We start from the raw sequence: 72,089 nt of genomic DNA, 5'->3' as shown, positions 1-72,089 counted from the left end.
AACCTGATGGTGTTTGTTGTGTATCCAGGATATGATGCATCACATTCACCTCCATTATTCTTACGGGGGTGGGGGCTGGGGGTGAAATATGTTCCTGAGGGAAGGAAGGCTATGGAGACCCTCCTGATTCCCACTGAAATTCAGCATCCCTTGAAACAATAGAAGAGTAGACCCAGAAAGATCCGTGTCATCCTTTGCTGGGTTTAGCCTTGTCACAGGTAGCCGGCAATTTCCCTCAGCATACTTGAGTAAAGAACGCCTCGGTGTGAGGCGGGGTAGGCTGTATTTGTGAAATGACTGGGTGTGTGTTGAGGGATGCTCAAAAGCCCAAGCTCTCTCATTACACGCCCCCGCATCCTCCTCATCAGCACTAACTGCATTTTAAGTGGTCCAGGCTAGGGTCAAAGATGCACAGTCACACCGTGGTCCACCCAGCTAGGCGAGCTTGTTATCCTGCGAGCCTGTTAAGGTGGTGTAAAGTGCAGGCAAGGTGGTACGGAAGGTCTCTGCTGTCCCCTTCGCTATCACTGAGGTGTCCTTCATATCTAATTTATAGGGTTCTAATTACAGCCACATTCGTTGCTGCAGCCCTATCCCTCTGCTCACACAGAGGAGCACTTCCCTCATACTGAGGAGCACCTCCTTTTCTCCATCCTAGTCACTTCCTCTTGTGTCTTTCCTCCAAGTTAATTCCAATCCTTCGAGAATCCTTGCAATTTGCACACTTATCAGAAACAATGCTGTCTTCTTACGGGATGTTTGTTGGAATCTCCCTGACTCCCCAGGGGGATTCAGCGCACTGAAATGACAGAGGTCCAGGAAAAGCCATGCCAACCAGAATTGGTGGCTGGCACCAATCTGGGGAAAGTGAGGAGAGAAATCACCTAGGAGACCTCGGTGCTCTTGGGGTGGAGGAGCTTGGTTCAGGAGGTCAGTCGTTCTCTGAGCATGGCTTCTGAAGATGAACAGTGCACCCTTTGTTCCTCGAGTGGTTGGAGGAGAGAGCCATCTCAGGTTCCAGCCTCCCCAGGCACAGCCTTATACACAGGTCCTGGGAACGTCCCTCTCAGGTCCTCCATGAGGCACCATGGGGGAGAGGAGAAAGAGGCATCCTGCAAGAGCTCCTGTCACTTCAGTTGGAAACCCCTTGCTAAGGAGATCTCGAGTCAGGTGCACAGCCTTGCCCTTGTTTGTGTATATCTGATCGGCATAGTACTTTTTCCTTCACTATGTCTTGAGACATTATATCATGATGCAGCATGTTTGATTTTCTCAAAAGACTTATACAATACAAGGGGTTATTTCAATTTTCTGGTGTCTGTTGGGGCTGGCTTTGTGACTTACTTTACCATCAGATTTGGAGAAGGTTCTGTGAGTGCTGAGAAGAAGGTATATTCTTTTGTGTTTGGGTGAAAGGTTCTATAGATATTTGTTAGGTCCATTTATAATGTCTGCTAACTTCATTATTTCTCTGTTTAGTTTCTGTTTAGATGACCTGTTCATTGGTAAGAGTGCAGTGTTGGAATCTCCCACTATTAATGTGTGAGGTTAGATATGTGATTTAATTAAGCTTTAGTAATGTTTTTTATGAATGTGGGTGCCCTTGCAATTGGAGCATAGATGTTTAAAATTGAGATGTCATCTTGGTGGATGTTTCCTTTGATGAGTATGAAGTGACTTTCCCTGTCTCTTTTGATTAATTTTGACTGAAAGTCTGTTTTATTAGATGTTAGAATGGGTACTTCAGCTTGCTTTTTGTGTCTGTTTGCTTGGAAAATCTTTTTCCAGCCTTTTACCCTGAGGTAATGTTGCTGAGGTGTGTTTCTTGTATGCAGCAGAATGATGAATCTTGTTTTTCCTATTAAAGATTTGAGTTGAAACTGTTACATTACTGCTGATTTTCAGGCTGTGGGCTTATTGCTGACAGTCCACCACCACTTAAGGTTTTTTGTTTTTTACCTTAAATCCAATCTTATGAAAATGATAGAGACTTTTAAAGAGGAAATGAATAAATTCCTTAGAGAAATACAGGAAAATATAATCAAGCAGGTAAAGAAATGAATAAAACTGTTCAAGACCTGAAAATGGAAACAGAAGCAATAAAGAAAATACAAGCTGAGGGAATCCTGGAGATGGAATGCCTGGACAAGAGACAGAAAGTATAGATGCAAGAATCACCCACAGAATGCAGAAGACGGAAGAGAGAATCTCAGGTGTAGAAGATATGATAGAAGACATTGATAGATCAATCAAAGAAAATGTTAAAGCTAAAACATTTCTAGCACAAAACATCCAGAAAATTCGAGACAATAAAAATTTGAATTTTTATTGGGAAATTGAGTCCATTGATGTTGAGAAATATTAATGACCAATATCATTAATTTCTATTATTTTGATGTTGGTGGTGACAGTGTGTGTGTGTGTGTGTGTGTGTGTGTGTACACATGTATGCTTCCTTTCTTTTGGTTTGTTGGTGTGATAATTATTTATTCTCTGTGTTTTCTTAGGTATAGTTACTATCCTTGTATTGGAGTTTTCCTTCTAGTATCCTCTGTAGGAATGGATCTGTGGAAAGATATTGTTTAAATTTGGTTTCGTCATGGACTATCTTGGTTTCTCCATCTATGGTGATTGAGAGTTTGGCTGGGTATAATAGTCTGGGCTAGCATTTGTAGTCTCTTAGAGACTGCAAGACATTCGTCCGAAATCTTCTGGCTTTTAAAGTGTCTATTGGGAAATCAGGTGTAATTCTGATAGGTCTGCATTTATGTATTACTTGGTTCTTTCCCCTTGTGACTTTTAATATTCTTTGTTATATATATATATATATATATATATATATATATATATATATATAATTTTGATTATTATGTGATGTAAGGATTTTCTTTTTTGGTTCAATCTACTTATTGTTCTTTAAGCTTCTTTTATGTTTATAGACATTTCTTTAGGTTAGGGAAATTTTCTTCTATGCTTTTCTTGAAAATATTTTCTGGGCCTTTGAGCTGGGAATTGTATCCTTCTTTTATTCCTATTATTCTTAAGTTTGGTTTTTTCATAGTGTCCAAATTTCCTTCATGTTTTGTGTTATAAACTTTCTTTGACTAATGTATCAATGTCTTCTATCATATCTTCTACACCTGAGATTCTTTCATCCATCTTCTGCATTCTGTGGGTGATTCTTGCATCTATACTTTCTGTCTCTTGTCTAGGCATTCCATCTCCAGGATTCCCTCAGCTTGTATTTTCTTTATTGCTTCTGTTTCCATTTTCAGGTCTTGAACAGTTTTATTCATTTCCTTTACCTGCTTGATTATATTTTTCCTGTATTTCTCTAAGGAATTTATTCATTTCCTCTTTAAAGGCCTCTATTATCTTTATAAGATTAGGTTTAAGGTCAAGAGACTTAAATGGTGGTGGACTGTCAGCTACAAGCCCACAGCCTGAAAATCAGAAGTATCCTAACAGTTTCCTCAGGTGTTTGCCTCGTGTGGTAAGATGAAAATGAACTCGCCAGGCAATCATCACACACAGACAATATCTTCAATGGTGCATATTTCATTCAATGGGGGCGCTCTATCCTGGTGGCTGCTTTTATACAAAGTGGGTGGAGGCTCACTGGAAAGAGGAAGGCAGGAATAAGATGCTACCACCATGTATTCCTTACCTGCTGTAAGCAGGGTGTGGAGCTCTGGCCCGTGAACGTGCTCTGTCTCAGCACCAAAGGATGGAATGCACATAGGCTGAAGAGAAGCACACCTATCACTCACAACTTACCATGCAAGGGGCCTGCCTCTATTAAGACCTCTGTCACTGACATCATGACGCTGTGCAACGTTCCACAGTAACAGAAAAGAATCCCAGCCCTGCCAAAGGCTTTTCCCCCAAGGCTCACAGCTGAGTATTGTTTGTGTGTGCATACTTCTTTTTGGTGCTTCTCTTCTACGCTCTTTCTTTCTTTCTTTCTTTCTTTCTTTCTTTCTTTCTTTCTTTCTTTCTTTTTTTCTTTCCTAGAAAAGGGCAAGTTCCATACATTGTAAGCATTCTGAGGAGCGATGATCCAAGACTGCTCTAACCATCCATTCCAGCTTTGTTGTTTTCTAAACAAGGAGGTGCAAGTGTTACAGCTGGGTGCGCATTATTTGGCCCAATGCTGTTCTGCAGCTGTGCTCACAGACCCCAGGTTTATAGGAGTGTGGCTGTCAGAAATTTCCCAACATGTTTTATTACGCACTAGTATATATGGAGCTGAAATTCCCCTTGGAGTACACATATTTCAGACATTCCAGGCTATCATGTTTTTAAACTATAGACACATACGTTCTGGAATGTGGCTTTAAACTAGGACATGTTTCACTCTGGGAGGCTCATGTTTCTAGTAAGGTACCCTGGTGATGACCCAGATCCCACAGGGGCTATTCACCTGGGTGTTTATCAACACAGCTCAATTTTCCACACTAGAAGAATGCTGTGTTATGGTCTGAGGATGAATTGCAAAGAAAAAAAATTAATTTGTTCCAGAAACACTGGTCCACTTATATGTTTTAGGAGACAGGAGCCTGACGTGTGAATGAATATAAGTGCAAATAACCACACACAAAGATGCCCAAATATTCCTAGATGTGGCACAGTGACTAGGAGCTCTGGGTATCCCAGACTATTTCTCTCTTCCTCTTAGGCTCTTTCTCCTGTTCTTTTTTTGAGCACATTATCCTGCAGATGTGAGCGTAGATTCCAGCTCAGTGATCCTAGTTGTATGGCTTTAGACATAGTGTTTAATATCCCTAGGCTGCGTTGGCCTCGGTGTGGACTGAGCACAGTGGCAGCCCTGTCCTCAGGGCATGTTGTGAAAATTCCACTCAAGTGAGGTGTACATGTAAATCTAAGACTTGGCTCCCACAGCCGAGCAACACGTGTTAGCAATGAACACCTTTGTTCCCAACGTCTACCTGTTTTAATGAAAGAAATAAAAACATGTCATTGTAACCTGAGTTTTGGTATAAGTATGCCAAACAGAAAAAAACGTGTTCCAGAACAAACTGCGACATGTGAATGATCGTCAGGGGAAAACTTCAGTTTGGAACCACGACTGAGCCACTGTGGCTTCCCCTGGATGATATTGGGCAATAAGACCAGATGACTGACAAGTCCTCTCCATAGCATGAACAGCCATAAACATACTCCATGGAAGAAGCCTGCACAGTCCCCAGCACATGAAGAGTCTGCAGTAAGGAGAGCAACAGACAGAGCACATCTGTGATTGCGATGTCAAGACAAAGCTTGTGTGTTGACAAGACCAACAAACAACACTCAATTTAGTACTGAGTCCACCAGAACCCACACGGCATGCCGCAGGAGGTGACATTTATGACACACAAATTACATCCCAGGGAAGCTGTTGTAGAAAGTACACTTCACACAGACTCAGAGCTCTTCATCCCTTACCAGAGCTGGAGAGCTGATGAGCCAGCCAATATCACCGAGGATTTATTAAACAGAAACAGAGCCAAGTAAGTCCTCCTCTGAGGGATATATGGTAACTTCCACACACACCCTCATGCCAGGCACACTTGGAAGAGACGGCAGGTTGACTATCTCTGTCAACACAGTCGATTCTGAATCACTGGTGGGAATATGTGAGCTTGCCCTTAGGTGGACGTGGTTCCTGCCTGTTTGAAGGAGACTGTATAATGTCTCTGAAGACTTACATGTTTGAACACTCGGTCTTAGCTACAATGCCTTTTGGGTTTGGGATCTCCCTGGTCAGTATTGAATCTATGTAGGACTCTTTGTGGCCTGGAGGACTAATGCTCCTGCATGGATCACCATGACCTCTACCAGTCCATCCCACCACAACAGACTTTATCCACTCAGACTGAGCCAGAACAAACATTTCCTCAACTAGTTTCCTCCTGCTTGAATTCTGTCACAGCCCTGATGCTGTGTTTCTTGCCATGCTTGCTGCAGAGAGGAGCTCCCACTGCTTCTGGATCATCTGCAGAGAGAGCCAAGGATGCTGGGAAGTAAGAGGGGAATGTGGACTGTGGAGCACAAAATGGAAGCAAAGGGAAACAAACAAAACAGTAGAGATGAAGAAGAGGGCACTGTCAATCCCAAGTGCCACAAGAACATGGGCAGAGTACCCTGAAGAAACCCAAGCATGGTTCAACTAACCATTGTGTCTACAAACTACAGAGGCCTGATTCCAAAATACAGCATGTGAAACTTATAAAACCAAATTAAAAGGCACCACCAATACTTATTAATTTTTAAATGCCACAGCCTGAACTGTGTGTAGAAAAGTTGGTGTGTGGAATCACAACACCAGCACCTCAGAGTGGGCACATATTTGGAGACATGGTCCCTACAAGGGAATTAGGTTTGAACAGGGTCCTTATGTTGGGCTTTGCAATGATGCCACTGTTGCCTTTATGGGAAGGGCAAGTTGGAAGAAGACATGGAGAGATGGGAAAGGCAGAACCTAGAGCCAAGAGAAAGCCTGCCATGGAGGTCCCCATCAGGCTCAGAAGCCAAGCCTCTAGACACTTTGATCCAGGACTTTTGGCCTCCTAAAGTTTGAGACAAGAGATTCCTGTTTTTTAAGAAAACCATTCTAAACAGTGTGATAGTAGCTTGAGCAAGTTAATATGTCAATAAAGACACCGGTTAAAATCTCCAAGTTCTTATGCAGAAGCAGTAAACCATCACTAACTGTATGAGGCAAGCATTGCAACCAATGAGAGACTTGAGAGCCTGGGACACAGACACAGTCAACTAAAGGGTTAAGGATTGTTGAGAAGACAAGAGATGCTGGTGTGTTCCTAATGGATAATGGGTTTTAAGACCAAGGCTGAGTGATGCCAATATTTAAATGAAGTTTAAACACTGTTCTTAAACACAATGAATAAGAACCGTGCAGATTGAAGAAGAAAGAAAGATGACATTTGATATTAGATATTCCCAGAGCATCATCTGACAGGGTGTGAAACCAGAACAGAACGGAAGTTCTTTTCTACTGTGGGAACCAGTGCAGCTTCCATTCCAAGAAGGCAAAAACTCACAGCAACAACAGAACACATTGCCTCATCATGGCTCTGCCAAAAAATGTTGAACGCAAACAGTCCTCATAACTTCCATCAGTAGAGGCAAAATGCTGACTCTTTGGTTATCTCATCCCCACAGTTGTGAGCAGCAAGGCTTCACAGTTCCCAGGAGATGTGATGTCATCAGTGAGTGCGTGTCCAGATGCTAGCACCAGTATCTGATACAATAAGGGCTTAAGGGTAACAGTCCCTCAAATCATGTATCAAGGTTTTGATAACCCACATGCACATATTTAGAATGTCATCCAAGAGTGATCAATACTAATAGGAACTATTGATCATTTTAGAAATTAAGTAGTAAATGATACTTCTAAAATAAAAATTAGGCCTGGCTCTGGTGATGCCTGCCTCTTCTTTCAGGTACTCAGGAGGCTGAGGCAGGTGCATCATTGATTAAGAGTTTGCCTGAACTACAAAATGAGTTTAAGGCCACTTAAGGTAAGTTAGTGAGACCCCATCTCAACTGTAAAAAGAATAGATCCTCCAGTTGGTAAAAATGCTTGCCTAGCCTGTGCAAAACCCTAGATTCATTCACCTATTCCAAAAATAAAATAATATCAGTATGGATACCATGTTGAAAATTTAAAATTTTAGATATTGTTATCATGAACATTTTATTAATTCAAATGACATAGTGACATTTTGGGAAAAGATACATAGGGCAGAACACTAAAAATCTGGCCATTATTGCTGTCAAGAATTTCATATAAAACTATTTTATTGGTTTTCCCAAACTTGAAATTCAGTGTTTTTAAAGCTATTCATTTTTAACAATCTTGGACAAATACAGGAAAGATCTTTTTTAAAAAAATTAACCTTTACTGTTGGCACACAAGGAATATCTCAAAGGAAGAGTTACCATGATCCTTACAGAGTCCTGTAAAATGGCCTTGGGATTAGGCAGCAGGAAGTTTCAGCCAAACTTTAGACTCATCTGTGAACACTAGAATGTGGTAGCATGCAGGTCACCACCACCACCCATGGATGGCATAAGTATACCCCACAGGACCCCTTGGCTCTCAGCCCCAGTACCTTCAACCATTTTACCACATGCCACGTGTGCAGAGAGAGCAGATCCAAGGAGGGGGAAGTCAGACAGTAGAACTAGAGGGACTGGGGTGTGGTGGCATCATCATGGCCTGAGTTGTAAAATCTGTGTGAAGAATGACTCAAAATGAGCACTTCCATTTGGTGGTCCTGAAAGGGGAGGCAGTTTAAAGTCAGAACTAATTCACCATGAAATTTGACTTCAGTAAAACCCATTTCCAGGAGGGCAGTACTCTCAGTAACAAAAACAACTTGTTTTCAATTGTAAAACTCCGCACAAGCCTCTGGATTGAAAGTCACATAATGAGTGAAACCAAGCTGACTAATGAATAGGACTTACCTGGAGGTCGTGTTTGTGAGTGTGAGGGCAGCAAGGCTTGTCTCATGCAAACCTCAGATTGCATACTGTAGCTTGGAAATGTTGAGAAGAATTGCTGTTTAGTCGAAAGAATCCCAGAGACGGAACAGAATGACAGATTATGCCAAGGAAGACACATCCCTCCTTTGAGTTCATCATTCACCAACGGCTTTCAAAGAGTCCTGTGCAGTTTCCAGATCAAGTGGGAGTCCTGAGTGACGTCATATACCAGTTGACATGGGTGTTCAGATGATCACAGAAGCAGCTATAATGGTAGATGGTTATTTAAAGACTAGTATCACTTGAAGCAAAGTTGTTTTAAGCACATCACAGGGTAAACAGGTAAATTACCTAAAGCTCAATTCAGTTAAATGTGGATAAAGGAGGGTGCTTTTTTTTTGCTTGTTGTGCTTATATCTGATTGGTCAACATATGGTATCCATGTATACATTGGACATCATCACTCCTGTCGTTATGATTTGTGTCATCATGGACTCACCAGTGTTCTCAGTAGCCATTCAGAAGGCATATCAACAGAAGCTGAAGTAAGAGAAATGAAATCTTAGAAAAATTTCTTTTCTTGCAAAATTAGTTTAAACTTTCGGGGTTGTTTTAGTAACTGTGTCTTCACATTGTTCTGATAAAATATCCTGACATAAACAGCCTAAGGAAGGAAGGATTCATTTGGCTCACAACTCTAGTTACAGCCTATTACTGCAGTGAGGTTGAAGCTGTTCTTATCATGTCCATACTTACTGAAAGCAGAGAGTCAAATGAACATGTGGATGGCTCACATCCTCCATGCTTAGATGGTGCAGATTCCCTTCCCAGTGGTTCAAGATTGTGCAGAGTTCACAATGAAAACGAAGCATCACAATCAGTCTAAATTCCCATGAGGAAAGGCCAGGAGTTATATCACTGACAAAAGACATTCTGACATTTACCAGGAAGATCAATCATGAGAAATGAAGTACTAAGTTTTGAGGGGAAAAATAGTAAGGAAGCCACATTTGTCTGCATGTGAAGGTCTAATAAATCAATCACTATGGGTTATTGGGGGCTGGTGGGCTGCAGAATAGATTAAGTGACAAAGAAAGGAAATGACACATGAAGAGGTAGACTACACCATGGGAAATATTCTCTGCCAATTATAAATCTGTTGGGGAATAACTATTTGGAGTTAATAGACCATTGCAAAAATTGAACACCCTAAATAAGGGTCACTAACAGCATAGAAGAACCAGAAACAATGCAGGCAAGCAGCTGAAAAGCAAACCACTTATTCTGTCTCCTTTTATCCAGATTATACCCCCCCCGCCCCGCCCCAAGCCATCACCTTTAGTGTGGGTTTTTCTGCTTCAATTGGTCTGATAAAGAAAATCCCTCCGGGAGTGTCTAGCAGCTTTCGTTAAGTTGATCCCAGAGCCAGCAGTGTTGACAGTCAAGACTAACTGTGACCTATGGGCAGCCTGGATGCCTCTAATGGTGGATGACTGGTCTAGTTGTACCAGGGAGAGCAATCTGGGTTGCATCATTTGGGCAAGGAAATGGAGAGATCAGGGTAACATCATGTTAAGTAAAACAAGTCAGGCTTAGAATGACACATATGTTTGATAATGACATTGTCTCTCAAACATGGATTCTAGATTTAAACACATGCATTCACACGTGCACACACATTCACACACACACATTCACACACACACACAGCTAGAAAGGAAACTACATAGAGGAAGGAGTTAATTATTTGGAAGGGAGGAAAACTACTAGAGAGTGTGGTAGGAGGGGAGTACAGTAATAACCACAGACAGAAATCTAATCGTGGAAATCATTATGAAAGAGGGAATATGCTGGGTTACTTTGGGAAAGGTCAGTGAGATGCTCTACCAAGGATTCTTTAAAAGAGAAGAAACAATAAGATATCACTCTGAAACAATGTATTGTGTTTTGAGGGCAATACTCACAGCAGGAGGCTGTGATGGTGAGAGTGGCTAACATGCCAACCCTTCAGGAATGAAGATGGAGTGTAAGTCTGTAGCAGGAAACAATCGGACAGTCAGGGGATAGTTCACAGAGGTTACCAATGGACAGCTTGTTAAAAAAAAAAGATGCATTTAACAGAACACATGTTAAGGTGTCTGCCTCAGAAGGTGGAGGAGATACATGCTCAGTGGTCCACGTAAAGGTTGGAAGTGCAAGGCTTGTGATGGCAGCATTGAGGCAGAAGAGACTACAGAACTATCCATCCCCGCAGGCTTGTGTTATGGGGCAGCGAGAGACCATGTCTCAAAAAACAAAGTGGAGAACAGTTGATGCAGACACTCAGCATCCACACACAAGTACACACAATTGCACACATGTGTACATACACACAGACATGTGCTCATACACACAAAATAAAAACTGAAGCAGATTTACCGCATCTTTCAAATCAAATAATTTTATCTTGTTAATACTGTTTCCTCCCAAGTGTACTTATAAAAATATAGTTTTCTGTTTTCTCACTGTACAGTTACTATTACCCAAGTTGTAATTAACGAATATGAGATACTTGAGATGTGTAAACACCTAGTTCCTGGCTGCACCACAGGTATCACTTTCATCCTGCAGTGACTATTTTTGGTGTTTGCTAAGGGGTGGGGCTTTCTATTTCTTGTCTTCATTCTATGCCTGCAAGCTGGATTTCTACTAAAATTATAATTCTTCCATCAGCTGACTTTCTATTTCTGCTCTCCCTCCCCTTTCAATTAAAAGAGTTCATCATCTGTGGAAGCGCCAGGCAGAAAGCGCGTTGCTCGAGTGAGCAAAGTTAACTTCACCTATTTACGGGTCCAGTCAACTGTCTCTCCTGGTGTGTTGTACCAAGCAGGCATAGCCTTCTCTGTCACCGAGAGGAAATCACAGGGCACCACAGAGGGAAGCTGTATTAGGTGTCCCTCCAGCATTTATCCAAAGGGCCTGTATAACAGGAGATGAAGGTGACATGGAAGCTTGGCACTGTGTACCTATGACTTTTGAGTCATATCCTGCAGCAGACAATGGATACTAATGGAACAGTGGTGAGGTTTGAGTTAAGTATCAGGCCGGCTGATGGCACTGTGTAGAAGTAGAACTGTAGTGCACGGCTCATGTCAGCATCATGGCTACTGAGGGGCTGTCACTGGGACAGCTGAGGGAGGGGCTGAGCAGAATCCTTTATACAGTGTTTGCAACTCTTTAAAAGTCAGTCGTTACTTCCGGATACAAAGTTAAACGAGCAGGTGCCAAGGGTGCAGTGAGACCCTTTGGGTGGATCTTAACTACTCTCCCCACTGTATTTTGCACAGTGACCTTTTTGAGAGCTTTGGTGTTTCTGGAAAACACATATTACTGTCACATTTGTAAAAAGTATTACAATATATAATTGCACAAAATAACAGGCTTCATTTTCCCATTTTCATGCATGTTTATAATGTTCATTGGTCTTATACACTGTCTCCATTATCATCTCCTTTAAAATGTTTGACAGTTTCATCCTTGAATATAACATCTTGTGATTACATCCACCCCGACTGCCCCTTCAGCTCTCCACTTCTGCCCACCTCCTTCTCCCTGACTACTTTCTGTCTCCTACCTTCATATCCCTCTTTATTTTCTGTATTTTTTTTGTTCCAGGACCCTGTGTGAGCCCCTTCGTGTTCATGGTTTGACCACCTAGTTTTACCCAGAAGGCCTTGCTCCACAACCCTCTTCCTTGTCCTTCATTCTGCTTTCCACAATCCATCCAGTCCCTCTCCTGTGATGTTCCCTGGGCCTTAGAGAGACCGACATGGATGTATCTCCAGGGGCTTAGCACTAAGCAGTCACTCATTCTCAGCAGGTTGACTAGAACCCCAATTACACTATAGTTAGAAAAGACTTCCATACAAGCTACATAACTGGCATGTATTATACAGTAAGTGTGATATTTGAGAGCTTTAGTTGGGGGACAGATTTAAACTAGACCATGTCTTCAACAGAGCAACCATTTCAAAGAGGTGATTGAAGCTGTTCAAATATAACTCATTACTAAATAACCTGAACTTGTAAGATGCTATGACCAGGTGCATCACCAGTTGAATAAGCATCACAAAACTCCCAAAGAGATAAAAATACTCTCAGACTACACAGTGTCTATATTTAGCCATTTTGGACTTCTCTGGACAGTTTCACCATCAATCACACACAGTTTGGTGGCAACCAACAGATGTGTAATTAGACTTAAGAACCATTCAACAGTAGAAAAATCATGCCTTATACTGGACACTTAGACAGCTTCCTGGGGCTAGTAAGGTCATGGACCTTAGAAAAGAATCTATTACCATCACTTTGCTAGACCAGTATAATTCCTTTCTCTATTCTAAATCTTATCCTTATTTCCATAATAAGTGTAGCTACCACTCATCAAAGAAGTCTCTCTTTAAAGCACATGGAGATCCTCACAGTAAATCAGAACTACACACAATTCAGAGAATAGGTTGTGGGGAATCCCAACACCAACAGATACATCTACATCACATTCTGTCGCTCAGGGAACACTATAGAAGAGGGAATGGAAAGACTGTAAAAGTCAGGATACCACACAGTGGGTGATTAACCAGTCTCTTAGAAATGGTGGCATGAGAAAGCCTGGAACAACACATCAGTGGACATGTTAACATAGAAGAAAAACTTTGTGAGGTTCCGCCACCTGATAAAGAACTACATGTAGCTAATGACATTTCAGAAAAGGACAATTGGCCTCTCCCAGGGATGAGCTCCCTTACTGGTTGTGCAGGGCAGAGTGGTCAACCTTGAAACCATAGACACATAATCAACAAACAACAAAAATGGACTCGACTGTATTTATTTGTGTGTGTGTGTATGTGTGTGTGTGTGCATGCATGCGTGCAAGCGTATGTGTGCATACATCTAAAAAAAAACAAAACAGAATTTAAGTTTCATGATACTAATGCTGCTTAAAACTTACAGCATTTTAGGTAGTTTGTACTGATGCATAGATTAAAGAACAAAGAGAGATTACAGACAAGCTAACAGGCAATTGTGGATAGAAAGATGGATGGTAGGTAATTGGATATCGATGGATAGATAAACAGATGGATATGTTAATGTATATATGTATGTATGTATGTATGTATGGATATATGAGCAGATAGATGGATAGATTATGAATAGATGGATCCATAGGTATGGATAGGTGGGTGGAAAGATGAATAAATGAATAGTTACTGATAATAGATAGATAGATAGATGGATAGATAGATAGATGATGGGAAGTTAGATGATTAAAATAACTGAATAGAAGGATGGTTGGGTAGAAAATACATAGATGATTTATGACAGGTAGGTAAATGATAGATAGATGGTTGGATAAATGAAAAGATAGATGATATTTGATAAATAGATTAATAAATAGATGATAGATAGATAAATAGACAAATGATAGCAGTTAGATGATTAGGGTGAGTGGGTATATGGATATTGGGTAGAAAATAAATGGATGATTTATGACAGATAGACAGATGACAGGTAAGTAGATAGATCCATACATAGATTATAGATTGATTTATTGGTAGTACATGATGATAGATAATAGATGGAGAGATTGATTGATTAATTGATACATAGATGTTAGATAGATGATAGATAGATAGATAGATAGATAGATAGATAGATAGATAGATAGATGATGGATAAATAATTAGAGGGAGTGAATAGATGGCTGATTAGGTAGAAGATACATGGATCATTTATGACAGGTTGATAGATGATAGATGGACAGATAGATGGATAAATAGATCAATTGATCAACTGATGGATGATAGATAGATAGATGGGTGGGTGGATGAATGGATAGATATGGGTAGGTAATGAGTAATAAATAGGAAAATGATGGATAGATGGTTGGATAGACAGACACACAAACATAATATGTAGGATTCAAATAATGCAGAGAGATGTCTGTGCTTTATTACCGTGACCAGAAAATTTTAAAATGGCTGCCAGTAATCTTCTACACTGTCTCTGCAAGGCTGGGCATTGCCCAGATCATCCCGCCATCCATGTGGGCTCAGTACAAAAATGAGACTCTAATGCTTAAATATTAATCAACAGCTTTGTAAGTTTGGTAATGCTCAATAACAATATGCCCATACAAAGAGAGTTGTTTCCCAATTAGCCAACCTAAATAAAAGTTGTTACCCACTACAGCTCTCCATACCTGCATGGCTCTCCATGGCTCCTACATCTCTCTCTCCCCAGCTCCTCCTCTTCCTCTCCTTACTCCTCCCACCTTAGCTCCTCCTACACAGGAAAGCTGGGGCGTGAAAAGCTCACCTATGGTGGTCTCAGCTCAGGCCTTCAACTCTCATTCAGGTTGTATGGGCTCTACACAATGTTCTCTGCCAAGATGCTCATGCACTGCCTGGGACTTCCTGACTTTTTTCCAGTTGCAGTACCCCTCTTACAGGTTTTCCCCTTTCCAGGGGAAACTGAGGCCCATGTGCCTTTCCAGTGCTTTCTGAGCTCTCACGCAGGAAAGAAAGTGCCCTCTTCAGTGTAGGAAACTGAGACAGCTTCTTGGGGTGGCTGTGTTCAAATGGGAGCTCTGAAGTTGTTGGGAGAGAAACCTCCAACTCTTCCTGTGAATTGGAAAGAGACTGGAATCCTGCACTCCAGCAAAGCCCACGCAACCCTGTCTCCACCCCCTATAGTACAGGAGATACAGGCACAATGTGACTTTGTACATGGGTCCTAGGATTTAACCTTGGGTCTTCGCTTGCACTGCAAGTGTTCTTACTTATTGCGTGATCTACCCAATCCTAATTATTTTTTTATCCTTAGAATTTTCTGGATCAAATATACAATCTTATAATTAGAAAAAAAGAAAGAAAGAAAAAGAAACCCACAACTTTCTGCTGCCCAAAGTGATCAGAGTCATATGGGAAGACAGACAACAAGGTGAGGAGAAGGTGCGTCTGCAAACACTGTGGTTAGCCCAAGAGGTAGGTCACCTATCACTCATCCATATGCTGGAATCTCTTTCCTTTAGGAACATACAGATCCATGCTAGCCATGCAGAATGCAGTCTCCTGAAATTCACCGCAGCCTCACCTTCCTCTCATGGCACCTGAGAGAATTTATGACTTGCCATGCATATGTGCAAAGATATAAAATCAAATAAACTGCTCTTTTCTTCAGAACATCTGTCTCCCTTATGTGGCAGTTATTGGTCAATTTCCTGAGGAATTTATTATTAAATCAGGGAAAGAAAAGAAGTCTTAGGATAAGCTATGGAAATCCCACTGTGTAAGGCATGGTTGAGAGAACACTCCCTGAATGCCAGAATGCTAAGTAGACTTTGAAGAGCCTTGACTTCTACTGGAGCTCAGATGCATCTTTTACCTCAGCTTCTCAGGGTGGGAGACCAGGTTGAAGATGAGACAGTCTAAGGGTGCATGAGCACCAACTCCTACCTGGAGACTTGACACACTGTGATATCCACCTTCCTATCGAAACTATCAGCTGAACTGGTATTTTCTCCAAGATCCGACCCATAACACATGCAAAGTTAAGAGACTGATTCTGTAAGGACTGCTCATTGCCTCCTGAAGACTGTGGGTTTTATTTGACAGGAAGATCAGGGTCTTTGGAAGAATGGAGTGTGAGGCAGCTTTGCTCTTTACTGTCCCTCCCTCCCTCCCTCCCTCCCTCCCTCCCTCCCTCCCTCCCTCCTTCCTTCCCTCCCTCCCTCCCTCCCAACTCCTTCCTTCCTTTTCCCCTCCCTTCCCACCTCCCTTCTCTCCTTCCATTTTCCCTTTCTCACTTAGCTTTTTATTTGTGCCTGTTATTCAATAGCAATTCACTCTAAAAGAATTTAATATACATGATTTTTTTTAATTTGGCAGAAAAAAAAAAAAGGATAATAAATTTAGGCTCCGGACAAAAAGGCTAAGATTCTTCATGTTGATCTTAACATGCTGTAGGATCCAGGGTCCCCACGTCTCTGCATTATTAATGTCACATGGGTATTGTATGGCTGCTATTGTGACTTATATTTTAATAAGTCAGTGAAAGAAGAAGAGCAATTGTTTCACTACAGTGTCGGGGAGGTCAAAGGTGTAGCAGTGCAGACCATTTGATAGAGCTTCATGGAGCCTGCTTGGTGGAGATGCAGGCTGCAAGGTTGCCCTCCTCTCTGCCTTTTCAAAGCAGCTGTGCCAGGCTGAGTTTCTGATGCCAACTTACCACTGCACCTGAATAGAGGGCACCGGAGAATTTATACTTTCCCCACAGAGGAACATAGGTAACCCCTTTTGATTCCTAAGTAATAAGAGACATAGCAAAGAAGCCACAGGCAACAATGCCATGGAATGATGCTTTGTTTCTAGCTCCCCAAGAATTGTAACAGAGTTTCTTTATGCTTTCCACAAGCATGGTTTCTTGGGACAAGGAATATGATCTCACCAAAGAAAACAGGCTGCTGCCTCTTTCCTGATAGGCTTTCTGAAAGGTCTGGGAAAAGGAGCTGTGGGTTTTTTGTGCCTGCGCAATGAAAAACAGAATAAAAGTCCCTTCACTCCATGTGCTTAGAAAGCGCCAAAGTTATTTGTCCCGAGGTGTCTGATCTGGAAAAACTGCCAGCCCCAGGGCGTTTCAGTTCTTTGAAGGTTTCATTATGGTGAGTTGAATAACCCATAATATAAAGACTGAGCAGACAAGTTGGAAAACTTGCAGCATATAAACTTTTACTGAACTAAGTTCCTTCATTAAATTGAAGCAGCACCTTTGAACTGTGGGGCTAACGTCTGCGTAGTAATAAGCTTCATGTGGATTATGACGTTTCTATTTGATGTCTAACGGATCTTGGAAAGCCCCCTCCCCCTGCCCTCCTCACATCTAAGAGTCTGACCGAGGTTCTGTTTACAGCAGCCTAGCTGAGAGCTGCTCCGGAACTGCCCAGCTCTCTTGAGTATTAACCCTGGTTCTGCCGCTCTGAGGAGGAGCCTCCGGCCCTTTGCAAACAGCTGGGGGGAATTTTGCTCAGCCTTGCAGGCACTATGCTTGCTCTCATAGATGACTGGGGTGATGATGAGAGCAGCCTTTGCTCGCGGCTGTCACTTTCCCTGGCAAAGGCATAAGCTGAAGAGGACAAAGGACTCTGCCAACCCAAGAGCAGGCCCAGTGGCGGAAAGCACAGGCCACACTCAAGGGATGGTTTTTGACAGCCTGTTCTTGCCACTCACAATGCTCAAAAAGAAGCTTTTGGCAGAGGGTTGGAGGGAGGTGCGCTTGGCACAGAGAATCCCAGTGGAGCAGATGGGCTCTCCCCGTCTAGACAGAATGGTACTGTCCCAGACAGAAAGGTCTCCCGGGCCAGACAGTCCTGAAGCACCACCCTGCTGAGGGGCCTCTCAGGCAGAGAAGGCGGAAAATAAGAGAACAGCAGTGTCCGCTCAGGCAGGGTAATTAGCAGGGTGAGCTGGGTCCACAGCCTGTGTGTGTGCATGAATGCATGTGTGTTTCTTCTGTGTCTGCACATGTGTGTGTGTTGTGTGTGCCTATGTGTATGCGTGTGTGTGTGTGTGTGTGTGTGTGTGTCTTACAGTTCTCTACACATTACCCATGAGCTCAGTAACAGCCTTCCACTTGGGTTTTAAAGGCAATTATAGAAAGTAAACAATTCTGTAACTGGATTTGTTTCTCAAGAAAGTCAAAGAAATTCCCTTTCCACAGTTTGTTTCGAATGCCAGGTTTCAAATGCAGAATCCCTAAAGTTAGAATCCAAACAATGATGTTGTCAACAACCCAGTGGTCTCAAGTTTTGCATTTAAAACAATTGTGTGAGAATGAGTGTTCATGGGGAGGGTGTGTGTTTCCATGTCATGGACTTGGCAAACATAAACACTGTAGAACAACATGTCTCCACATTTTTAAGCACAAACCCTTCACAGCCTCCCTGTGCTGAGAATCTGGCTCTGCTGTTCCTTCCAGAGGAAGTGTTCCTTGTATGGTCCTTGTATCTATTGGCTCTTTCTGCATACATCAGCTTGAAGGTATTAGCGTACATTTGTATGCATTTAATTTGTGTAGATCTTGGTTTGCAAAGTGCACAGAAAAAAGTAAGTTGGTCCCTTTCTTGGTGATGCACTGCAAAGCACAAGGCAACATGGACCTGCCTTCGCACATGTGTGTCATACATTCACTTATACACAGGAAGAGCAAGTTTCAGTCTACCTCAGTGCTTGCTTTGATCAGTGTCACGGTCCTTTGTTAATAGATCAGGGCAATTAATTATCTTTGTCTAAACTTGACATAAATTTGAGACAAGAAACTTCAGGTCTGTGCTGTGTTCATGGTGGTTAACCAGAGACCTAAAGATACTTGCTACTTTGTATACAACAGTACAAAATTCTAACATTGAACTTCCTAAGAGCCAGAACCTCAGCACAGGGAGGCTGCTTCCCATTTTATCCACTATAATTTCAAGACACCTTTTAAAAATATGCATAGATCTTGTGAGAGATGGTGCATGGAGATGTTCAAAATGCTGCCCTGTTTAAACAAGCTCTCCAGTGGGCAGGAAGCCATGCAACACAGCAGAGTCAGGAGGGCCTCAGTGTGCAACATCGGGCTTTGTGTTCTGTAAAGAATGTGCACCTGGCCATTCAGGAAAAGCATTCACCTCTCTGCCAGCAGTCTTTATGCCCATGAGGAGAGCATCCTAGGTAAATGAGGTGACATTACTGTATATGGAAAAAGTGGTTTCTGTCCTCAGTCCCCATTCTGCCTTGGTCCTTACAGGGTCAAGTTGAGCAAAGGACAGAGACTTTGCCCCCTGGTGCAGAACACAAGCTGCACATGGCTGCCAAGAATGGCCAAGGGTCTATTTTAGTCTGAAGTTTTGTCAACTTCAGCACTGTTGCAAGAGCTCAGAAGTCACTGCCTTGGGGCCTATAAGAATTTAAAGTTACATTAGATAGTGTTGAGTAATTTAAGGTGAATTCATTTTAATTCAATGGAAACATAACTATCATAAAATAATTTGCTTCTAGGAGGGAACTATTTTCTATGCTCTGTCGAAATGTTTATCATTTCTCTGTCTCCAACATCAAACTAATAAATGAATTTTTTCCTCAAAAAGTAAAAGCCCACATCTCCATGTGAGAAAATAGAGGAGTCAGTGGCTCTCAAAGCACAAGGCAACCATTCCTCAGGTGCCCTTTCCCAGACGGCTCTGGGGATAAATAGAGGCTTATATTTGAAAAGGTTGGTGAGTGGGTATTTTGGCAACTTGGGATTCTAAGAAAATCATTTTTGTTATGCACAAGGCTTTCTGCTTTCAAGTTTTAACATCAGCAATACACTGTGTACATTTTTAAAAAATAAAAATTTATTTTCATCAGTTGACAAAAAGACTGGCCAAGGAGAAGGTGGAGAGAAGGTAGCCCCCTTTGATACTCCTGAGCTGTGTTATATATTCATGGGGGTTCTTGGTAAATTCTTTCTAAAGCCTCGCTTTCCCTGTGGGCTGGTGCTCTGGGTTCTCTGGGTGTGTCTTCTGAGCCTTGAACATTACACCTGCTCCCTAGCAAGCAGCTGTCCATCTAAGTCACTTCTCACCTTGTCACCACTGCCTGTCACTGCCTTACTCTACTGCACAGCATACCAGAGCTTCCTTTGGGAATCCCATAAGGCATTTGATGGAGACACCTTCTCCTCTCCAGGCTGAATCCAGATGCATACTCACACCTTCCTTTCTGCCCTGCATTCACAATGGGTTTTCTGTCTTAACGCAGGATTTCAGTAAGGACTTTATAGCTTGTCCTGATGCCTCCCCTCTCTCTCCCATGAGTCCCCAGGCATAGGGTCCCTAGCAATTGTCTTTTTTTCTCTCACCAGCCCTCCCTCTCTCCTTCCCAGGTAGCCAGTGTGGTTTTCCTTTTAATGCCCAAATTCTCTGGTTTGAATCTTTTAATTGCTTCATATATGGCCCTGAGATAAATATAAAATTGATCATCTTGCCAGCAGATTTCATGTCCTCTGAGCTATTATCGTGATCAACTTTTCTAAGATTCCCTGGTTTTGAACCTGCAATCTTTCCTTTTCAGAATATTTCCAGTTTTTGATCCATCAGTTCAAGTTCCTATCTCTTATTTAAAGCCAGATCTATCACCATCTACCCTCAAAAGACTCCCTAGAAAAGGAAAACTAAGTTAGGTTCCTCTCCAGAAATCAATATATGTACTGCCCAAGGGAGAAACTGTGTTCCCAGCAACATGTCAATGTGGGCAACCCTGTCACTGTGACAGCATCTTGCACATGGAGAAGTATCCTATCTATTATAAAACAAGAACAGCCGCTCAGTGGTAACTTTCCTGGTTCTCGTCGGTTTTCATTTTGTTTTAGGTTAATCAGTCATGGGATATGAGCTAATATTGGAGAGAACACTGTCAGTGGAGTTTGAAGGTTTAGAAGCTATCATAGAATTCTACTGAGCCCTAGAGAATGCAGTATACTTATAAGACAGCAGAACCTGAACCAGGGGAACAGGAGACACAAGACACACTGCCCATCTCCCAAGGATGACTGCCTTTACACCCAGATCCTTTTCATAATAGCCATTTGACATCGTTGTTATTACATGTTGTGCACTGTATGTAGCTGAATGCACTACTGTTTCCTGGGATTTGTGTCACCTCAAGTATCTGTGTGACACACTTACTACACCATGATGCCAGGAGGGCTGCATCGGCTCCAGAAGGCAACCAGCTTCAGCTCCATTTTCAGGGACCACTGTGTCTTGCATTTGTGAGGTCAGTGACTGCTGTCCTTATGTGGCTCAGACTCCATGTCCTCTGGCCACTGCTCTCTCACCCTCATCTTGGAGGCAGGCTGAGATTTGCCCTTACAGGGTCTCCAAGCCCTGTGCTGTGCCTGGTGTGCAGTTCAGCAAGTGTCGCGGTGAATTGGTAGATGCTATGACTATGTGTGACAGATTTGCATTAATGAAGAGACTGAAAGTGGTTCATCACTTTGACTTCAGGATGTGCCTTGCCTCTGCATGGGTTTTGTTTATAAGCCTTGTGTTGTATTGAAAGGGACCAATGCCCAAGGCTACAGGTGATGGGAAATACTAGGAGATGTGTTGAGTTTCTAAGCATTGGGGTCTGCAGGCTAGAGCCCCAGCACAGCCTTTCCTTACCATTTGACCTAATTCTGCCTGTTGAGTTTCTTTCAGCTAAACACATACAAGGGACTGAGAGATGGGTCAGCAGGTAAAGCTCTTGAGAAATGAGCTCATCTGAGGACCCACGTCTGTTCTCTGGAACTTAGCTTAAAGACACAAAACCAAAGTGAGTGTGTTTGTGCATGCCTATAACCAACAATAAATGGGTGTGGTGGTTATGCATGCCTATAACCAAACAAAATGGCTGTGGTTGTGCATGCCTGTAATCCCAGTGCTGGTGGAAGACAGGCAGATGCCTGAAGTTTGCTGGCCAGCTTGTCTAATAGAAGCAGGCAAGCTCCAGGAAAGTGGGAGAGACTTCATTGCAATAAAACAAAGGAAGATGCTTAAGTTTAACATCTGGCCTCAATGCAGTCATACATGCACAAACCACACACACACACACACATACATACACACATGCACACACATACACACACATACACACATGCACACACATACACACATACACACACATACACACATGCACACACATACACACATGCACACACATGCACACACATACACACACATACACACACACACACATGCACACACATACACACACATACACACATGCACACACATACATACACACACATTCACATACACACATACATATACACATACACACACATACACATACATACACATGCACACACATACATGCACACACACATACATACTTGCACACACATACACATTTGCACACACATATATGCACATACATACACACATGCACACACATACACACACTTCTTCTCACCTGAGACCTTGCTCTATAATGCATGTGTTGGTGGTGGCCCCAGGATAGGGCGGGAAGAGCTTCCTCTGAATCAGTTTCCCCAGTCAACTGGATCACAGACCTAGATTTACTGAGTTCTGTTGAGTATTCTTTTCTACGTAGCTAAGGTTCTTTGTGACTTCTTATTTGTTTCAACCTGGCATCATTTTAGGTTGCTATTGTGCATACTGTGTTTTTCTTTGCTTCATATAATGCCTTGATACATATTTTAAAAATAAGTCAATATTCAGAAACAGTGACAAAAAATTTTGAACTGGTGCTTCTTACTTAAAATCCCGGCAATCACCCAGATACCCAGCCCTATCAGCACAAAGTCTTGCTCTCAAATTTAACATTTCTTTTCCTTTGAGGCGTATCTGCTGTACACTTAATTACCAATAATTGCCCACCAGGTGGAATAGTACAAGAAGTAGATATCAATAATTAGTAATTGTGTAAGACGACTCTCCCCCCCCCCCACCTTTGGGGAGATTTATTTCCGCTGTCATTCTCAAGCACGGCCCTTGAAATACGAGATAATGGATTTTTATTGATTTTCAGCTGAACATTGAAGATGTACAAAATACATTCCCATAACTTTGATGACCATGAGCTTGAGGACATATTGATTGGAGAGACGTGATACATTTGTTTGTTTAGAATATGATCGTTATGAAAGGCAGGGTGCTCGACTGCAGATAGATATGGTACAGTGCACTGGGAAAGGAAGTGGGCAGATGGACTGTATTCAGAGCCGTGTCCAGGGCGTTCAGAGCTCCCTGCAGGGCCCTGCCTCCTGAGCCCTTGGACCAGGTCAGGAGTATCCCAGCAGTCTCCATCTAAAGTGTGCACGAAGGAACCACCACACGTGCATGTGTACTGTGTGCATGTGTGTGAGTGCGTATGTGTGCGTGTTTATGTGCTTGCTTATGCGAGTGTGTGCATGTGTGTCTGTGTGGGTGTTTGTGTATGTGTGGGTCTGTGTGTGTACACACGTGTGTGCCTGTGTCTATGTGTGTGTGTGAGGTGTCTTTGTGTACATGTGTGTGCATTCATATGTATGTGCAAGGAAGGCTTGGAAGAGTTCAAGGTCTGGTTTTCTCAACAGTTAGCCAAGTGGGTTTGTGAGCAGGGCTACTCTCAGGGAAAGTATTCTTCCCAATGAGCAGCAACAAGCCAGTGCCTCTAAGACTCCTCAATAAAGATTCCTCTTTTCTCTCCGGGAAGAGAGAGCTCTGCAAAGTTCATTCAGATGCAAATGGTGTTAGTGAAAAACGAAGGGTTAATTTATTTCTCAGAGTCCCTCTCAGGACAGATGAAATAACCTGGACCTCAGCAACGTCAATCCAGTTACAGCAGCCATCTTAGAAAGTAAATCAGTCAGAAGCAGTCTATCCAAAAACAGCTGTCTGTCTATTGATCTAGGGTTCTGAAATCAGGAACCTGACAGCTCCCAGCCAGTGTGGCTGCTTCTGCTGGTCCTACCAGAAGTTGGATCAGTTTTAAACCAGGTCCTAATGGCCCCGTTCCTGGTAGTGCCCTCACAGGGTAGAGGAAGGGCCCAGATGCCTCCTTCTTGCCTTTTATCTGTAATAGATAAGAACAAGTATAAAAAGAGAATTTTAGAAAGCTCACAGGGCCGCTGTCTGTATACTTGGCACAAGTGTGTGAAAGTATGTGAAGTTAGACAATGTCTGCTCCCTTTATATGAGAGGATATGAGCAAGTCCTGAAAATCAATACAGACAGAGTATCCAGTAGACAGAATGAAAAACAGTATGGTTCCCATGGTAAGGGTCCATCCCCATGGCTACTAAACACACGGGAAGGGGAGAGCCACTTCAGCATCAGGCAGAAAGTACATTTGGTACCTGTGCTTCTAGGGGAGATTTTCTAACAAGTGAGTGGTCTGTGTCTTCATACTGGCTTTCTACCTCTGATTGGCTGGCTATGTGCTTAAAGCAAACCTTACATTTTAATGTACAAGTTAAGAGACTTGCTCCAGAGAGGCGTATGCTGTAGCCCATAGCCTCGACCTGATTTTGTAATATGTAAGTTGAAGCTGTGTGGTATAATTCTTAGCCTAAACAACAGTCTGATTTGGGTTTGAACACAAGGATTCAGAAAAGGAAAGTTCACAGCCGGTTTTTCAAAGAAACGATCTTGCAGCCACACAGGTACCAGAGTCTTCACACCCCAGCGGTAGGAGCATTGGCAGAAGTGCGGAAATAACCCACTCTTGAATTTTAAATTATAGCCATATTTCTTTCTGGTGCTGAAATTATACTTTCAAAGAGTCCCAATGTTTCTAAGAATAATTCATTAATAGAAGAAAAGGAAAGTGCAAAAAAAACCCAAAATAGAAGGTGATTATCTGGTATTTTTATGGGAGAAAGTGACATGAATATTGTCAAAGAATGTGTGTTTAAGAGCAAAGTTGTATTTAAAAATTAATCACTGATCTTTTCCAATTGTGTCTGTGGTCCCCATCAAGTGTGTCCTTTGTCTCTACAACTGGAGGACCCAGCCTTCCTGACTCTCAGCAGTGCCAAGACTCAGTGTGTTCAGAGCCAGCCCAGCAGGGTTCAGATAGACATGGGCTCAGGGTGAAGCCTGTGAAACCTGTCAGCCACTGTCCTAGCATGAATCTTGTCTCACTATATGGAGATAGGAAAAGATTCATGTGAGGCCCTTTGCGGACGATCTCTGTGACAAGTTGCTGTCTAAGCGACTTCTCATACTCTGTGTCTCAGGCTCCTGTGCCCTAGGGGACTCTGGGGCTGCAGTCTAAGTTGGTTCATTACCAAAGAGGAAACTGAGGCACAGAGATTCCAGAGATTTGCTTGGTGATGGTGTCACAATCATTTCTCCTATGTCAGTGCCAGTCTTTGTTTCCTATGGACTCAGCAGACAAGGCAATGGGTGTCCAGGAAGGGGACAAGCCTTGTTGAGTCAGGAGAGGCAAAGCTTCCCAGAATACACTCTGCTTGTTCGAGGCTGAGTTTCATGATGTAGTGCTTGCCTTGCCTGGAGCTCACTCTGTAGATGTTTCTGACCTTGAACTTAGAGATCCATCTGCCTCTGCCCAAGTGCTGGGATTAAAGGCATGCAGAACACTTTTTTTTTTTTTTTTTTTTAAATAGAGAATTAGGAAGCCAGTCTGAAAACATGAGCACACCCACCTCATAGCCTCTATTCCAGAATGATGTGGAACAATCTGAAAACCATCAGAATCTAGCCTAACATAATAACGAAGTATGTTTGGAAACATAAAATACCATCTCAGAGGAATATTGCCAAGAAATCCAGCTCATAGCTAAAGCTGGGAAATTAAAACAATTCCCCCGCGCTCAGCTGCTGGACCTAAGGCTGCAGGAGGATTGAGATGACACCATTAAATAAAAACTGTCTTCATCTGCATTAAATCTCTCCAGCCCTGTGTCTTCTTATGCCCCCTAAGGGCACACCTGGAAGCAACCCACAGGCCTCCCTGTGTTGCGGTAAATCTCCAACTCCAATAACCCTATGCAAAAACAAACAAACAAACAAACAAAACCCCCCAAAACAGAACAATGACAACCACCACAACAAAACAACTCAGTTATAGCATTTATAAGCTGCACACCTAGATTGGGCAGATTTTCCACTACACTGCTCTATTCCCCAGCTATGAGATTCCCTTGCTGCTTACAGTTTCTCTGAGCCATAAGGTTCTGCTCCATATTCCTTCCATCTCTTCTTTTTCCATCTCCTCCTCCTCTTCCTTCATTTCTGCTCTTCCCCGATTCTCTAAAACCTCCAGTCCCACCTTTCCCTCCCACTGCCCGATCACAGGCTCTAGCCTTTATCCAACCAGTAAAATGGGGAGAAGGTTCACATGAAATCACCTGAGAACATGATCTACCCCTCTTGAGGATACAGAATTAACACTAGAGTACAAACAGCACCAGGGCAACCCACAACCCTCCCTGTCCCATGTCTGCTGCACTCTTCTGTGATCGTGAACACCTACTCAGCTGTAGGTGTCATGTGAAATCAAATGTCATGTTATCAGCTTCATATATGGAAACAACACATTGCATCCATGTGCAATGGTTTGTATACACTTGGCCCAAGGAGTTGGGGGGTATGGCCTTGTTGAAGTAGGTGTGTCACTGTGGGCATGGGCTTTAAGACCCTCATCCTAGCTGCCTGGAAGCCAGTATTCTACTAGCAGCCTTCAGATGAAGATGTAGAACTCTCAGCAATTCTTGAACCATGCCTGCCTGGATGCTGCCTTCTTCCCGGCTTGATGATAATGGACTGAACTTCTGAACCTGTAAGCCAGCCTTAGTTAAATATTGTTATTTATAAGACTTGCCTTGGTCATGGTGTCTGTTCAAGGCAGTAAAACCCTAACTAATACACCATGGTCACTCCACTGAGCTAACCCTCTTATGGTCTCCTTATTCCTACTTCCTTGTCTCTCTTGTGGTGTGCAGGTCTCATTTCCTTAAAGGTGGGCGGGGGAGGGGTTCATTGTATTGAGAATCTAAATGATCCTGCTGATTGCAAAGTCTCAGGAGGGCTGTGTGGACTCACTACCCAGGGCCCCTCACCCTTGCTTCACCTGCCTGGTTCCCTGCAACCACACTAGGGAATTTAAAGAATGTCAGGTGATGTCACTTCCTTGTTCCTTCTCTGGAACTACCCAGAGCCCACCTGTATGAGTAGAATGGACCCTTATGGTTTCAGTAAATCGAAGATTTTAGAAACATTGGCTGTCCAGTTTATCTGTTTTTCTTCTTCTTCGGCTTCATATAGATGAGGTAGAGAGAACACTAGCTCAGGTCCCAGGAAATGAGGAGACCTGAGCTCTGGCTGCTGTGTGTAGGAGGCCCAGACCTCCAAGCAGCTGCTTGGCTGCATCCTACCTACACCAGCCACAACTCACCTCTGCAGCTCCCTCCCTCTTACTGAGGTTCAAACTTTCAGACCTGCCTGTAGTCTCTTATGGGAGCTAAGTTGAGTGGTGGTAAATTACTAGTTAATGCATATTTAATTTTTTTCCTCTGGTACCTGGGGGTTGCTAACGTGTGAAGAGCCTGGTCTTTGGTGTGGTTCAGATGTTTGTATATGTCTGAATTCTTCAGGATGCATGATGCTAGAAACCATGAGTAACTTACTCAGAATCTGCCTTCATTTCTTGCTAGAAGATGTGATTTCTACTGCTCTGTGCTCACCACAGCAGGCTACTTATTGTGACATGTCCTGTCCTGGGCATGGGGGTGCCCTTCCAGGCATTCTCTGCTATATGTTGAGGGTTCTCTTATCTCTTTACTTGTTCCTGCTCATCAATGATTGCCCCGTAGACCTTCAGAATGCTCCTCTTCTCTGGCATCTTCCTTTCTGCCCACCTTGTGTCTCATTTCCATGATGTAGACATGGCCTTTGTCTCTTCTTACCTGAGACTTGGAGGCATGGGATAAAAATTTCCCTGGTCTGCTTAGTCATGGTAAAGTCTCTGAGGTTTGATATCTATCCCCTGGGGCCTTCCTTCCAGTTTGATTGGCCTTATCCTGTCATGTCTAAAGTTTTAGATCATGGCCCATGATGGGGTCTCTTTGGGTTGCTGCAACAAAGCAACCAACAACAGAAAATTTATGCCAAGGGAGATTCACTAGCACAAATGGTGTCTGGTGAGAGCCTGATTTGGGGTTCACAGTGACAATCTTGTAGCCGCTCTTCCCCTTGGTAGAAGTGGCATGATGGAAGAAGGCAATGAAACCCTGGGGGTTTCTTTTGTGACTATACTGACCTCATTTTGAGGGCTCTTTTCCATCACCCTTTTGCTCCCATCCCCAAGGTCTCATGCCCAAAACCACATGAGGGTTGGCATTTCAACTCGTGAATTTTGGAAGGACCCAAATATTTAATGCAGTAGGGCCAAGCTCTTCTGATACTTGAGTAATAGAGCAGGACCTGTTAGATTATTTAAAGAGCATCTGTAGAGACAGGAGGAACAGAGAGGCTGGGTCTGCAAGGGAAACTGGGAAATGTAGTCCTTCAGCAAGAAACTACCATTTCTAACTCCAGGGGAATATAAAAAATGCAGAACAGGACATTATTGCTGAGTTCTGTTGAGGAGGGTCTTTGTTGGAGGAGGTAGATCTGGATCCAATGAAGAAGGGTCCTCTGGTCCTGTAGCAGGAGCAGAGTCACAGCTTGATCAGCTGTGATGGGTCAGGTGATTGCTTTCCTGTGTTCCTGAAGAGGCTTGGCAGTGATTATTAGATCACTGTGTGCAGATGATTTGGCTACAAGGTTAAACTGAGAGATTTCTCCAGAAGGTTGAGGGAGGGGGAGGAGCCGAGGTGAGAGAAAGGTGACAAAGTTGATAGTGTGACAGTGGCTGGTTTCATTGTCAGGACTGCTGTACCAAAATGACCTAGCAGAAGCAGTAGAGAGCTACAGGGCATCAAAGGAAGGTGACACGAGAAGACAGAGGGCTGATGTAAAGAACTGTATCTGGCCTGGGTGAAAGGGAAGAAAGGTTCTTTTAGCCAGAGTTTCTCTACAGCATCTAAAGTCTTTTTTTTCTGGTGTATTAAGAACAAATGGAGCTGTTGTAGGGTGGGCTGATTTTAGCTGATCTGAGCTGGTCTGAGATGGTGAGGCAGAGATTAATTGATGCAAATAAGACTTCAGTCCAGCTCGTTAGTTCGAGTCCCACAATCAATGTTCAGACTGTCAAGAAGAGGGATGTGTTGGATGGCCCATGGCACATTAGTCCCTTTTTAGAGGTCACCTGAACTGTTTTCAGGATTTAGGGGATGTTGCTTTCTCAGTAACCTCTTCAAGGCTGGCAGAGGACAAGGAGTGGAGCATCAGTCAGGGACTCAAGAGAGGGTTCATCCAAGGGGCCGTCATAAAACTTGCAGTTGGCAGAAGATACAAAACTTAAGCCAGGAGGTAATAACTGTACGACTCTGTGGGGGATATTAAAAGACAAAAATCACATGAGGAAACTTTTACAGTGTTAACAGGAGTTAAATGCAATTGTACAGCTGGATGGACAAGAGTTCTGAAGAAGGCTAAGGTAACTGTAATCATCTGCTTGTTTCCACCATAAGGAACAATCACCTGGAGGCTTTGGGAAGATGCAGTTAAAATCAGCATCCACGGAACGACCGGGGTGTCTAAGTGACAGTTCCTGTACATATGATGCAATTCGTATATTTGTTTTTAAATATTAACATTATCAGCTATTATTTTATGTACAAAACTGGAGTATCTTAAGTAAAACACAGTCTTTGGTCAGAAACAATTTGATAAAGTAAAACTTTAATAATTTTGGCTGACTTAACAAGGAAGGCTAGAGCCAGCTCCTTATTCCTTCTACGGATGGGCAAATCTCTTAGGTCAGCACATACTGACAGCAGAGAGTATATTTCTTAACATCATTCTATTTTAAAATAGACTGGCTGTGTAGAGGTATCATTTGTAAAGCAAGATAACCAAATCAAACAAGCTATCGACTTTTGGAATTTCCTAGAAATCATCAAGAAGCATCAATACGAAAGCTTGTAGGCTCAAGGCGAGAGAGTTCCAGGTGCTGGCCCTGGAATTCTCTATCTGGGTAGAGAGTATATTTTCTCAAAGCACCACAGATGAGCTTTGAAGAGAATCTCCTTGGTGTAAGTCTTCTCCTCCCAAAGAATCTAAAGACTTGAGATATCACTTAATAGAACAATTTATTGACTCTACAGAGACAGAACTAATTGTCCAAGACACCCCTTGGATATTCTGAACAACTTTCCAAAGCTGTGAGTTGGATGACAGGGTATCAGGCATCCTCCTTTAATGAGGGAACATGGGTGGTTACGGCATAGACTGAAATTAGCTTTTGCTGAGAGGAGGAATTGAGTGCCAGGGTGAAGGGCATGGTCAATTGACCTAGCATGCAGGTTCCATACCTACAGGTAGTAGATAGACCTAGGTACAGAGTTCCTCTGTCCTCAGCATCTTCATATGTCAGTTTGGAAGGCACTGAAGGCAGGATTGAAAGCTAATGAATAGGACAGAAGACATGAACATGGACAGTGAATGGAAGTTTTATCCTCACAGCTGGCTGGAACACCCAGGAGGACAGTGGACATGCTGAGCATAACAGACAAGTCTTGATGCCAGCCAGAAAGTCGGATTCTTGGTTCTTTCACATTGGAGGTCACATCTACAGCAAAGAGAGTATTCTGAGTCTTGAATAGGTAGATGTGTTTAAAGTCACTAGGCAAAAATGAGAAACCCACTGTTACAGGGGTTTGATCATACTGTGAACCCCCAGACTGTGTTATTCACTGGAAAAACTTGTTTCTAGTTCTTGTGTGATTCAGCCCTAGCACACACACAGCTTTAATCCAAGAGCTTTTGGCTTATTAGAAACAGGATTAAATAAAGTCAAACATAGGTCAAGAAGTGGAGCAAGCAACCAGTTGAGAGGTAGTGAACATAGAAAAAAAATCATATAGAGTAAGAAGAAGTCAGGAGGACAAATAGAGAGACAAACAGGAAATAGAAGGGAGGGACATTCCATTTGAAGAGTTTTTTTTAAAAAAATGTCATGGAAAAGGAGAACTTCCTTTTAGGACATCGGCTATGGAGGAAGGTAAGGTAGGTCCTTTCTCTGCCTCACTGAGCTAGCAGGCTTTCACCCCAGCATCTAGCAAATTGGCAAAATCAAATGCTTGAGAATTTATCAAAAAACAAAATAAAACAAAACAAAAAACCCAACAACCTATAAATTATAGCGAAGGAACTTCCATCTGATTCAGTGTTTGGGTGCTAATGTGGAGGGAATGTGAACATCACGTGCTGGGAACGGAGTAAAACACAATTGGGGGACCATTTTCCAAAATGGCAAGAAAGCACAAGGCAAGTGTGGTCACCATTGCGGTGGCTTCTGAAGAGGAACATCTCTTAGGAGTGAGGGGACAGAATCCAGTATGCAAGAGCTGTGAACAGGCAGGCAGGAAGCAGACAACAGGTCCAGAGTCCCCCTGGATGGCTTCCCTTTTTTGATAGCAAAGGACTTCTGTTGGAAGAAATAAGAAATAAAACAAAATTAATTAATGAAACCCAACCATAAGAGAACATGATATTTGCAGGTGGAGGTGAAGGGGTGGGTGTTGATGAGAACCAGGAGCCATGACTTCTGAAAAGAGAGTTGGCAGAAGCACCAGGTTCTCTCCGTCACTATAGTTCTCCTTTGAGGATCAAGGCTGTAGAGTCATGGAGGGACCTCACCAACCTGTGAGTGAGCAGATGACAGGAAGGAGAGGGTGTAAATGAGGGTGAGCTATGCTGAGCTTTGGGGGCTGTGTTTGCAATTTCTTATGAACATTTTATCTGTCTAAGGCCAGCACACGTTAAGGTGACCTTCGCTTAAATTTTGGACAAGATGCCCTATGTTGACATCATCAGGATCTTTAATGGTCACCTAGCTGTTGGAGGCTTTGTCCCAGTACAAACATACTTGCCAGATAGTACTCTGCAGCCCAAGTTGGAGGCATCAACTCCTCCCCAAGTTAGCACACACTCCTCGAGACTTGTTTTCTGTCTCTATTCTTTTTTTTGCAGCTTTACCCTTTAGGTATAATTATTTTCATTGCTTTGTACATGTGCCTAATTTTAAATTATTTTATTAATCGCATTTATTGTTTGTGTGAGTGTATGTATGGAGGGACATGTGTACCACAGTGCATGTGTAGAAGTTGGAGGGCAACTCGTGAGAGTTAATTACCTCCTGCAACCATATGAATCACAGGGATTGAACTCAGATCATCAGGCTTGGGGGCAACTGAGCCATCTTACCAGCCCCACGTGCCTAATTTTTTGAGGGAAATGAGCCAATTCTTTCCTCCCAGTCCAAATCATAATATAAGAGGGTACTTTTTAAATTATTATTATGACAAAACACTTGTGATCAAGACAACATATATTTTTAAGAGTATTTAACTAGGCTTACAGTTTCAGAGGGTGAGAGTCCATGACTGCAGACATGGCAAGAGGAACAACTGAGAACTCACAGTTTGATCCACAGGCAGGAGACAGAGAATGCATGAGGGTGAGAGTCTTTTTAAACCTCAAAGCCCACCAACAGTAACATCCTCCAACCAAACCACAGCTCCCAATCCTTTCCAAACAGTTCCATCAATAGGGGACCAACTATTCTAACACATGTGGTGTGTGATCTTCTAAATTATTGCACCCTCTAATCATAAATGTCTATGTACACCCTTACAGCATCCCTTCACACATTCAATTCATCCAGTCCTCTGCTTTCTGGTTTACCTTATTTACAATGTGCTGGGGGGTTGACCTGTAGGAATACACTGTGGGCAAATTTCCACAGCCCTTCAAGACAAGCAGCATACAGTTCAGATAAAATGCTTCTGCAGTGAACTCTCTAAGCAGTAAATTAACGCCTAACCAAGCAACAAAACACAGACTACATTTTTCAGAAATCTTTGTCACCAGGTGTGGTGCATGGATGAGTTCTAGTCAACAGCTTGCAAGTTGAAGTATCAGGTATAGTCCAGAAATGAATTGGATACAGTCTAAAGCCTGGTTGTGACTTTTCTTCCTCCTCTTCCTTCTCTTCCTCCTCCTCTTCCTCCTTCTATTCCTCCTCCTCCCCTTCCTCCTTCTCTTCCTCCTCCTCCCCTTCCTCCTTCTCTTCCTCCTCCTCCCCTTCCTCCTCCTCCTCTTCCTCCCCTTCCTCCTCCTCCTCTTCCTCCTCCTCCCCTTCCTCCTCCTCTTCCTCCTCCTCCCCTTCCTCCTCCTCTTTCTTCTCCTCTGTTTCCTCTTCCTCCTCTTCCTCCTCCTCCTCTTCCTCCTCCTCCCCTTCCTCCTCCTCCCCTTCCTCCTCCTCCCCTTCCTCCTCCTCCCCTTCCTCCTCCTCCCCTTCCTCCTCCTCCCCTTCCTCCTCCTTCTCTTCCTCTTCTTCCTCCTTTTCCTCCTCATCTTCTTCCTCCTTTTCCTTCTCCTCCTCTTCCTCCTTCTCCTCTTCCTCCTCCTTCTCCTCCTTTTCCTCCTTCTCCTCATCTTCCTTCTCCTCTTCCTCCTCTTCCTCTTCCTTCTTCTCCTCCTCTTCCTCCTCTGACACCTCTCTCTCTCTCTCTCTCTCTCTCTCTCTCTCTCTCTCTCTCTCTCTCTCTGTACTTTACACTGTCTCTTGGAATTAATTTTGACTGTTGGCCATTGTGACCCACGAAGAGCTCAGCGGAAGTCATGTTTGATTAAATTGAGATTCTAGAAGGAGCCTGGATCCTTTAGCGTTCCAGTTGGCTCTACTCAGCTCTGTGCTCCTTCAGCAATACTGTAGAGCCTTGTTGTTTAAGCTTCCGGTATTTCAAGAATTCATTTATGCATATTTATGTTTAACTAAAATAGGAGCTTCCACCCCAAGAATGTTGGAGGCGCTCAGAAGACATAATGGGATTCAGTCTGGTGCCTTGACAAGCTTTCCCTGAGTAGTGACTTTGAGATGACAGTGTTTGCTGTTTGATGAAGTCATGGATGGAGCATCTCAAGGGGGGAAGAGTAGTGTTGAGAAGAATCACGAGGAAGAGTAGGCTGCATGTCACAGGTGCAAGAATCCTGACTTCATCTGAGTAAACCAGGGAAAGACTGGTGGGGCATAAACCTGGAGAAGCCAGCACGGACCAGAATCTCCCTGAGGACAGAGGTATGGTAACAGCACTAAAAGAAAACGGAAGATTCCTGAAGAGTTTCAGAACATCAGGCCATGACTCTAAACTTTCACGCTTATTGTGCATGTTGGAGAGTAGTCACTGCTCAGGGAAGAAGGGCAAGACGACCACCCAGGAACTCACCCTAGCTTTTCCTGCTGTTTGCTCCAGACCCAGAAACTGCAGTGTTAGGCAATTTGAAGTCTCCTGAGAGGGTGGAGCTTGTCTTCCCTGCCCTGAGCTCTCTGTGGAAGGTCAGGAGGATTTCCTTAAGGTACGATTTACCTTTTCCTGTGTTCTGTGAACACTGTCATGTTCAATTGATTGCTCCATAGCGTCCCCGAGACAGTAGAACTGTATTTTACACACTACCGTGTGTTTCAGCCCAGCTCCTTGCTCACAGTTGGTGCGCAATACATATTTATTGATTTAGTTAACGGATGGATGAGTAAACAATGCTTGTATAATTCTCCCCAAAGGAATCCAAAGATGTGAGCAGAACTCGCTGGAAGGCTCCTCAGAGAGTTGTTTGTTTGCTGACTCTGTTGATATTTGTAGCTAAGGCAGCAGAGACAGAAAGACTGCTTGTGATTTTGCAAATTCATTTGCCTGTGCAAACAGGCAAGCTGCAGGCACTTCCTCAGGACTGGGGGACAGAGTGGTGTGACCTCTGCCCTCTGACAGGGTGTCTGAAAACATAGCCTTAGCCCACTTGCTCTTTTGCAACCTGGAACAGCAAAGGTAGGGTGTTGGAAGCCCCGGGAGGCTTTTTACCTCTTTGTCGTGATTCCGGTCTGAGCAACAAGTTTTGTTTACAGTTTTATCTCCCTAATCATTATGGTTGTTTATTCACAAAACAGCAAGACAACTTTCATATAATTTTTTGAGTTGATCATAAGTAAATAGAACCAAATATTTTACCCAAAGCCATGTAATTATTGTCAAGTGAGACTTTCCATAGTGAGTCAGAAACAAAGAAAAGATAGGGCTTCACTCAGATTGTCCATCCAGTCCTACTGTCAGCAGGCCCATGTGACAAAGGGAATCAGGGGCAGGGATGGTCCACAATGTGTCGATTTATCTTCAGAACATCCCCAAATATGCTGAATTGAAAAATTTGAAGACAGCACGTGAATGGTGACATTCGTAGCCTCTCTCTTTTCATCTCTCTTCTCTCCCCACATTTCTGTTAATCCATCTTTTTCAAAGCCAGACTCTTCCCATAAGCCTCTGTTTCCCATAAGGTCCTGTGGATGTGTCTGCAGCAGGGCTGTTTGCACAGGCAAAAAAATTGCAGGGTCGGATGGAGTCTTTCAGTTTGCCCATCAGCAAACACTTGGTAATCATTCAAATGCCTGCTATTTAACTACATTTGTGGCCAGTGCACAGCCTCACCATGCTTGCTCCCTGCTTCGTTACTGCACCTCTTTCTTTCATTTGTGGAGTGAAAAATTCATTCTTCTTGTGTTCATTTGGTTGCTTGTTTGTTTAATTTTGAAGAAACAGAGGGCCCCTTTCCTATGTTTTACAGATAACGTTGTTTCAGTTGATAATATGTGGTGGTTTGGGTGTAAAATGGCCTCCATAGGCTCATGTGTTCTAACATTTGATTCTCAGACGGGGATGCTACTCTGGGAAGCTGTGGAGGCTTTTGTATACAGATTTTAGCAGCCAAATGTCAAGCTATAGGGACAGACCAGAGAGTTAGGCTGGCTTGGCTTTCTGAGTTGGTTTGGCTTTCTAGTCTGGAATGTATCTCCTTATGAGGAGCAAGACCAAACCCTTCTTCCGCTAAGATACTTATATTGTCACAGTGAAGAAATGTATTACATAGTAATGTAGAGTGAAAAATTATAAAGGCCATTTTATGAAATATGTGTAAATTTTTCGCCTTAGACCTTGGGCAGAAAAGCACCTGCGAGCAGGTTTGGGCCCATCTAATTAGTTACAGAGGAGGAGGAGTTACAGGACAAAGGCCTGTTAAGAACATCCCAGAAACTGACTGGCCAAGGGAGGAACTACACCCTGCCCCATGGTACGGCCTACTAGTGTTCAAAAAAGGTAAAACAACCAATCCTGTGCACCCGCGCGAAAGTTCGCTTTTTCCCTACCCCACCCATATATAAGCGCTAGACCCCTGAGCCACGAGGTCAGTCCCTCTATCCCCTATGTGAGATATGGGGATATGGGCTGGCCCAGAGCTCTGATTTAATAAACCACCTCATGTGCTTTACAGCAAGACGGTCTCTCATGTGTCCTTTGGGTGCGTGCTATCCTGTGACTTAAGTGGACCTCCTTTCTGGGGAGTCCCGGACCTTTCAGTAACTGCACAAAACGCACAAGACCATGAAGAAGGAAGTACCCTGGCTCCCACTATGAGGGTGTCTTAGGGTTTTATTGCTTTGCAGAAACATCATGACCAAAGCAACTCTTACAAAGGAAAACATCTAGTTGGAGCTGGCTCACAGTTTCAGAGGTTTAGTCCACTATCATCACGGCAGGAAACACTGGTGCTCTGCAAGCAGACATGGTTCGGGAGGAGCTGAGAGTTCTACATGTTGATCTGCAGACTGTGTGCCACACTAAATCTAACTGGAGCCTATGAGACCTCAGAGTCCACCTCCACAATGACACACATCCTCCAGCAAGACCACCTACTCCTAAAGCCACGCTTTGCGTCTCAGTTAGGGTTTTACTGCTGTGAACAGATATCATGACCAAGTAAAGTCTTATAAAGGACAACACATATTTGGGGCTGGCTTACAGGTTCAGAGGTTCAGTCTATTATCAGGTGGGAAGGTGGGAACATGGCAGCATCTAGGCAGGCATGGTGCAGGAGAAGCTGAGAGTTCTACATCTTCATCTGAAGACTGCTAGCAGAATACTGACTTCCAGGAAGCTAGGGTGAGGGTCTTAAGCCCAAGCCCATAGTGACACACCTATTCCAACAAGGCCACACCTCGTAACAGTGCCACTCCCTGGGCCAACCATATATAAACCATCACACCTTGTAAAAGTGCCCCTCACTAGGGATTAAATTTTCAAACACATGAATCTATGTGGGGTTATCCTGTTCAAACCACCACAGAGGGGTTCCGTTTTGCAGCTTTCAGTTATTCCACTGGGTCTATAGTAGTTGAGACAGTGGCTACCATTAGCCATGAACTACAGCCTTGCTGGCTCCCTGCCCTCCCCCTACCTGATTTCCTTTTTGAGTCAAAACAATGTTGCAGTCTTCAGTTTCTTTTGCATCCTTAACATTCTAGGCTACATTTGTTTCCATAGCATGACATTTCTTAGCACACATAGTGTTGTTTTGCATATTTTATAAGAAGAAAAATCTGTAACACTGTTTTTATTTAAATCACAACAATAGGATTTGTTTAATGTTTCATTGACATAAACTCTATTAATATTTTTATTTACTTTGTGCTGAAGATATGGCTAAATGCCTAAATTACAATGGCCACAGATTTATATGAATCTTCAACTGTTTTCTGATGATGGAATTCAGAGTGTGGGGCCAAAGGCCAGAAGCGTTATGCAGTCAGTATTTCTCAAAGGCGAATTTTCACAGCTAAAGATATTTGACTCAAGTCTAATTTGCTTCATTGATATGTCAGTTAACATTGGGAAATCACTTACTCAATTAGACAACTTCCCAAAGGTTCGAGAGTGATTCAGACAACTTCATGGCTCTAGTGTTGCTCCTGATGCTCGCTGGCTATACTGTAGACAAGCAGCAAGCTTCCAGCCAGTGGTCTCTGCCAGAGAGTCTTGCAGACACACCTGCTGCCCTCTGTGTGAGAGGAAACAGACAGTCTGGGGCTGCGATCAGCACCTGTGAAGGTTGTGGAGGAAATCCTCCTGCCAAAGGGAGTGTGTTAGAGGCCGAGGCTAGGTGCTTTCTCCCTAGGGATGTGCTGCTTCTATACCACACTGAGAGAACGCTGGTTCTAAGCCCATTTTAGTCTGTGCAGACCTATGCCCTCTGCATCCGGCCATTTGCATGCAGTCTGTTTCTCAGCATTCCTCCCACTCACCGTGCCTTCTGCTGGAAAGCAGATCTGCAAGCAGGCGCTGGACTCTGAGGGAACAGGTGGCTGGCAGTGCTGTCTCATTTTTCCTCCCCTTCTGGAAGGCAGTGGAATGTAGATCAGGACTGGATACACTTAGCAATGATGTGCTTTGATTACCAGAGGATCTGTTTGAGGAGAAAAAGAAATAAGTGACCCGGGTACCATGAGTAAAATTAGAAAACACTTCAGTCCTAGGAGAGGTGCCTAGAGGCTGAAAATGGGTCGACCAATGCTGAGTTACATATCTGTGCTGGCAAAAGAAGACAACAGTTAAGCGATTTACTAGGTGCAGGTGTGAAATATTAAGGGCTTCATTTAGTTCTGAAAATCAGGCCATGTAAGAGATCTTGGATGAGGGCTCTATGTTCAGGGGTATTATGACTGACATATGGAAACCTGTCCCCGTTTAATGTGGTCAGCTCTGATGCAGGGGTATGCAGCTATAAAACCAATGTGGTAAAATATTTCATAGCTTTGGGGAAATATTCAAGCAGTCAGCACGTGAAAAATCCAATGCACTCTTTGAGAAGAAGACAAAAACAGATTTAAGTTTTCACACTTTTACTGAGGTCAGGCTGAGGTACATAAACTGCACGTATTTCAGACACACACTTGAGAGGTGTGTCATCTATACACACTCCCAACTCCAGCAACACCAAGGGCTCTGTCTGCTCCTTCATCCTGAAACTTCCCTCCTGCCTCCTCACCACCCCTTTCTCTCTGCCTCTTTACGGCTCTTCTCCAGGACACCACTGTTCAGCCTATTGCTGCCATGACAAGGATGCATTTTCTGGAGTGATGTGTAAGTGGGGTAATAAAACACGCTCTCTGTTGTTGGCTTTGTTTCTTTCCACATAACTACATCAAGATTCATTCATATTTTAGTGGACAATGCTAGTTCATTCCTATGTGTTGCTGATTAGCGTTCCCACGTATGTCTGAACATCTGAGCAGGTGTTGCTGTTCTTTATGTCACATGTGTTAATGTCTCACAGGATGAAGAAGTGCCTTACACTCTTTTTTTTTTTTTTTTTTTTTTTTTTTATCTTTACCAAGTGAGTAAATTTTTCTACAGCAGCAATGTTCTTTTTGATTTAAAAAGATGCTGTGCCGGGCAGTGGTGGTGCACGCCTTTAATCCCAGCACTTGGGAGGCAGAGGCAGGCGGATTTCTGAGTTTGAGGCCAGCCTGGTCTACAGAGTGAGTTCCAGGATAGCCAGGACTACACAGAGAAACCCTGTCTCAAAAAAAACCAAAAAAAAAAAAAATGTTGTATATGGCATTTGTAGCTGTGTGTGTGTGTGTGTGAATGCATGTGCCAATGCATGTGTGATAATATATTAATACATACATGTGTATTTGTGTGCACATGATGTATGTATGTATGTATGTATGTATGTATATGTGTGTGTATTTATGTGTGTGCATGAAGTTGCAATAGGGTTGAATATGTGCATGTGTGTGTGTGTGTGTATGTATGTGTGTGTATAAAAGTGTGTGTGGTGTATGTGTGCATGTCTGGGTATGTGTGTGCATGCTCATTTGGAGACCAGAGGACCACCTTGGATTGATGCCACCTAACTTTTTTGAGATGGTGTCCCTCGCTGGCCTACAACTCCCTGATTTGGCCAGTGAGCCCCAGGGCTCTTCCTGTCTCCCTGTACACCATCCGGCCATATGGAGTCAGAGTGAATTTTCTGGGGTCTGAAGCGCAGAAGCTGCCCTGTTTTCATTTTAAGGACTACACTCTATCAATTACATATGTGATACTCAACACCTTATTGACAAACAGGCCTTGTGTCAGCTGATTTTGTCCACTGAAGTTCTGAGCACACTGGAGGTGGGCAGGACTAAGGTGTGAATTCTGTAGTATGACAGTTCATTGTGACTGTCACATGGGATGAGATGTACATGATAGGTGAACACACCCCTGGGTACGGACAGAAACAAGTAGGAGGAGCCTTTTTGAATGGGCACTTCACTGCTCAACAGGCTGGTTCCCAGAGAGAACCCAAGTGGGAGATATTCTCTTTCCATATCCTGGCCTCCATGAGTAAGCAGCCTCGTTTGCCACAAGCTTCCTCTGTCGTCAAAGGTTCTGGCTCACCCCAAGTCCATAGCAAGGAAGCAAGTGGCTATGGACCAGCTCCTGTGCCTGAATAAGTCCTCCTTTCTTCACGTTTTGAGCTGGTTCTGGTGTGAGCTTCTTGTCCTGCAGTCACTCAAGTCATGTGTGGTCTAACCTAGCCTTGTGGGCAGATGACTGCTCTGAGCCTCACTTCCACAGGTCCCAACCCTTTTGTGTTCTTGTCACATCCCATCAAACTGCTTGCCACCTCCCAACATTCTTTAGGTTAGGAAACCTTGTGTGTGACTTCAGCTTGCCCAACTGGAAGACCAGGGGCAGCTTCCAGCCTCAGCCTCACCCAGGTGAGACCTGAACAGCTGTGCATGTCCATGCCGAGAAGCTGCAGACTGTGCCTTCCCCCTGTCTCCATCCAGGCCTCTCTCCCTGCATGGGATCCTGCACTTGTAGCTGGACTGCAGTTTGCTGCTTGGGTCCCACAGTGCTGTGGAACATTGGGGGTGTTTGGTCTCTGGCTGCCATGTACGGTGTTGCCTTCTTCTGTGCTTTTGGGACTTATAAATATGATGACAAGTCTTTTATCTTTGCATCAAGTTATTGATAACGATGATGATGATGCTCCAAACAGCCCAGGCTAAGACTTGCATACGCCACCTCCTACTGACAACTATTGTAACTCACGACCTGATCATGTGACCCATCCTGTCATATGGTCCCAAACCATAGCCAGTTTTACTTGCTATGCATGAGGGTTAATCCCTTCATCTTTATACCACTATGCAAGGCAGAGGGTAAAATATGGCAGGTATGTACAGCAGGGTATAGTTGAGAGGTAGAAAGAAATTAATATGGGGGGCGGGAGAAGGCAACAAGGATGAGTGTGATTGAATATATTATATGCATTATGAAAAAGTCAGAATGGAACCATTATTGTAATTATTGCTACTAAAATATTTAAATGAGATAAAACTAAATTGAATTAAATGTACATTTGTTAGATAAGATGCCCGCTGAAGTATTTTATTAAAAGTATTCCTGGGCTAGGGAGGTGACTTATGGGTTGAGAGCAGGTCCTGCTATTGCAGGAGATGATCTGGGTTCAGTTCCCAGAACCCAAACAGTGGCTAACAGCTATCTGTTGCTCCAGTCCCAGGAGATCCAATGCCTTCGTCTGGCCTCTGAGTACACTGCACATGTGTGCTGTTCATATGTATGTATGTATGCAAAATATTGATACATAAAAAGTAAACTAAATAAATCTAAAATAAAATTTCTAAGTACTGTCTCCTCTTTAAGAAGTCTAGACTCTGGGAAAGCCCTGCCGTGGCTGACTGGTACCAGGCAATCATGCTTCAGAGCAATGTAAGTCTAGTAAATTTTCCAGGGGAGAAATGCTTTTGCTATCTGTGATTTGTTCCAGCGCCCACTTCCTTCACATTCTCTAATCTTTTCCCTCTCTGTTTTTCCAAAGGTTACAAAGATGATTGGGGGATTTTGCTTCAACTGTTTTCTAGATCCTGGGCCTTGTCTAGTGGCTCCTAGGCTTTCTTGCTTGCTGCACTCATGGATGGCTTGAAACACTGAATCTGACCTGTATCAGGACATCGTTTGTGTGTGTGTGTGTGTGTGTGTGTGTGTGTGTGTGTGTGTGTGAATGACTGAAGAGAAAAAAGTGGGGAAGAAAGGAAGGTAAGTGGGCTTTGTGCTGATGCACCACAGGTGCACCTGGTCCTCCAGAACTTAGTGATGCTGAGGCAGAGACTGGTCAGTTACAGAGCTCAGTGATCTAAGGGTATCCTCCTCTCCCTCATATCCCTATGCCCCCTCTTAATGCCCCAGTGGTCACCCCCCACCCCTGGCTGCTCATGGTTAATGACTGTCTCTACTACTTTCGCTCTGTCTCACAGAATGCCAATGGATGCTCATGGCTTGCATGCCCACCTTGAAGTCTTTGGTGATGGCTTGAAACTTTCAGCATCACCAGACTGAACCCCAGCCTGCCAGCCTTTTATCTCAGAGTATCTTGTTCCTGGGTCACTGGGTCCTTGCAGGGAGGAAGAGGTAGAGTCAGATGTCTGGCATTCAGTGCAGAGGAAGGAGCTCATACCCAGCTCCTTCTCACAGGATGGAGCCTGGGTTTCCATTCACTGGGAGAAACACTCAACAAAGGCCACATTTTTTTTTTTTCTGGCTTCGGCTTGCTTTCAGCCCACATTTATTTCTGACCGTGGTTACCCACCCAATCTGGCATCCATACTTATGTGTGTCTGGACTACGTCATTCCGGATGATAATGGCCTCCAAACAAGAATTGAGTCTACTGCAACTGAATCTCAAATACCCCAAGGTTCTGCTTCTGGAGACCTTCCTGCAGTGTGAACATTCCCCTGGTTAGGTCAGTGAGGAAGCTATGCAACAACAACGCTCTGCTGTTCTCACATTGGGAGATGACAGAACAGAGAAAGCCTCTGCCCTGGATTTCTCTACCCAGCTCCAGCCGAGTCACCATGGCAATACACCTCAAGGTGTATCTATGAGGGCATTTCTAGAGATGTTTAACTGAGGACAGAAGACCTCTGGATGTAAATCACACTGTCCTAGGGTCTGGGGTCCCAGAATGGATAAAAGGAGATGAGCAGAGCCGAGCACTCTCTGTTTCCTAGCTGTGACCGGTAGTTGTAGGGGTGGCTACCCTACACTTCTGCTGTCAGACCCCACTCTGGAATACCTGTTTTATAAGTGCCTTTTGTCTAAATGCTTGAGTCAGCTTTGGCTCTCTTGGTGACTCTACCTAAGTTAGATAACTTTCCCTGGGTGTCTGAATGGAACATCTGCCATTTCTGCAGACTGTAGGACTTCATGACTTATAGAAAGCAGCTGGGTTGGGTGTGTGTTGCTGTGACATAATACCAGAGGCAACTTAAGAGCAGAAAGGGTTTATTTGGGCTCATGGTAGGGAGCAAAAAAGACCTTACCTCATGACAGAAGCAGAAAGAGAAAGCAGTGTGGACAGGGTCCAGACAAATACTATTCAGGGTGTATCCTCCAACCCATCCCACCTCTTCAAGTATCTACCACCTCCCAACAGGGTCACCAGCTACAGGACAAGCTTTGACCAAATGGGGCTTTGTGGACATTCAGATCTAAAATGTTCTAGAAAACCTGTTTGACCCTGGTACTGGTCAGTTACTATTAACTTCTTTGGTGTCCTGTGGTATTGAACAGACACTCAAGAGTCCCTTCAACAAGGCTGCTTGGTTCAGTAGAGTGTCTTAGTTCACAGTTGGAGTCTGAGATGTTGGAGTCTGAGATGTAAATGTACATAGAAGCTGGTTCGGTCTGAATTTTTTAGGGACATTGGCTCCAGACCTTTCTTTGAGCCCCTGGTGTCTCCAGTGCTCCTTGGTGTTCCTCAGTGCTCCTCGGTGCTCCTGGGTGCTCCTTGGCTGGTAACCACCTCATTGCTGCCTCTGCTTTATCACAAGGCATCCTGTGTGGTTCTGCCTGTGCTCCTCCTTCTGTAAGGACATTGGATCTAGGCCAGTCACATGACTTCATCTATTCTGGAGTAAGTCTGTGAAGATGATTCCAAGCACAGCCCTTGAGATAGTTCAGCGGGGAATTGGGGAAGGGTGTTCAGTGCCAATCCTGATGGTCTCAGATGCTCAGTCTCTGGAGCCCCTGTGGAAGGATAGCATTGAACCCCGAGAACTATGTTCTTTCCTCCACTTGCACAGCAGGATGGTCCCATGCCCCCTTCCCTCACACACATGATAAATAAACTCAATGAAAGATTTTTTTTAAAAGACCATACTAAATCTATCCTAAGGGTACACACACTGGAAGTTAGTGCTTAATAACATCACTGGGCATGCAGGGTTCAGCTGGTAGCCGTGTTACATGCTTCATTATGTCTCAGCCATTTTTCTTACAGCTAAGATTAAGCAATTTCAAGGAGGAAGGGTTTGTTTTGGCTCCTGGTTTTAGAGCAGAGTCTATGGTGGCAGGGGTCTGTGTAATGCGTGTTCCATGTCTGCTCCTATTTTAGAGGAATGAGAGGCAGACACACACAGAGTGGTCCTGCACCCAGACCACTTCCAATTTCCAATCTGTTCATTCTAGGACCCCAGCCCATGGATGGTGCAGCTCACATCCTGCAGGTCTTCCTGGCTCTGTGAAGCCCTGGTGAAAACCTCTCTCACACACCCCACCCTGGGCAGAGTAGTTCAGCCATTTAGACCCCAGGAGTGATTTCTCCTTTTTTCCTGGCTTTCACCTCGCTTTGTTACTACAGAACAAGTCCCCTGTTCCCCACACATTTCATTGCTTATTAAACATTGAGGGAAAAAAAAGCATACATCAACTTGATGTCTTTCTGAACAATTACATTTTCAACCTTAAGTATTTAATTTTCCAATCCAATCTAAGATGCTCATTTGACATTTATAAAATATTATTAAATCCTTGGTGAAAGTAACAATTACCAGTGACACCAATCTCCTCCAGGACAATTACCCTGCTCAAGAGAAGGTTTTCAGGTGCAATTAAATAAAATACTAATGTAAAAAAAAATTCTGTCCAATTTCTCATAGGGGTTTACTAAGTTCTGGTGCCTTCTGCTCAGTTTAATTTGTATTTTTTTTCCACAAGAAAATGGGTATGAATACAGGTGATGATGTCTTATTTGTCTCTGAGGGACACTGTGTACAGCTACAGTAGTTCTGAGCACAGTTGGAAGCGGTAAGCACAGACCAGACCATTTTCCAGCAGAGAACGTTCTTGCTGAGGTACTTTGCTTTCTGGTTGTATATTCTGTAAGATTCATAATGTTTTCTGTGCTCTTTTTTTTGGATTCAACAGCCAATAGGAATGAGGACACATTGCTCTGTGAAGGAGTTGGATGGGCTGTTTATAGTGTCACAAACCAGGATCTGGCAGACGTGTCTATGGCTCAAGTAGCTAATAGCAACAGGCACAGATCTGGGCTTTAGGCACAGGAAGTCACGTCCATGCCAGACTGCTATAAGCAACAGAGACAGGCAGGTGCATCAGTCCCCATCTCTGTCTAGCATCAGAGGTGTGTTTGTCACCCTGCTGTGACACAGCCACCAGAGACGAGCGAGCACTCAGACACAGGTTCAAGCCAACAGTCTTTAATAGCCGGCTGGTGACTATACCAAGTGTTTGGAACACAAATGCAATCCTGAACCTTTCTCAGGGTGGGTTTTTAAGCACAGAAACTACAACCTAGGTTAACACAACTCAGTTAGCAAAAACAGTCAAAAGCAGAACTACAGAAGCCAGAAAGTACATTTAGAGATTTTTTTTCTGAACTACAGACTTTGATGGATGGGTGCTGCCCAACCCTACCTACCCTTGAGAGTTGGAGGTGAGACAACCCACCACAACAAGCTTATTTGAATGCTGCTGCAAGTACCTTTAATATTCTCCACCTGTGTCCCATTGGTCTCAGAAAAGCATCACTTCTAAACAGAAGTTTCTGATTGGCTGACATTATTTTTGTCAGCAATCCTTGATCTCTAAGGCAGATGTGCCCACTCTTCCCCCCCCCCCCCGTTTACATAGGGGTGGCTGAAGCCCTTACTCCTAAAGATGAAGTCTTTGTTCTCATTTTGGCAGGCGGTGTTGCCTTCCTGCTGTGTTCCAAGGTCTGATAATACCTCCATCATGGCGTCAGTTGTGCTAAGATCTAGGGACCAACTAAGATGTAGGGGCCTATTACAGGCTCACAGACACTCTGGACCAGGCAAGCAATAGCTATCTTTCAACCAGCAGCCAGAGGAGCAACCCTACTTTCTGCTTATGATAGAGGCCTTATCCATTGTATTCATGGAAAAGAACCAACAGAATGAATATATATTGGAACACACACACACACTTGGAATCTGCTAAAGGCTTGAAAGACTTTGGAATACCTCTGGCCTTTAGTTTATGCTGGGACACAGGGAAGCTGTACTCTCGGTGGTAGTGACACTAAGGACAAGACAGACTCATTCACTAGCGAGAGGTGAAGGCAGGACAGCTTGGTCCTTGGACCTCTTTCTATCTGAGCTTCCAGAAGGTGCTGTTCACCCCAGGGCGGGGCGGTCTGGAAAAGCCTTTACAGACCTGTACAGGTGTGTCTCTTAGTTCAGTCCAAATCTAACCAAGCTGATGGTCAAAAGCAAACATCAAACCAGCTGACTCAAAATCTCCCAACAACCTTGTCTAAGAGACAGCATGGCTGCTTTTATTTGGTTTATTGCTGGCCCCTATTGCTGGCTGTGACTCCACAGGACAGGATCCTTTGCTTCACAGGCTGTTGATGAGGTTGTCAGCCCCTGCAAGGCACATATGCCCAGTGTTAGCACCTCCTAGCTCTTCCTCAAGATAGACAGTTTAAGATAACGGCTCTACTTTGTCTTTCTATTGTGATCAAACACCATAACCAAAAGCAGCTTGGAAATAAAAGACTAACCTGGAGGGAAGTCAGGGCCAAACCTCATGACAGGAACCTCTGGGCAGGAACAGAGACAGAGGCCATGGAGGAGTTGCACTTACTGGTTTGTTTCCAGGCTCACATCCAACTACCTTTCTTATAGCTTCAAGGACCACATGTCCAAGTATGGCTACATCCTCAGTGGCCTGAACCCTCACACATCAATTATTAATGAAGAAAACATCCACCTAGAGGACAACCTCGGTCCATCAAAAACCATGGCCTTTTTGCTATAGAGGTTCTCTCTTCCCAGAAGACCCCAAGCTTGTGTTGGTCCGGTTGACAAAACAATGTAACACCTCAGTGTTGGGAAGAGAGTAATAAACAAGTGCTTCTCCTCACAGTTGCCCAGTGATGAGGAATCTACCCCAAAGTAGAAAGATAAAGGCCAGCATCCACATGCTAACTAGGCCTGTGTCCATACTGCCTGTTGTGCATGGGTGTAAGTCCCTCAACCCTGACCAAAGCTTCTCCACAGCTTTCCTGCCTCCCCTTGTCCTACCAGTCAGTCACATGACACACACTCACGTTCATCAAACTGGAGGATCATCCACAGCCATTCCATCTACACGGTCTACAGTTCATTTCCATGGCTGATTGGAAAAGGTCTTGTTGCATCATTACTGGAAGGAGGGTGGTAGCAAGAGCGTTGTGTGCATTTTCAGAGCTGGAACTAAAAGCAGAGAGGACACAGGAGGCCTAGCTGAACCCTGAGCCCCGAGCCCCGAGCCCCGAGCCCCGAGCCCCGAGCCCCGAGCCCCGAGCCCCGAGTCCTGAGCCTTCTTTATTTCTTCTTTATCTTCTTTATTTCTCACACTGTGATACAGAAACTTGCTTTCTTACCTTAGCAGATGTGGGTGATGCTCTCCAAGCAGCTAGCACCCAGAATCCAGAGCAGACCTACTTTGTTAGGCAACTGCCAACCTCATTGTCACTTATAGTTGAGGTTAAGGTACGGTCTTTTCGTTATTTATTATAATGTTAAGTGTGGGCTTTTAAGTCTTGGTTGTCTTAGAGATGAGAGAGTTTGTATGTATATCTTGGCCTGAATTTTTTTTTTTTTTTTTTGAAAATAAAAATGTCAATGGTCGATAGCTGGGTAGAAGAGATATAGGTGGGTTTAGGATTTTGGGGCTTGTGGGTCAGAGAGGAAGCAGGAAGGGAAAAGAATGGAGCAGGAGGAAGAAGCCATCATGGGTTAGGAGTCAAGAGAACATGCCCCCCGAGGGCTGACCAATTAGAGCTAAAAGTAGCCCAGATAAAACATAATAAATAATTACTTAGGGTTATTGATAAGAAAATAGATTCTAATAGCATGGAGGGAAGGGAGATGCCCAGCTTCTGTACTGTTGAAGGCTTATTGTAAACAAAAAGGTTGTGTGAGGTTTTTGTTTTTTTGTTTTTTTGTTTTTGTTTTTTTCTATCTGGGAACTAAATGGTCTAAGGCAGGATAGAAACCCAGGGTCAGGATTAAATATTTCTACAACATTCATACATTGTTTCTTCCTAAGAACATTTTCTATGCCTGTCTTGCCGTGGGCACAGACACACGACACACGTGTGTATGTGACTGTAGGTGTACATTTGGCACAGTGCACATGTGGAGGCTGGAGGACATCTTCCAGTACTGATCCTTGCCTTCCGCCTTGTTTGTCTAATGACTGTGCCATGCTGGTTGCTCTGTGAGCTTCTGGGGATGCTCCTGACTCCACCTCCTATCACCATGTAGGGACACAGGCATTGCAGACATCCATACCCATCTTCCTTTCATGTGGGGATTTGAACTTGGGTCCTAGGGCTTTTGCAGCAAGGGCCTTTATCCAGTGAGCCATTGCCACCTCCCTGGCTGGCTTTCTTTTTCTTTTTTTTTATGTGAAGAAATTCATCAGGGCAATAGTCTGTAGGACACATGACAAAAATGACAGCCATGTGCTCTGATAATGGCTCTCTCATGTCTTTCCTGAGCTCACTATGGGGAAATGTGGTCTCTGTGTGCCCATTTTCTTACAATAACTTCTTATAAGAAACTGGCCAGCAAATTGTCTCACACACAACAATGTCTTTCTTCTTAGGGACTTGGTTTGTAGAGGTCAAGTTTCTAACATCCTTGATCTCAAAGTATCCCTGACAATGAGTGTCAACCCGGCACCAGCTTCTGAAGTTTCCAAGTGCAAAGCTCTGATGAGCGCAGTATGCATTGCCCTTCACTGTGGCTGCTCATGAAAATGTTTTCAGTTCCCAGGGTAACCGGTTATGTATTCTAGGAGAGTATTGTGTGATCAGTAATATCTTCTCCAGAGAGCCTTTAAATGCTAATTAATTAGATAATGCATCCTTGCCATACCATAAGGTCTAATTCACAGTTGGATCTGGTATATGGTGCTGGAGAAATATCTCCCAAGACACAGCACAGGTTTCCAGAGAGCCACTAGTAAAAAGAAGCCCTCCTCTGTGGCCCTAATGAGACCAGCAGAGGAGCAGAAGCACAAGGCAAACTATTTGCAAATCAATCAAATGGTCCCAAGGTTTTCATCCGGGAGTGATTTCACAGAGGGAGGAAGAATCTCTTACCATTGGTCATTGCAACTGTATGAGGATCCATGCTGAGATCCTTGCAGAAGCATGCTGTTGATTAATTGGCTTTCCACACATGTGAGAAATACAAACTTAGTAGCTGAAGGTTCTTCCAGGAGCTGGAGAGCCAGCAGAGGGTGAGGCACAGGTCCTCTGGGCATAGGGTTTGTCTAGTCAGGGCAGCATGGGAGTAGCACTTTCATCCCCGTGCATCTCAGATGATGTGCTCCTGTGTCCCAGCTCTCTCTTTAAGAGCAGGTCCCTAGGTGCGAAGTCTTGGAGTGCAGATAGGGTGTTGTAGGCTCATAGTTGAGACCCTCTCTGGGACTCACCTCAGCTGAGCAGACTATCTGGAGGTGTGTTGGTGTGAGTGGCCTCCCATGACACCGACACCAGGCTTCCATGTTTCTTTGGAGAGGTGTCTTGCTTCACCACGACTGAACACCCAGAATGTCACTCTGTAGAGTCTCTCGGTTCCTGCTGTGTATGTGGCTGGTTCCTATCCCTTCCTTGTTTCATACATGCAACCCTTCCCTAGATAGGTCAGACCAGGGATGGAAGAAGAGATGAAGACCAAGTCTGAAGAGGCACCTTGGGCGTGCAGTCAAACTGAGAGTCCTCAAGGACCTCACTAGGGAAAGACTGTGATTCTTTAACGGGAATCCACGGCTACTTCCATGGTCCGGGGGAAAGATAGTATCTAAGGGTCCCAGCTACTCAAGTCCATTGATCCAGGGGTCTTCACCCCAATTGTCAGGGTCCCGTTGTTTTAACGTGTATCCTGAGCATGGCATGACCGAGCTGCTGGGGTTGGAAATAGGACTCAGCAGTTTCCCCACAGCTCCTCCTGCTCCCTGCCTGAGAGGAAGGTCACCTCTGAAATTTGACAAGGAGTGTAACTGTCAGCTTAGGTTACTCAACAAAGTGCCATAGTTAGATGCCTCCCATGAAAATGCCTTCTCAGTATGGAGGCTGGGAGTCCAGACACGATGCGATGCTGACCAGCTGCCTCAGGAAGTTTTCCTGATGGCTTGCAGATCACAGCCTCCCTCAGTGTTCTGAGAAAGAGAGAGTGAGACCTGCAGGATCCCTCTCCCTCTGGGGTAGAGACACTGATCTCATCGTATGATAGACAGAGCCTTAGCGTCATGACCACAGCGATACCCAGTTCCGTCACATAAGCTGGCACGAATTCCTTCTGTGAAGGGGGGGGGGGGGGCACATTCAATGCACAGCAGAAGCCCTCTGATGTCTACTCTCAGGAATTTTCTTTCAGTCTCCCTGGGGCCTGAGTCCCACCCAGTCTTTATTCTGTGGCTATGTGGATCCCTCCTGGCAGAAGGGCTGCCTATGTACCCCTGGCTTATATTTATCAGCTGTTAGCATAGAATCCTCCCTTCAGTTCTCAAAACTCAACTATCTCTAGACGTGTCAAGTATTCAGTTGGAAGCAAAGTTCAATGTTGTACAGGTCATCACATCAATAGCCTCTGCAGGGAACACCAGGTTACACAGTCCTGAAATCCCTGTTATCCTGTGGTCTACATGCCCCACAATCCCTACAGTGCCTCAGTTACATCACTAGCTGCGGTGCGTCTCACTACATAACCTGGGCTCACCTCAGAGCCCTAGAACTTTTGCCACAGCCTCCTGAAATATGACATAACAGGCATGCTCGACCATGCTCAGCTGGGGCCAAGGTGTTCTCTCTCTCTCTCTCTCTCTCTCTCTCTCTCTCTCTCTCTCTCTCCCCTTCCTCCCTCTCTCTCTCCCCTCCCTCTCCCCCGTGTGTGTGTCTTTGTGTGCATGTGTGACCACAGGTCAATGGTGGGTGTCTATTTTAACATCTTTCCACTTTATTTTTTGTGATAACCTTTCACTGAGCCTGAGAACTCACCAATTTTGCCAGGATAGCTTTAGGAATTCCCCGTTTCCCTTTCCAAGGGCTGGAATTACAGACGACTGGCTATTTTATGTCTTACCAACTGGACAATCTTCTTAGCCAGAAGTTTTGTGTATTCATACGTCACAGAGAAAGGTCCCCGTGAGTGATGCTATGTATGAGTGATAGCTCCTGAATGATGGCCTCACATAATTGAGCTTGAAAGGTTAAAAAGATGCCAGCAATAGGAACAGCCATGTTACCAACAGCTCTGTGGACACCCTAGGGAATTCTGTCCCGACATCTTCAGCTGCTGACTCTGAGCCTGGAATCCCCTTTTCAAGGGACCCCGAGGAGGATTCCTCTCCATTTTCATGTGGGACTTATGCTCTCTCCATTCATCATGTGTATCTATCCATCTGTGTCCATCTGTGTGCCTGTCTGTCCATCACCCATCCACCCTTGCACCCATCCATCATCCATGCATCCATCCTTTCATTATCTGTCCATCCATTGTTGTCTGTCTTTCCATCTGCCCATCCATCTGTCCACCCATTCATCCATGTTATTCTTTGTGCTCAGACTTAGAAGTATATAATCCACACCCTAGGGGAGCAGAGGAACTGGCCCTGCTACTCAGCTACAAATGAAGATACATCACAGGGCATGGACGATAGGAAGGTGCTGTCCCCCTTGGAGGCTTGTTGGAGTCCTGAGAGACTCCTATATAGCAGGCAGAGCCCGTGCCAGTTATGAAAAAGCCAGGTCTTTTGTTTAAACAATGTCTCCATATACTTAGGTATACTTAGGGTGGGCGAGCAGGAGCACATCAGTGTGAATGAGCAGGAGCACATGAGGGTGGGCGAGCAGGAGCACATGAGGGTGGGTGAGCAGGAGCACATGAGAGTGGGTAAGTGGGAGCACATGAGGGTGGGCAAGCAGGAGCACATCAGTGTGAATGAGCAGGAACACATGAGGGTGGGTAAGCGGGAGCACAGAGACCTGGAGATGAACTTGCAATAGGCAACAAAATCCAGGCCAGGATTTAAAAGAAGTAACACTCAATTATTTCATTTGCTCTTCTGCTACCAGAATATTGAAAATCATAACAGTCCGTGCAGATGAGAGTTCTGCAAAAACTTTCTCACCCATGTGGGGGTCTCCAAATCGACCAAACCTTTTGACATCAGATAAACATATCCTTTGGTCCCATGGTGGCTTCTCAGATCTTGTTTCTAAACAGGAAGAAAGCACAGTGAAGACCCACAGCTAATGGTCTTGGGAAAATTTGTCATACTACAGAGTTTAGTACAATGATAATATTGAAATAATACCCTGCTTTCAAAGCAGTATCAAACCCAAAGCACAGGAGGGCGTAGGAAAAGTACTAAATCCACGTGACATATCGGTGTCAACATGGAACCCTTGTGTTCTCATAGATACAATATATCTGTGCACCACACAAGTCCCAGTGTGACAGTTTCTGGAACCTTCTTGGTAAGATATGAGTGTGAGCTAATTAGCATTAGCCAGCTCTTTGCCATGCCTACCTCGTGTATGACGGTTACATGTATGTTACATGTATGTTTTGCTCCAGTGCAACAGAAGGACCTTCCCTGGGGTTGAAAATCTCAGGGACTCTGTCTCTTCTTACTCACTGAGGTGAGTTTTTGCCCCACAGGCAGAAGGATATGATTGTCCTGGAAAAATTGGAGAGGATCAAAATTCCTCTGAGGCTTTGCTGTGTGGAGGTCTGTGATTTGCTTTGCAAAAGAGCTGCACAGGAAAGTGTCCGGGGTGCCTCTGTGGGAGATGTGCCCAGCCAGCCAGGCCTGCTGCTCCAAAGAGGGCATCTGCAGATCCTTACTCTGCTTCTGTAAGGGGCGAGGAGTGATGTGAAAATGGTTACTGCTGGCTGGGTCCAGGGTGATCTATCCATGCCTGTCTCCCCGACCCCAGAAATTCTTTACTTGTGAGGTTCCTTTAATCCTTCCTCCCTTCCCCACTCAGGCCCTCTAGCAAGGTTTTGGTTTTCTGGAGAATGTGAGTGGGCTTGTCCTGGCAACTCCGTGGTGAAGGTGCTGGAATTTGTTTGTGTGGACTCTTCCGTCCCTACTGAAGGTTCTTTGTGTTGGACAGCATTGGCTGGAACAGCTCATGCTTAGCAAGGCCCACCTTAAACAGCTTTGGTGGCTAAGCTGCTTTTGAGCACTTACCTTTCAGGCCTTGGTGATGCCGCGGGATGATGTGTGCAGCACAGAACACAGGTGCCCAAAACACTCGAGTTTCCTTCTTTCTTCTTTTTCCTGTGTCACAGACAGGACGTGGGAATGCCAGCCACTGAACCTGGGGATGGAAGAGGCAGGAAAGTGAAGCACTTTATTGTTCTGGGAGTTAGTTTTACACTGTGGTGAGGCAGGGATGTGAACAGCAGCAGCCCTGAGAAGGGAGCTGGATTTGAAGCAAGAACGAGGGGGCCCTGCGTGCTGCCACCCCTTCCTTTGGCACCTTGACGAATTCACCCCCAGTTTCGAGGCACATGAATGCAAAGCATGCCTGGTGCTCTACATTGGTTTTGGTTTGTGCTGCATTTGCAGAGACTTCTCTGTGATGACAGAGACGGGGTTTTCCCTAATGAGATGCTGGCCACCAGCTTGAATTCTGTGCCTCTTGATTTTGCAAGGCCAAGCATCACTTGAGCCTGACACAAATAGACCAGGCAAGCCCCACTTCCGCTCAGGACTCAGCCTGAGAGTAACACATGCTCCCCGGATGGAGCAAAGAGACAGAGTCAGCTATTTCCACCCTTAGATTTGGAAGGGATGGGGAATCTGAAGTCCTTTCTGGGCTGGCATTGCTGTGTGTGGCCTCGGCTCTTTCTCCTCTAGGCTCAGGTGTGAAGAGGAGATATGATCCCTGTGCTCTGCATGGCAGCAGTGCCATCATCCAGCGAGTGTCCCTGGGCTTAGAGAGGGTACAGCAGGAACAGACAGGGACACAATGAACCTGGTTGTCCTAGGAGGGCACAAACCTTGCCAGGCTGGGGCAAGATGGCATAGATGCCCTGCCTGTCGCCCCGGGGGAGGCCCAGGCTTTATCTGAGTCTCTCCCTTCCTCCTGCTCTACTTTGGGAAGGCTGAGACTGGTGACCCACATGCTTTGAATGGATTTTTCTATTTTTGCTACTGCCTGTGCTGTCACCAATGCATTCTGGCATTTTCTACTCTTTTTACATTGCGTACAGCCTGGATGGAGACAAAAACATTACATCCTGGGCCAAGACAGTTAGAAATCAGGGCACCAGAGCCTCTGAGCGGAGCAGACAACCTGCCTAAGTGGTGTGGAGCCTCTGCCAGCCGTGGAGTCTGTCATCTGTCACCGGAGGGGCTCATTGGCTGTAAGACAGCATTTTGGAGATTTATCGAAATTACAGTCATTTTCAAAAACAATAACAACAGCAACAACAACAAAAAATCAACCTGCCTCTTATCCCAAAACACCAGCTACGTAGGACAGACCCACCCACAAGCACATAGGAGGTCTTTGCTGCCATTTATTTATTTTGTATCAAATGCATATTATTATAGAAAAAACAAGCAGCTTCAAAATAAGTATATTGTGCGATGCCCCAGTGCAGTGGATTACCATAGATTATTATCCACACACACTGTCAGTGTTCTGAGACACCACCTAAAATCTACTCCACAAGTCTCAAGCTCAGAGCACTATGGTGTGACCTGTTTATTGTTTATTTATTTGTACTAGGAATTGAACCCAGGGCCTTGTAAATGTGAGGCAAGCACTCTTCCAGCAAGCCCCAGTCCTCTTGTTTGCTTTTTATTTTGAGGGTAGGTTTGTGGAGTGGGCCCATGTCAGGACACCTAGAGACCCACACACACAGAGTCATCTTAGTGTCTCCTGGGCTTTGCTGTGGTGCAGAAGCTATCTAAACACCGAGGGGTGAAGGAGATAAAAAACAAATCAGACCTAACTTAGATTTCTCTCTCTCTCTCTCTTTCTACACTTTCAATATCTTTCAATGTCTGGTCAAAAGTATGTGCCAACAATATGCTTGCCGAGGGAGTAGATAAAGGCACGCATCTTTGTGTGTCTGCATCTCCCTTCATCTTCCCTTCATCTTCCCTTCCCTTTCTTTCTCCTTTGTCTTATTTCAAGGTACCAGAACTCAGGTCAAACATTTGTAGAAGGGTTTCTTCTCGTCTTTACTTCTCTTAGAACCAGTTGTAAAGCCCTAATACACTCATAAATCTTAGAGTCTTCGTCTACCTGAATGTGCTTGCTGTTTAATGTCTGTGTTTACAGTTCAGGTGAAAGAGGAAGGGCTTGAGGGATGAGGAGGTCACGGCTCCCTTGGCAGGATCAGTCCTGGGGTTTAATGAGGGAGCAAGGAGGCGCCAACGGGCTCAAAGAATTAATCCAGACAAAGCCTGGGTTTCCACTCAGCAGCCTTGTGGACTGCGGGTACTACACAAAGCATCCCAGGACCAGAGTATGAATAGAGGACTTTCAGAGTGGAATGACTCTGGAAGCAAAGGCCGGAGCAATGCAACCTCAGGGGTGGCTCCAGTGTGGGCCAGTCAACCTCATTCTGTGCTTGCCTCCCACTGGCCTCAGGCAGTTGTGTGGCTTCTGAGCCCTCCCTTCCATCCCTCCCTCCATTCTCCTCCTCCTCTAGTGTGGGCATCCAACCGTGCATTGTGTGTATCAAGAGTTAGGACTTAGGTGAATATAATTCAGCTCATACAGATGCCACCGAAAGTGCCTTGCCACCTCACGGTCTGCCCTAGTGATGGGTCTTTGCCACTTATTCTTTGTGAGGAGTGGCTGAGGGCCCTGGGCTGAGCTCACTGCATAATCAGGGAGAACCCACAAACAGCATTCAAATTAAATATTTATCCTGATCTTTCACAGCCCTACTTACACAAGGGGCAGTTATTGTGATGCTAATTAGTTTCACCAGCATATTGTTCCTGGCAATAAAAGGTCTGTGCATAATTAGTTTGTATGAAAGAAACAACCCTGGTAAATATTAAATATTTAATAATGAATATTTAATAACTCAAAATAACTACCTATCACACTTGGCCAGAAAAATCTACAATCCCGGACTCTGAGAAAACCAGCTCCGTAATAAACAATTCACAAAACCAACATCTGCCCACTGCATTACTTTATCCAGGGAAAGCAGACATCTGGCCCTTTGGGGTTCAGCAGGCATGGATACCTGGGTGGCCTCTCCCACTCCCAGCCTAGTCACGTGTGCCACAAATGAGGAAGGATGCTGGAGCTCCCGGCAGACAGCAGGTGTAGGCAGACACCAGGTGTAGGGTCGTAGTACAAAGCTCCTTGGTCTCATTTTCACTCTAAGCCCCTTGGGAGTAGGAAATGTATCCTGCTAGAAGCCTAATATGTTACAATTTTGAGTAAATGCTTGTATCAGTCTGTTACAGAACCAGGTTTCTCTAACCAGGCTTCTCTGCCATCATTATTGGAGCATTAGTGAGTTACATTGCTGCTGTGACTGAATATCTGGTAACAACTTAAGGGGGCTGATGAATTTGTTTTGGCTCTGGGTTCTAGGGGATTAAGTCCACAGTGCTGAAGGCAGGACTGTGGTAGCTCTGTGCCAGCAGGAACAGGAGCAGTCCTTTACTCCTACCTCAGCAGACCAGAGAGCAGAAACAGATGGAGGGCAGCAGCTCCACAAACAGAATGTCTTTAAAGTTTCATCCATTCTGAGACCCTAACATGCAGGATGGTGGCGCCACAGTACAGCTTCTCTTTTTGGTTAGTTTCCTCCATAAAAATCCATCATGAGGGGGCTGGAGAGATGGCTCAGTGGTTAAGGACCACTTCTTCCAGAGGTCCTGAGTTCAATTCCCAGCAACCACGTGGTGGCTCACAACCATCTGTAATGAGATCCGATGCCCTCTTCTGGTGTGCATGAAGACAGTGACAGTGTACTTATATACATAAAATAAATCTTAAAAAAAAAAATCCATCACAGGCGAGTCAAGTAGCCTACGTGTTTCCTCATCAATAGAGTTGACAATCTAGAAGTCGTCACCATTATCATTATCACTACTACACTTAAACCTAAGCCTATGAACAGAGCCTGACAGATGGGACAAAGAGAGACTCAAGAGCAATGAAGGCTGTACAGCTGTGGAGAAAGAAGAGTGTAGTTGGAGACCCAGAGAGGCTTCATAAGCAGGAAGGGTTTCTGAGCAACACTGGCTGAGGGCACATTGAGAGAAGGGCCAACATCTCTGAACTGGTAGGAATGAGAGGTTCCTGCTGTGGTAAAGAGTGGGTGCAGGGAGCACTGCCGGGCTCCTTCCTGGCCAGCCACGTGTTCCATGAAGGAAAGGAAAGGTCAGGAAGCTCACTGTGGCCAGTACCCCATGCAGGTTTGCATGGAAAGAGTGAGTGTCCCAGGAGGGAGAAGAAAGAGAAGTCTCATGAGAGGGGTTGAGGAAAGTCACCATTTCAGAAGGTCGGAGCAGTGCTGTTGACAGGAGGTGAGCTATACTCCAGGGAAGTGTGCAGAAATGAGCTTCAACAGTTTATTAACACCTAAAGCAGATGCCTGTTGAGTAAGCCAGAGATGGGGAGATGGTGCTGCTCCAGATGCATGACCACAGCCATCGGGGCAGCCGATAGGGTGGCCAGACCTGTATGCGGGAATCCTAGCTCATTTTTTCTGCGTTCTGTTCTCTGGAGCTTTTCCCCACACTACCTCCCACCACTAGGAATCACATCACCAGAACCTGAGTTCAGCCTCTGGGTGGAAACTAAGAGGCACAACGGCTTTGTTTTTTCAGGGATGTTGAGCGTAAAGCCTGAGACCTGGCATGCTCTATGAGCAGGTGGAGTCATTTCAGGACAGTTAAAGCCGTAACCCCTGTGTCTCAGAATACTGCCACACTTGGAAATCCAGATGATGCAGGTGTTACTAGTAAAGCTAAGATGCAGGTATGCTAAAGACGGTTGGGCCCCAATCCTATCTGCATCCTTGTAAGAAGAGAGCTGCGTGAAGACCGACCCTGGGAGAAGCCACATGGCAGGAACAGAGTAAAAGCATGAGGTTAGATGCCAAGAGGATTTTATGGTTTCTAGGAAGCCGGCAGAGGCTTGGAGACTTACCCTGCTGTTTGGTGGTAGTCTTTCCTGCTAACCTGTCTCCACACTCTGGTCCCCAGCATTGTGTCAGAGTCAGTTTCTGCTGCTTGAAGCGACTTAACCTGATAATACTTGGTTACAGATCCCCAGGAGAACAGAGTGATACAAATCTTATGCTCTAAGTCTCGAATCTCAAAAATAAATGAACAAAGACTATCTTATTTGAAACTGTTACGAATATCGGAGCTAGACACTCCCCCCCCCCCCGTAAGTGGCCATGACTCGGTTCATTTTTTATACCTCAGTTGCTACGAGATGGTTCTCACCAGTTTCATCCTCACTCACTGGACCTTTTCTCCTCTTTAGGCACGAAGCACGGCCTTGCTAGATCTCCCCCCTCAGACGGCGACAGCAGCTCGTACATATTCCATTCTTGTTTTAAGTGATCTCTGCTCTACTTTCGGCATAGATTTGAGGCAGCTTCTCATCAAAACATGGATGCAAGTTTTATGCATGCCAAAGACGCTGACAGTTGGAAGACACGCCCGTAAAGCATGTGATAATATACAGTTCTGCGGCCGTGTGTGCCGGAAGGGCAGTAAATTTTTGTGACTTCTAGATGAAGATGTATCTTTCTAATACCAGCTGACAGGTTATTCTGTTTATTTATTTCGCCAATTTTGTTCTTTTGTTTTCCTGGTGCTTTCTCGGACTGACAGACCGATCACGGTCTGATATGAACTGTGAATCTTCCACTCTCCCACGTGGGACTTACAGAGCAATGGATGGAAGGGGGGGCGGGCAGCAGCTGGGGCCTCTCCGTTGTCTCTACCTTTGGGCACCACTCTGGTTGATTGGCTGCAGGTCACGCATCAGTTTCCCCTCAGAATGCAGGGAGCATGCTCAGATGTGTGAAGGTCTGTCTCCAGCACTCCCTCTGTAAAGCAATCTGACAACTGAAAGTCAGTCAAGGCAGCAAAGGCGTGTTCCTTTGTGACCCTTTCTCACTGGATCCTTCAAGGCCATGTTCTGGGCAGTGGTCGGTGGTCATCTTGCTGCCATTTGCTTTACTGCTCGGTGATAAGATCACATGCCACCCTAAGTTAGTCCTTGGCAAATTGTTTTCATCCTCGTGATTCTGGGATCCCTTTAGTGTTTTCCTAGGAGTTTCTGTGAGACCACTGACGTTCTTTGGGTCACACAGCTATGGACAAGCTGGTCCCAAGGACACTGCTCTTCCCACTCTGTCCTTTTGGCTGCCAGTCACTATGGGTGGCTGTTCTTAACTTCCGAGGACTGATTCTAAACACAGTATATACTAAGTTTCTGCTCTGCTAGTTGGGGCCCCAGAGTGTTCAGGGAAGCCAGCGGCCTCTCACACACTGACTGCTCATTCCATGTATGCAGAGTCCTACTGGTGTGAACTTTTCCTCAGGACTTAAACATTCCCTCCTGAAGGGGGAGGAAGGTTCCAAATCCCATGAAGTGCACAGGGTCGTATAAGACTCATGAAGGCCCTGGGTGAGATTGTGTAAGTACTATACCACTGAGGAGATTCGTCAGTGGTGGGGCTGCCTGCAAGCTGTGCAGGAATCTCAAGCTGAGTAGCTTTCTTGAGTTGTCTGTGTTGGGGTGGAATTTCTGGTAATGTAGCTACTTGACTCACACAGGTTCCTGTAAGTGACCCCAATAAACTCACTGACCCATCAGGATGGAATCTTTGGTCTGATGTTTCCCCTCTCTAGAGTAAACAGACTTCTCAGGAAAGGTATCCCCGTCCTCCCCTGTGGAAAACACTGCTGTAACCACCATGTTTCCACCAGCAGAGTCCCCAGAGATATTGTTCATGGTTTCAGATTAAGGAAGGATAACAGTGCTGGTAACAGAGCACTTGGCTCCACAAAGGGAGAAAGCCGTGGGAAAGAAGCTGGGGAACGCAGCCTTAGCGCCATCTTCCTTGAAACTCCTGTGCCGTTGAGTGAATTGGCTGAGGCAGTGAATGCACAGGCTGAGAAGCAAGAGAAGAAAGATGAGGCAGAGGTCCAAGTAAATTAGTTTGTGCAGCCATGAAGCCTGCAGGAGCAGAAGTAAGGGATGCTGAAGACAGGGACACTGGGAGAAGTTGGACTGTATGCAGCTGTCAGTAATAAGTCTCAGTGGACCTGGAATGTCATCTCGCTGGGATCACCTGGGAAACTGACTGCCTTTCTTACAACCAAAACAGTCCTGCTGGCCCTCTGCCCTACACCTTTGGCGTTCTGGACTGGTGCTGTTCTCACTTGTGGCCAAGTGTAACTCATGATCAATAAATCCTGCTCTCAACTGAAGAATCAAAAAAGAAGAAGATGGAGGAGAAGAAGAAGAAGAAGAAGAAGAAGAAGAAGAAGAAGAAGAAGAAGAAGAAGAAGAGGAGGAGGAGGAGGAAGAAGGGGAAGAAGAGAAGGAGGAGGAGGAGGAGGAGGAGGAGGAAGGGAGGAGGAGATGGAAGAGGAGGAAGAGGAAGAAGAAGAGGAGGAGGAGGAGGAAAGGGAGGAGGAGGTGGAAGAGGAAGATGAGGAAGAAGAGGAGGAGGAAGAAGAGGAGGAGGAGGAAGAGGGGGAGGAGGAGGAAGAACAGCAGAAGCACTGGGGATCAAAGAGAAGATACCCAGCCCTAAGAGATGGTGTGTGGGGAGGGGGCATCAAGATTTGGACTTAATTGGTCCCTGGACTTTCTTCCAAATCACCTGATGCTATAGCTGTTGACTGTCAGTTAACTCCACCAAACAGCTGAGACCCTGGGATAAGAAAGGGAAGAAGAGAGCCCAAGGCTAGAATGCTTGAGAGTAGCCTTCATTTCGGCACCACAGATCTGTGTCCACACTCAGGGGCCAGCATGCTCCTGTAGGACCAGTCCTGTCCTCTCTAATCTGTGTGAAATATTAACCTAATAATCTGGCTGGAAAGAGGAGTCCAAGGCCAAATAAGCAAAAGAATTAAATCTGTGAACAGGGACAAGGCCATGGGAGAATTAGGCCTCCTAAGTACCTCACAGTATAGGGCATATTTTATAGTTGGTGACTCTGTTCAATTCCATATGTCACTCAGGATATTGAAATTGTTGCTTCTTCTGTGAGTACACCTATATGTCACTTGGACAGAGGGTTGTTGCAGAGTGACTGAGATGACTGAATTAACTCTCTTATTTCCCTGTGCACACTTAACTAGCCCATTGCAATCTGGTAAAGAGCAGGCACTAGGCAGGTGGAGATGTGAAGTTACTGTTCACACTCTCATCTGCTGGGAATGTCTAGAGTTCTTTCTCACAGTAGGTGAGAAAGGTTAGTTCCCATAAATACATGGGAAGGTTTGAGTGAGCCAGGTTGTTCCAGTCACGCGCACACACACACACACACACACACACACACACACACACACAAAACAGGGTGTAATGCCCCTAAGGAGAGTGTTGAGTTTGGGGGTGAGTGAGTGAGCGGCTTGCTGAAGTATTGTGAGTGACTTGTGGTGGGACAGTCTGCAGCGAAAAGTGAGTTGAAGAGCCAGCAGCCTCTTACGATGATGAAGAATCACGGGCGTAGAGATGTAAAATAGATTCTGGAAGCGATTGAGTGGCTCTCCTCCGTTTCCTTGCTGCCTCTATATCACCTGCTGATCCCACACTTCCTTATTTATCTCCCTCGGAGTGGACAGAGACACCAGGAAGCATGGCAGCGGTACAGATAAATTAACTAGCCACCCATTGCCAGCTCAGGAGAAACTCATATTTCATGGTTCTAATGTAATCAGAGGCTACAAAATTTAATCAAGGGCTTCAGTATTTCATGCCCATGAGAGAATTACTTTGAAATATTTTCTTTTCCCCTCCCCCCATTTCTTTTCTTTAAGCACAAGAAGAGACCAGAACTGATGCTGGATTTTTAATCAGTATCATTGAAATTTTCAGATCCCAGATAGGTTTTATATTGGAGGCCTAAATATTTTTTTCTTCAAAGTGAAGATAAAGAACCAAGCTGTAGATGGGTAGGGTAGACCCTCTGTTTCTGTAGACAGTGAGGGGTGATGGGGTGCAGGGGTGAGAGGGGATAGGGTACTGAAATGTATAGTGCCCATTGAAGGAGAAAAAAAACTCCTAATTGTTGTTCTTTAAAAAGAACACCGCAGATTGTTTTTTGAATGGTATATATGAAATTGAGAGTCTAGGATAGACAAGAGCTCACTAGAGGATAAGGCACTCCATCTCTGAAATCCTGTTAACTTTGTAGTAGATGCTTCTATGAGATCCCTTCTCTTTCCTACAGGTGCTTGTTTCTGTGAGACAAGATGCAGAAAGGGGATTCGTAATCAGAATTTGGGAAAGTGCTACCTAGGATGCATTTTGTGTCTTTTGGAAAACTAAAGGTGGGTACCTCTTATGTTAAAGGATACCAACAATTGAATCAGAACATCAAAGGAATGCCTCTGCCCTGACTTGTCTAAGGCCCTGGAGAATGTAGAGCAGGCAGGTGAGACCCAGTGCGCCCTGCCAGGCTGGAAGACCTCCTGGGGACAAAACACACTGAAGAAAATGGAAAGAGGGTGTACTGAAGATGAGTCCACAAAGAGTCCCTTGTCACCAGGGATTTGTCCTGTAGAGAGCTTAGCTTCTTCCCTATCTTCGGAGCTGCATACCTCTGCAATGCAGTCTCAGCAGGCTTTCGTTCACCATGACAGATATTCCTATAGCACAGGAGGTTAGGGTCCCAGGATGCTGCTCCAGATGACTAAGACAGGTATCTGAGCAAGTGGAGTGGCTTGCCCTAAGCAGACAGTATTGGCAACTTGTCTAAATCAAAACAAACTGTAGGTGACTCAGTGATGTTAAAAGTTCCAAAGACCCAGAGAGACAACAGAAGATAGGTAAGGACTTGGGATATAGAATCCTGGCTCACAGATGCTCTCCAGGGGACAAACCAGTACATTCAATCTGTCTTACCCACTCTCGTACACACATGTAGGTGCACAAGCACACGGCTGCACAACTACACACTTAGCTACAGAAAAACACAAACATCCACATTCATACATAAATATGCACAACTTTACTTCAGACAAATGCACACAAGCTATCACATACTGTCAAACCCACATTCCAGGTGGCCATGCACTTGTAAGAAAGAAAGCTTTTTGGAGTAGCTAAGGAGAGGTCTTGCATGGGGCTGCTGTTGTTGTAACGTAGAAAGCTAGGGAGCCTCACACCTTTATGCTGTCACGAGGCTTCTGAAGCACTCATGAGGGACGCCATTGTTCCTGTGTGTTGAGGAAAAAAGTAAACTACAAAGACCAAGTACTTTTTCGCCCTCAGAAGGAACAAAAGCAATTTATTTACTATAATGCGCTTGCCTTCCCATCTCTGCTCCATATCTGTGTTGATTCATGAATGGTGATCTGTCTCTTCCTTAATAACAACTTTCTTCCAGAATGTTCTCACCTGTAAGCAGATGGTGTCTTTTATTGTCCCTACCTCAACATGTAGTGTGGATGGATTTCTCAATATAAACTAGTCAGTCTCATTTAAAAAAAAAATAATGATGATGATACCAAGACATAGTAGCCAGTGTCTGCTGTAAAGCAAGACACTATACGGCTCAAAAGTTCCCCCTAGCTTTGGGTTTGCTTGTTTGTTGGGGAATGGGCATTAGCTCCAGCCTTCTGCTGATTCACTACAGGCTTCATGTGTCATCCATGAGCTTAAGAGGCTAGCTCCCCCTCTTAGGAGAGAGCTGTGTTTGCTATCTGGGGGATTTTCATAGCCAGAATAGATGGCCACCCAACTGCCTTTGACTTCTGTGTGTCCATGACTGTCAGTCTATTAGATATGTGTGTAGTAAGAAAATGTTTCAATAATTCCCCAATGGGATGATTTCCAAGGTGCTGTCCTGCTCTTAATGTTTTATAATCTCTTTCCCCATCAAGGGATTGTGAAGACATGTGAGTTACATCTTCCCAGCTTGCCCAAATCTCCCTTGAACAGCCCTACCTCAGAATTCAGTTGGCTCAGTTCACCCAGAGGGTTGTGGGTAGAAGAGATGCGGGAAAGATGGCTACTGATCCCAGGCTCAGAAGTTGCATTCTAACCATGCCTGCCTCCCTCTCAGGGCTTGATTTGATTCCACCCAGGGTTTAGTTTGATCCCAGGAGCAGGTCCGTAAGAGCAGAGGATAACCTTCTTTAAATAGCTCCTGATCTTTGTATCATTAATTTCCGGCCCCCAAACTGAAATGCCTTGTAATTACCCAGCTGTAGGAACCCATAAGACAGTGCTAAATTTCACTTAAGTACAACCTATCGCTAAAGCGGAAGCCAAAATATATAATTAGGTTGGCATTAACATTCTAGAGCTGTGCAAGTGATTTCGATGTCACAAAGGTTGTGGCGCTTGGGAAGGGCAGGGCTGGCTGGGTTAATGTAGCAGAAACCCTGCTGTAATAGTGACCCTAGCTCCAGTCATGGTGCCAGTGCACGAGTCCCCCACATGAGGCAGGGCTGCACTTGGCAGGGCCCAGACCACTGTGTCACAGTAAAAACTGGTGAATGGAGGTGAAGAACCATCAGATTCTGGAATTCCAAGCTCTGGCCCCAGCAAGAATCCATCACCTTGTCTATAAACACAGATGAACATTTCCCCGTTATTGCCAGGCATTGCCCCTGGATTGGGGTCCTGGTTTTTCCACCATGAATTCCAGAAGAATTTTCTAGTCAAGTAAACAGAGTGGTTATGCCGGCCGCCACCTGCCTGCAATAGCAATTAAAAGTCATAGAGAACTTGGGGACACTAAACATCTCTCCATTTGCACTCATCATTTAAAAACTCTGCAGTGTGAATTCGCCCAGTTTATAAGAAAATGAACATTTTTAGTTTAGAAGTTTGCTTAAAGCATAAGGAACGTTCTGAAGACACAAAATGGTGATACCAGCTGCCGGCAAGCTGACTACTTCAGCCCTTCTGACCTACAAAAGGGAGGGTATTAACCACAGTAGCAGGGAGAGTAAAAAAAATCTTAATCACAATTAATGAGATTCATTATAATATAGAGTCTCCCCCACAATGAATTTTAAATGTCCCTTGTCCATTTCTCTATCAACATGACACAAAAGGAAACATCTGCTCCGTGGTGGCCATGGGGCTGCATTCTGATTAGCTGATATGAGTAATCTATCCATTATCGAGCCTGTCATGTTGATGGACAAAGGATCAATTTCAGTCCCCTATCAATCTTCTACCCAAAGCTCAACGCTGGGGTGTATGTGTGGTGTGCTTTTAAAATCACATATTAAAATTAATGCCCAGAAATTCAACCCTGCCCACTTTGTTCTTTGCCTTTCTCCTTCTTATTTATACTGATAGACATCAACCTTGTTGTTTCTTATTTGATGGAATGAAATCCTAGGCTAGACCATTTTAGGAAAGAAATTGAGTTATTTGTGAACAACATAAGGTTTAATAAATCCTTCCTGGAAGTTTCTGCCTGAGGCAGCACACTGCTAGAAACAGAAAGCAAGTGGCTGGCCTATGGAGTTTCAGTGTTCTGGTAGACACGTTTAAAACAAGAAAAGGAAACATATAAAAATCAATACTAATAGTATTTTCTACTAAAGCCAATACTTTAAAACATTATTAAGTCAGATAATCAGCATAAATATTGTAAGTGGCCTGGTTTCCCTCCCTTTGTGTGTCTTTCTCTTTCTGCTGTCTCCTCTCTTCTACCCACAGCCCAAGAACCAGACAGACAGATGTCGCCCTGGCTTCCGCATCAGATGTGTTAGGCTGCAGGAAGCTCTCTTCTGCTACTCTCATTTGAGAAACTACAAAACGATGACCCAAGGTAAAACAAAACAAACCCCAGCTGCAGAGCTCTTCTCTGTGGATGTAGAAAATGCCTCAGCTGCAGCTCCGCTAGGGCCCTTGAAGCCTCGCTTTATTCTAAAGGTTGAATGATTTGTCATTAAAAAAAACCTATGAATTCCAGAAGAACTTATGCCAACACATTGCACTTTTCTGGTTAAAATGACTTGAGCTTTATAGAAATATCTGCCCAACAGATTCTGTTGATAGAAATCAACCAAAATCTGCTCCATGTAGAGGGAATATCCACTCTTCACTTCCGATTTGCTTGTTGACACTGAAGAACAGGGAAAGACAGGAAGCTTTCTCCACACTCTCTTTAATTAGACAATCATCTAGAAACATACTCATTTTTTTTTTAATTCAATGATGTCACTAGATCAGGAAAAGCAGAGTTTTTGAACTCATGTTTCCACTTTACTCTCGGATAGGTTTTAGCATTCCTAGGAAGACTGCAAAGGTTACTCTAGATTACCTGACACTTAAGCCACATCTATTTCTTGTCAGTGACTGCCAACTATTTACAAAACCAAAGGGATAGGAGTCTTTGAGCAGTTTATAAAAAGAGTTTGGTTTTGCAAACGCTGCATGGGGAAGTGTGGGTCAAGAGGGGTCGAATCTAAATCGGTGACCACAAACCTCTGGGTGTAAGGGGTATGGAGAGCTTTACTTACTAGAGAATGGCAGTGCCCTGTCAGTACTAGACAATCCTCAGATAGAAACCAGCTTTGCCTGCAAAGCCATTGGGGTGCAGGGTGCGGGGTGCGGGGTGCGGGGTGCGGGGTGCGGGGTGCGGGGTGCGGGGTGCGGGTGGGGGCTGTTGGAAGAGATATAAGTGAATTGTGGGCAATATTTGGCAACCTTAAGAGGGAGAAAGCATCGTAAAAGAAATGAGACAAATACAGCTGAAAGCAGACGAAGGTGAAGAACAACTGGCCATAGTTCTGATAAGAAGACAAACCTTGAAAATCAGTGGTGTTTGGCTTTGTAAGATGCAGGTTCCTAGAGACTGAAGGAAAGTTCATCCAGAGACCCCACCTGGGGATCCATTCCATATACAGTCACCAAACCCAGACACTATTGCGGATGCCAAGAAGTGCCTGCTGACAGGAGCTTGATATAGCTGTCTCCTGAGAGACTCTGTCAGAGCCTGACAAATACAGAGACAGATGCTCGCAGCCAACTATTGGTTTGAGCATGGGGTCCCCTATGGAGGAGTTAGAAAAGGGACTGAAGGAGCTGAAGGGGTTTGCAATCCCATAGGAAGAACAACAATATCAACCAACCAGACCCTCCAGAGCTCCCAGAGACTAAACCACCAACCAAAGAATACGCATGGAGGGCCCATGGCTCCAGCTGCACATGTAGCAGAGGATGGCCTTGTTGGACATCAATGGGAGGAGAGGCCCTTGGTCCTGTGAAGGCTGGATGCCTTAGTGTACCTTCATAGAAGCAGGAGGAGGGGGATGGGATAGAGCGTTTCTGGAGGGGAAACCTGGAAAGGGGATAACATTTGAAATGTAAATTAAAAACCTAATAAAAGAAAAGAAAAAAGACAATAATAAAAATAATTTTTTAAACAAAGATGCAGGCTCCTGGGAAACTTAAATGGTCCCAAGACACAACAATGTGCCTTTCTTTTGTCACTATGACCCATGCCAGAAGAATCACCACAGGGAAGAGAGAGACGGACAAGAGCCACACATCTCTCCCATGATGCTTCTTTACAGCACTGTTTTATTTGTATCTATCTGTGAAATTCAAAAGTTCTAGATAAATATTGCACAACTCTTGGGTGTGTTCATCTGCATCTTGGTCTATCTCCGCTACCTGCTGGGAGTATGGCATGAGGAAAGGCCAGGCTCCCGACATGGCACTGATGAAGTTCATCCCAGGTGGAAGGAACGTGTTATTCCCATGCAAGTCCAACTGTCTTTGGAGAGTCAGAGCAATGGGTACAGGAGAGCTAATGGGTGCACATGAGGAACTTCTCCAAATGCCTGAAGGAGTCATAGGAGTCATATCATGCTCTCACACACACAGACACACAGAGAGACACACAGACACACACACTCAGACACACACACACAGAGAGAGAGAGAGATAGAGAGAGAGAGACAGACAGACAGACAGACAGACACATACACACAGATACACACAGACACACACACAAAGGCACACACAAGCACAGACACACAGAGACACAGACACACAAACACAGACAGAGACATACACACAAAGGCACATACAAAAACATACACACATACAAACACAGATACACAGACACACAGAGAGAGACACAGACACATAGACACACACAAACACAGACACACAGAGAGAGACACAGACACATAGACACACACATAGACACACACAAACACAGACACAGACACACAGACACACACACAGAGACAAAGACACATAGACACACACATAGACACACACAGACACAGACACAGACACACAGACACACAGAGAGAGACAAAGACACATAGAGACACACACATAGACACACACAAACACAGACACAGACACACAGACACACACAGAGAGACAAAGACACATAGACACACACACAAACACAGACAAAGATGCACAGACAGATACACACAAAGAGACACAGACATGCACACATACAGAGACACAAACACACACAGAGACACAAAGAGAGACACACACAGATACACATACACAAAGATACACAGACACAGACAGACACAAACACAGAGATACAGACACACACATAGACATGCAGACACACACACACACACACAGAAACACAGACACACACAGACACATACACACAGACCCAGACACACATATACAGGTCTAAGGCTCCAGCATGTTTCTCTAAAGGTCCTTGATCTTGTGTCAGCTTGCTGATACCTCAAGCTGATAGACTGCAGAGAAGAAAACCTGGACAGAGCCACTCAGGCTACACTAGCAAAGAAACTGTACACCTGCATGTGTCCTAAAACACAGACCAGCCAGGGCTGACCAGTAACAAAGCAGGATGAACTGTGAAGCAACTGATAAACACTTTTCAAAGGCAAAGATTAATGCACAGATAAGAGTGTGGAAGGAAGTTATTAGTGACAGGCCAAAGGGTCTGATGAGATTAGGCTCTGTTAGATGCTTGCTTTACACAAAGCCATAGGAAACAGGCTTCTCAAATTAGAGAGTGATCTAACCAGAAGGGAAGTGTGTAAGAAGGGAATCATAGAAGCTTCACCCTTAGACATGCTGTGGAAAAAGCCAGAGGCCCTATGGAGGCCCAGCTGATGAACCATTCTGCTTTTGAATGGATTTGATGAGTTGACATTTCCCTTTCTATTATTGTGTCTAGAAATAATCCCCAAATCAAAATCAAAACAGACATATGTGACCCTCACTTTTCAGGAAACCAAAACAAAAGAAAGAGAGAGGAAGTCACTTAGAGCCACTTCACTCAGTGTGAAAGCCATGAGTGTGTATCCCTATGGTTCTGGGATCCAGGAAAGTCTACCTTTCTAATGTACAGCAGACCTGGGTGAGAGGGAACCTTCTGCCTTGATTCCACCTGCTCCTGGTAGAGACTCAAGACTGAGTCTCCCTCTGAGAAAGTTTCCAGAAGAGCCGCTGGGGAGCCAACAAATGCACAGGTGATGTCAGAAGGTGTCTTCAGTGGCCCCTTGAGCAGAGTGTCAGGGCAGGGTCAGGCTTCACTGGAAGCCATGGGAGGCTACTCCATCTTGCTAGAGGAAGCAAGAGGTAAGAGATTAAATTGCACACCTACAGCCTTGTTTGGTGTTGAGACTTCCACAGTCCAGAACTAGGGACTTTGTCCCTATTGGGGGTCCCCTCTGTGTTGTTGTTGGTATCAGGTGTCTTATTCTTAATGACCCTGTGTTGCATGAAACAGTGATTTCTCACCCCGAAAGACTCCATTCCATAAATAGTTTGGGTGGCATTTTGAGAGTGGAGGATATATGCATGCCTAGGTGGACACAGAATACTGTCTGGCACCACCCATGCACAGACAAGAGAGGGTGCAACTTCTTCACTTGGACCCAGTCTGAAGGTTTCCATCCCACACTCTGGTGGCAAAAGCCCCACCCAGATGCCATCTGACACCTGATGTGTACCTCAAGGACCAAGGGGCAGAGAACTCCAGCTTCCCCAGGCATCAGCCTGGCTCCATTCCTGCTGTTGATAGGAGTACTCAAGTTCATCTGGATATTTATCTGTCTTTCCATTTTTTCATTATCTCTGCAGCTAGTCTCAGTTCAATGCCTCTCATCTCAGTCTGTGCCACCCTCAGCTGTGGCTGCTCCAGCCTCTGCAGTTCAGTTTGGATTTACTATGTTATCAATATAGACAGATTCTTTTCTTCCTTTAGTTTCCTAGCTGTGGATCCTTAGGGGGTCTTTGAAACTCTGTGCCTTTAATCCTTAGTAGTCACCCATAAACTGTAAATACAGAGAAAGATGTGTTTACTCTGTGGTACATGAGCTGAGATTAATATTAGGAAGATGAAAATAAAGTAAACTGTTCATTTGGGCTGGGCTCACCAAGAAGAGTGGGATTGAAGTTTTGAAGAGAATCTAGTCACATCTTCTAGTGTCCCAAACTATCCTCACTTCTGCTTATAGATCCCTTCTTCATCTTCAAAGCCAGACTCATGGCATCTTCAGATCTCTCTGACCCCTGTCTATGATCCATCCCTTCTCTGCCCGACACTCCAGCCTCCTCCTGGCAAAGCTCCACGATAACTGTCTCTCTGTAAGACCTGAGCATTTTCAAAGTCCCTTCTGCCGTTTAAAGGGAGCATTTACACTCGTCTGAGATTCAGATGTAGGCATCTTTGAGAGGACGTGTTATTATTCCTGCCATAGAATGCACATCAAAAATCTCCCTCAAGGGAGGTAAAGAGAAAAGCTAAGCTTGCTCATGCTTCTCCAGCCTGCAGGCAGGATGGAAAACAACTCTAATCGTTGCTGGCTGCTACCTAACAAATGGCTCAAAGCTCAGTGGCTTAAAACAGCCGAAGCTTACACTTCTGTGGTAAAGAGTTCAAGTGCTTTACTGTGAAAGCACAGGTAGGGCATCTCACCTTCAGGTGCATCCTGCTTCTGATTCTGGGAATGGATTCCTTATTACAAAACAGCAAACATCCTTCAGATTCAGGGAGCCCAGCAAGGAGGTCCCAGAATTCAGACGTATTCTGTCATTGTTGATCCAAAACCAGGGGACTCGCTCCCCAAGGAGGGGATTTGCCACAATAACATGAGGTTTATTGATACCTGTGCACCGGGGCTCTCCTGCATGCAGGCAAGAGAACCCCGAACAAAGGCTGGGAGCAGTTCTTATACAGACAGAGTTCATGAGGACAACCACAAAGGACCACAGAGGCAGACCTTCTCAGGTCAGGTCTACAGATGACTCAGATTCACATGTTACTTTTATGACAGTGAGTGTCTTCCATTTGCCCAGGTTTATTACATTAAGGGCTCAGTTTCCTGACCCCCTCCCATCCTGGGCCCCTCTCCTGGAATGTGTCTCCATGCTCTAGGCCTTCCCCATCCGCAGGTGGGTTCCCTTCCCTGTGGTCTGAGGAATGTTAATCAGCCTCTCCCTTCCTCTTCTGAATGTTAATCCAGCAAGTGTCCTCTGACTAAGGAGTATACTCTTCCTGGAATGCA

At 44.6% G+C, this 72,089-nt stretch overlaps 2 long non-coding RNA genes across 2 annotated transcripts; one reads left to right on the top strand and one right to left on the bottom strand.

The window, feature by feature from the left end:
• Positions 1-23,068: 23,068 nt before the first annotated feature.
• LOC143434586 (uncharacterized) lies at positions 23,069-26,907 on the bottom strand. Its single transcript, XR_013104195.1, has 2 exons — positions 26,229-26,907; positions 23,069-24,125 (listed from the first exon to the last, which is right to left on the bottom strand). It is a non-coding gene; the product is annotated as an uncharacterized LOC143434586 (long non-coding RNA).
• A 7,861-nt stretch (positions 26,908-34,768) lies between these two features.
• On the top strand, positions 34,769-67,148 carry LOC143434636 (uncharacterized). The gene is made up of 3 exons (XR_013104254.1): positions 34,769-35,007; positions 58,894-60,058; positions 62,825-67,148. It is a non-coding gene; the product is annotated as an uncharacterized LOC143434636 (long non-coding RNA).
• Positions 67,149-72,089: the final 4,941 nt, after the last annotated feature.

The sequence above is a fragment of the Arvicanthis niloticus genome, chromosome 16 (assembly GCF_011762505.2).
Source record: "Arvicanthis niloticus isolate mArvNil1 chromosome 16, mArvNil1.pat.X, whole genome shotgun sequence".
In the NCBI taxonomy this organism is placed as follows: domain Eukaryota; kingdom Metazoa; phylum Chordata; class Mammalia; order Rodentia; family Muridae; genus Arvicanthis; species Arvicanthis niloticus.
Note: the sequence above shows the minus strand (reverse complement) of the source record. Positions and strands in the feature narration are given on the sequence as shown.